The 72089-nt window shown below is 49.6% G+C and overlaps 1 long non-coding RNA gene across 1 annotated transcript; it reads left to right on the top strand.

The window, feature by feature from the left end:
* Window positions 1–31650: 31650 nt before the first annotated feature.
* Window positions 31651–52891, top strand: LOC119954530. Its single transcript, XR_005458256.1, has 3 exons — window positions 31651–31795; window positions 32538–32716; window positions 52763–52891. It is a non-coding gene; the product is annotated as an uncharacterized LOC119954530 (long non-coding RNA).
* Window positions 52892–72089: the final 19198 nt, after the last annotated feature.

Here is a 72089-nt window from a genome sequence, read left to right as displayed (position 1 = left end):
CGGCGATTGTCCGGACGTTGATGGGCGTAACGTTTCTACTGCAGGAGTTCCGGCCTATCATTGCCATTCAATGAATAGGGCAGCATGGTAGCACAGTGGTTAGCACAGTTGCTTCACAGCTCTAGGGTCTCAGGTTCGATTCCTGGCTTGGGTCACTGTCTGTACGGAGTCTGCACGTTCTCCCCATGACTGCGTGGGTTTCCTCTGGGTGCTCCGGTTTCCTCCCACAGTCCAAAGATGTGCGGGTTAGGTGGATTGACCATGCTAAATTGCCCTTAGTGTCCAAAAAGGTTAACTGGGGGTTACTGGGTTACGGGGATATGGTAGATATGTGGGCTTGAGTAGGGTGCTTTTTGTAAGGGCCGGTGCAGACTCAATAGGCCGAATGGCCTCCTTCTGCACTGCAAATTCTATGACTCTATCTCTGACTATGAATGACAATCTATGGACGAGGATTTGATCAATAAGGATTTTGGACTGCTATGCCTCTACTGCTCCAGATGACACAGAGTCTGGACCTCATTAGAAACATAGACAAGACATTTTATCTGGAAACATAGCTCCCAAAGTGAGCTTCAGTTCTGCATAAACATGACCCAGAAAAAAGCATACCTAATGTATAAAGGTTCCAGTCCAGTGTCTCCTTTTATTCCATTGGCAATAAACATTTTTAAGGATACAACAAAAAAACACATTGAGAGTGAGTTCACTACCCAATCCGAATATCTGCTTGAGCCCAAAAGCCACTGACACAACACAAAGCATTGGCTCTACCCCGATCACGATACCACCAAAATATTCCCCAACCCTAAGGGTTGGGAGCACAGAAAAAAGTTTACTCACCCCACGCCCTCCACCATTACTGCCGCCAGCCAGTGCACCCGAAACTGACCAAGCCGACAGCCACCATTGCAACCGCAGGCTACAACATTCAGGCCTGAGAAGTGGAAAGCCCCCACTAAAGCCAGTCGGGAAGACAGCACAAGTCCCTTGACCAGTCCTTTATTGTTCTGACCAGTCCTGGGCAAGATCCCCAGTTTGTTATGACTGGAATGCGACTCCAGTTTTGTAGTGGCCCCGGTGAGGAGGAGTGAGCAGGCTCCCCACTATATTCAAGCCCCTTGGTTGGCCGCAACAAGGTTAGTTTAAAAACCCTTTCCCTGTGGGTACTTTTTCCCAGTCCAAATGTATTTACATTTCAGAAGGAGCCAATTTAAGCATGCTTTCTTGAGGCAGCGAAAGAGCATGTTTATTAGTTACGAAAATCTGAGGAAAATAATAAAAATTCAACACACATTATACACACAGACCAGAAAAGAGAAGTTAAGAGTCCAAATAAAAGTTAAAACTATACAGAAATCGGTCCTTGGCTTGTCCGTGAGGTGTAGACGGTCATACATTGCAGCCGTTAAGTTAGGTGATTTCAGGAGAGTTGACTTTGGCAATCTGTTGGAGATGCTTTGGGGCCTCACGGTAGCATGGTGGTTAGCATCAATGCTTCACAGCTCCAGGGTCCCAGGTTCGATTCCCGGCTGGGTCACTGTCTGTGTGGAGTCTGCACGTCCTCCCCGTGTGTGCGTGGGTTTCCTCCGGGTGCTCCGGTTTCCTCCCACAGTCCAAAGATGTGCGGGTTAGGTGGATTGGCCATGCTAAATTGCCCGTAGTGTAAGGTTAATGGGGGGATTGTTGGGTTACGGGTATACGGGTTATGTGGGTTAAGTAGGGTGATCATTGCTCGGCACAACATCGAGGGCCGAAGGGCCTGTTCTGTGCTGTACTGTTCTATGTTCTATGTATGCTTGTTGGTATCCCAGAAGGAGAGATCCTTGTTCTGCAGGGTTGCTGAAGAGACTGTCCTGTTCCCTTTTTGCTGTCTGCTAAACCGTGCCTCCAGCAACAGAAAGTGAGTGAGAGAGAAGAGAGAGAAAGAGAGGGAGGGAAAATTTGTCTGCTTCTGCAGGGTTGACTTATCTTCTTGTTGCTGTCTCACACACACACACAGAACTGGTCTGCAGCTGGCTTTTTAACCCATTTTTCCTGTCTTCCCAATATAATCCACACAGGAATTTTTTGAAAAGTGGTCACTTTACACCATCAGTCTTCTGTTGATCAGTCTTCACTTATTTTTCTTTTTAAAAACACAGGTCTTTCTTCAAAGAAGTTCAATATGCCTGTAGGTAGTTGGTAGCTGTAATCTGCTGCTGTGACAATACAAAGATTTTTCAGCTTAAAAGTTTGATAAAGTCTTTGAACTCGGAACCATTTAAAAGAGGTCTACAACTATCATTTCAAGCCCCAGATGACTCTCCCTATCACCTCAAGGCTAACAATCACCTTCTCAAGGGCACCTGGGGATGGGAAATGAATGCCAACCTCACCAGTGACGCCCACATCTCATGGAAGAATGTAAAAAAGAAACAAATCAGGATGGATTCTTCAGTGCCTGTCGCCGGTAGCAGAGTTCCCAATGTGGTGGAGAATCGCACGTCGGGCAATAAAAACGGGATCGACGCCTGCCGATGCTGTGGGCCCCCACGGACTGTGGCAGTGAACTACATGCCCCATGCTGGAGAAAGGATGCAAATGGATCATTTGAATCCATTTTGCATCCAATTAACAAGCTGGACACCACATTCTCCATGCCTCCGTGATACTCCGACCCTCTTGGCCGGGATTTAGGGCGATTGGTGCAAGTATTTTCAAGAGTGACCCTGAAGCTGTGGATCTCGTGGTGGGTTAAGGATATAAATATTTAACATTGATTCCCCCAAGGTCCACCAGAGGGCCCCCCTCACCCCACAATGGAAATCCTGCCCACCCCACCTGCCTTGCCCGCATCATACCCCCATCATACCCCCCATTTTAGAGACCCCCATGTCAGAGACCCCCCATGTCAGAGATCCCCCACATATCAGAGACCTCCCCCCTCACTATCAGAGACCCTCCCCACACATATCAGAGACCCCCCCCCCCAATACGTTACACCTGCCTTGAAGCTAAAGAGCAGTCCAGGCAGAAACAGACAGACAGGAGTGTAGAAAGCAGCAGTTGTTACTTCATAGAAAGTCAAAACGCATGGCAAGGTTCTAAACCCTGTCAGATACTTTGTTCTGGGAGATTTCTGTTCATTTTCAAAGGGAAATATCTTTTAGTTGGCTGGAATTGACAGGATAATAGCTTCCAGACTGCCAGGTATCAGAATTGTTTATTTTCATCTCCCTTCACACTTGAGTGCATCTCATATTTATAAACATCTAACAATGATTGCCAGGCTGTCACCACATCAAAATCAGGCAAGTGCTTTCTGTTGAGAAATATAGGAAGTGAAAACACTCACCTCTAGATTTTCATAAACATTTCTACACTTCTGTCTGAGGCAGCAGGTAAGTGAAAAATCAGTGACTTTTCACTGTTTCTGCTGGGACTGCTCTTTAATTTCTGGGAAGGGCTGACTGATGGGGGAGCGTCTCCAATATGGTGGGATCTCTGATATGATGGAGTCTCTGATGGGGTATTTCTGATAAGGGGAGGGGGGCCTGAGATAGGGGTTCTCTGATATGGGGAGATGTAGATATGAGGGTCTCTGAAATGGGGATCTCTGACATGGAGGGGGTCCCTGATATGGAGGTATGATGAGGGGTCTGATTGGGATTTCTGATCAGGGTCTGATGGGGATGGTCTCTGATGTGGAGGTCTGATGTGAGGGTTTCTGATGGTGGGGGGTCAGTGGGGGGATCGAGTCATCCTCATGCATTCATATTGGAGGGGGGGATGACCCAGAACTTGCCATGGGTCATGGGCGGGGGAGGATGCCCCTACTTGTCAGCAACAGAGGGGGGCAAGATTTCTGTTGTGGGGGGGGCGAGGGGGCCGGAGTGGGCAGAGGCCGGACCTCAGTATCAGGCTGCATGCTCAAAATGATAGCCCAATAGGGGGAGTCGGAATGGAATCCCGGGAGCTCCCAGCTATGCATAGATTAGTATGGCAAAGGAGAGTGAATCCCTCCTGGGTACCACCCCTCGTGCCAGTGCACACCAGGAGCGATTCTACTCTGGCAGGAGAACACAGTTTCCCAAATAGAGAATTCTGCCCATTGTTTTTGGTTTCAAAATGAATTCATTCTGACAATGGATTGGAACAGTGGTTTTTAAAGACCTCACTGCAATCCTAAGTGGTGAACAAAACATGCCGCAGTTACTTTTCCTCAGCTCTTTCCACCTCTGGCATCTCTTAATCCTATTACAGCAATAACACATTTCCATTCTTGACAATGCTTCTTTATCACTGATCTGGGAAGTGATAATACATAGCCTGTGGTGTTCAAATGGCACAAGTAGGAACCCAGTACTATCTGAGCTTGCCTTCGGAGTACAATACTCTATTTTCCTAATCCGAGGAGAGTGATGTCAAGGGACTTCATTCACTTTCAAGATCTCTGGGTTATAGTAATTGGTTGGGGGGTAGGACAAGGAAACGAGTGGTAATGACCTGAATTCTCCGATCACCCACCGGGTCAGAGAATCGGCGGGGGTGGGGGGGGGACAATCGCGCCACACTGCTCCGACGGAGGTCCGCCGATTCTCTGGCACCTGTGGGATCATCGGCGTGCCAGTCGGGGGCCGTTAAAAGCACCCCCCTGCCAGCGATTCTCCGCGCCTCAACGGGCTGAGTGCCCGCCGAATTCGGCTGAGACCAGCCGGTGTAGGTTATGTATGGTCCTACCCGACGAAACCTCGGAGTTCTGGCTGCAGGGGCCGTCCGGGGGGGGAAGGGGATCGACTCCAGTGGGGGGGGGGGGGGGGGGGCTCCACTGTGGCTTGGCCCACGATCGGAGCCTACTGATTGGCGGGCGGGTTCGTTCCGGACGGGGGGGGGCTATGTTCAGCCACGCCGGGCGCCTGTAGGGCTCCGCCATAATGCCCAGGGGCCGGCGCGGAGAAGGGAACCCATGCGAATGCGCAAACTCACACCGGCCGTGGCGCACAGGCGGGAGCAGTAGACACCACTTGGGCGCCATACTAGCTCCTTGGGAAGGGGTGAATGCCTGGGCCTGGAGACCCGTTGACGCCGGAGGGGCTCACGCCGCTTTTGACGCCGGCGTCAGAACTTGGCCGCGGGATCAGAGAATCCCGGCCAATGAGTTTGGCGGGAAGTGTTAAATGGTGTTCTGCACTAATCTGGATTGGGGGTCTCAGCTTTTCCTTATATGTATCATGATATGGATGAAGAAATAGAGAGAATGATTTTTTCCAAATACTCAAGGCACTAAAGAATTACTTGACCCATTAAAGAATTATTTGAAATGGAATATGAAACTGAAATGTCAGTTTCGCCATGTTAGTGCAAGATGTTGTCTTAGTAAAGGAGTTGAAGCTGACACATGGAATCTCTGTCTGGAAGCTTGTTAAACAGCTGATTGTCAATCAAATGCCTGCTAATGCTCAGCAAAGAGGCTGCCCGGCATTTTGGTGTCAAGTGTTTCAACTAATAACCTCTCCTCACAGCAACCGGCTGTTTGGGAGCCAACACAGCATGATGACAATTAGAAGCATGACATGCAGGGATATTCACTGTTTAAAGGGGTACTCACTATTCATGGCCATTGCCATTGCTGTGAAGGGGCCCCACCAATCACAGAAGACTTAGCCTTTCAAGACTTCATCAACACTCAAGCATTGTTCATTCCAGAAATTCTCTGAGAACTTCACCTAAAAGAGGAAGTGCTATGATGCTCCACCTTCTAGGACTCATCAAGAGAAAGGGAGTGTTTGGTCACCAGCATCTTGCTCAGGAGTCCCCCTTTGATCTGGACAAGACATGGAAGGAGGGCATGGGGCCAGGGAGGTCAGCAGCAGCTGTTGTGAGAGAGGAACACGAGGGTGAGGCGGTTCCTTCCTTGCCCAACATAGCAATGGGAAAATACACAGTGACCTATTCAGTGACATGACAATGTAAGCTCACTGAAAGCTAAAGACTGCAGGTACAGGACATTCCTCTTCCTTCGGACCAACTCCACCAAGACCTCCAGTACCGTATCTGATAACTCGGGCACCCTTTTTCCTTTAGTCCCTGATCTATTCTGCAACACACTGCTTGGTGCCAGGTGCTCCTATATCCTGTTCCATGAATATTAGATTATGGCGTCTAATCAGTTCATGTGTGCAAAATGTGCTGTTTAGCAGCTTCAGGCAAATTTAAATTGTGTTAATCAGCAATTAGGAACAAACGTCTGTGCTAAATCTGGGCTCACAAACAGGCTAGTCTAATCATTTCAATCAGTTAACATCAGTTTTCAGCCGTTCGTCAAAATAATCTTTGGCCAATGAGTTGTATGTTCAAGTTTGACTGTGACACAAAATTACGTGGCACACTAGGGGCAGCAGGGTAGCATGGTGGTTAGCATAAATGCTTCACAGCTCCAGGGTCCCAGGTTCGATTCCCGGCTGGGTCACTGTCTGTGTGGAGTCTGCACGTCCTCCCCCTGTATGCGTGGGTTTCCTCCGGGTGCTCCGGTTTCCTCCCACAGTCCAAAGATGTGCGGGTTAGGTGGATTGGCCATGCTAAATTGCACGTAGTGTCCTAATAAAAGGTTGGGGGGGGGGGTTGTTGGGTTGCGGGTATAGGGTGGATAGGGTGGAGTAGGGTGTAGGGTGATCATGGCTCGGCACAACATTGAGGGCTGAAGGGCCTGTTCTGTGCTGTACTGTTCTATGTACAGTGAGTTGTGTAGATGGAGACAGGAGGTTTCAACAGATCATCGAATGTGCCTGGGTGAAGCTACTATGGCAGATGGAGGTTATTGTGGGGAATTTTGAACTCCTTGACGAGGCCGCACTTTAAGTCATTTCCTCCACTGGCTAGCTGAGAAAAACCACTTACAGATTGGGGCGCCATTTTTAATGGCAGCCCCAATCGTTCACCCCCCTCAGTGCCCCCACCGCGGCCTCAGGACCTAATGATTCATTTAAATATGTGCGCCTGGATCTTGCCCAGTGACTTCCAGATCGCAACCCTCCCATGATTCTGTTGACTCTCGCGAGACGTTTGGACCGTTGCGAATCCCGCAAGAAGCCTCGCGCGAGATTCATCGACCTCGTCCCGATACCAAGCCGGGTGCGGCGAGGCTCCGAATTGCACCAACAGAATTTTCAGAATTTTTGTTAATGGTGAGTGACCAGGGCTTTAGGGGCCCACTTTCAGAAATCACAAATAGTTACAGGGTTGACGACTTTTCTGGGAGTATTTCTGGAGGTGTCTTCATGTACTGTCTGAGCTTATGATACTTTGCCAAGTGATTTCTCGGCCCGGCCACATGACGTCCGCAAATGTTATTTACGTTTAGTTGAACTTCTCAACTTGGGCATCCAACAGATGCTGGGCCAGAAATTCTGTGAACCAGGGAGTCACATGTGAGCAATTGCAGAAGGGAAAGAAACCAAGGTTGGAGAAGAGGAGACATTGAAGGGGGAAAAGGGCCCTTCTCATCATTTCCATTATCCTATGACAGCTCTCCTTTATGGAGTCCAAGCCCGAGGAGTGGGTTAGAAATTGTGGCACTGAGCTGGGTCTGGGACAATGCGAATTCCCCAAACAAAGCCGACTGCCCTTTGTGTGGTTCCCAGCCTGATATTAGAAGCAACAGGGACACGAAGAAAAGTTACTTTAAGCAGCAAGTGGTTAAGATCTGGATTGCCTTGATTGAGAGTGTGATGAAGGCAGATTGAATGAAAGCCATCCAAAGAGAATGACTTGATTAACCGAGAAGAAAACATTGATGGGGCTACAGAGTGAGAGGAGTGACGCTGGATGAGTTCATCTTGCAGTGAAGCTGCATGGACAGAATGGGCCAAATGGCCTCCTCCTATTCCACAATTGATTCAGGTTAGTTTGTGCCATTCAGTTTTGACATATGAAGTTCAAATACAGATCAACTCTGACAAAAGCAGGGGCAGCATTGTGGCGCAGTGTTAGCATTGCTGCCTCATGGCGCCGAGGTCCCAGGTTCGATCCCGGCTCTGGGCCACTGTTCATGTGGAGTTTGCACATTCTCCCCGAATTTGCATGGGTTTCACCCCCACAATCCAAAGATGTGCAGGGTAGGTAGCTTGGTCACGCTAAATTGCCCCTTAATTGGTAAAAAATAAATTGGGTACTCTAAATTTATTTTTAAAAGTCTCTGACAGAAGCTCCTGATTAAAAGTTGTCCCTTTCACACACAACTGGAGCCAAAACCAGAGTTCAAGGAAGAGGGGAGGGTAATGGGGCCTGCCAAAAGGGGCATCAGCTGGAGAGGAGAGCATGGCTGCATCTTATGCCGTGAATGAGAATTCTGACTTAGTCCCTAATGGGGGCAGCATGATAGCACCGTGGTTAGCACAGTTGCTTCATAGCTCCAGGGTCCCAGGTACGATTCCGGCTTGGGTCACTGTCTGTGCGGAGTCTGCACATCCTCCCCGTATCTGCATGGGTTTCCTCCGGGTGCTCCGGTTTCCTCCCACAGTCCAAAGATATGCAGGTTAGGTGGATTGGCCATGATAAATTGCCCTTAGTGTCCAAAAAGGTTAGGTGGGGTTGCTGGGTTACAGGGATAGGGTGGAGGCGTCAGCTTATGTGGGATGCTCTTTCCTAAAGGCCGGTGCAGATTCGATGGGCCAAATAGCCTCCTTCTGCACTGTAAATTCTGTGATTCTATGTTCCCAATATAACTATTAGTAATCCTATAACTGTAAAAATGCACCCTCTGATTACAGCCAGCAGAAACTCCTGGTTTAAGCCCTCAGACGGGTAGACAATTCTCCTTTGCCTCAATTGAATCTGTCTCCATCACACTCCCATACAGTGCATTCCAGATCACTTGCTGCATTGAGGAAGCTTTTTCTCCTGTAGCTTCTTCTGCCAGGTTGAGAAATCGCACAAAGGGCCATAGACTTGGTATCTGGGCAACCCGCAGGGGGCACATTGTCCCAGAGTCAGCTCAGTACCGCCATTTCTCACCGACTCTTTGGGCTCAGATTTCATAAAGGAGAGTTGACATGGAGTGATAGCAATCAGAGCAGTAGAAGGCCATTCTCACCCCGTGCAGTAAGCCAGGCATGGCATTATCTCCTGTAATTCCATTCCAATCAGATCGTTTTACAATAAGCGTTTTCAACTAATCATCCAGTTCACTTTTAAATGATGTCCAATCTCTGTTTAAGACTGTCTTTTGCAGTGTAGCATTCCATTGTCTAATTGTCCTTGGTTCAGGTTTAAAAGTGTTTCTTCTCCATTCACTGTGGGATGTTCCAGTGAAAATCCTCAGTCCTCATCCTCTCATTCACCCATCAGTGAAAACAATCTTTCACTATTTGCCCACAGTCTTGTCTCCAGATTTCACTCATCCCTTTACTGGCTGTTTCTCTTCCGGGCCAATGAAGTATTAAAGTATAGTGTAGAGTACTCGGCTAACGGGTTTGTTAATGAGACTATGATGTTATTCATGGTGTAACTGTGACATCAGTATCAGATAACCAAGATGCTTCAAGAGGGCGAGGAGCAAAATAGTCTGTGTCCTGAATACCGCATGCTTACCCTGACGTCTTTGTGAATAGTTATTAATAAATTGTTTGAGTTAAACTGTACCGACTATTTCAAGCCTCGTAGGGAAATAAAGCCTCATCAATGTTCAATAAGGCTGAAAAGCACGGTATTAATAAACATCACTAATGCTCACAATGAGACCGAAACATGGTGGCAACCCTGCAGGCCACAGTTCAGCAAACTCCAGCTACAGATGGGCAACCCACAAGTAACAGCTGGTGAAATGGAAAACTAACTTGGCAGCGATGAAGATCAGACCTACGCAGTACCGTGTTGTGGAGACAGTGAGAGGCACATGATGTTGCTAACCGTGAGGCAGCCTCTACCCCTTCCACTGCCTTCCCAACACAAGGCTAGCAATGGGAGCATTCAAAAGGTACAAAACGACTACAAGGATAACCTCAGAGATACCAGTTCTGTACACTTTTATATGCAATGGGAGCCATGGCTGATGACTGATGTGTTGGGTATGCTGGGTCTGCGAGGACTGCGTTTACCACAGCAGTGAGAGAGACAGGCTACCAACACTTGTAGAAGTACAACTCTATTTTATTTAACTATGAACTGTTAAATATACTTGCACTGTGGGCTGACACTATGTTAAGTTGACTGGAGACCTGAGGCTAACCTGACCAGACTATACTGCTAGCACATGGTAGATGTTCGTGTTGCTAATCACGGGCTCTGGCTATCTCAGAGGCTGCATCCCAAGAGAGAGGGAAAACTAGTGCCCTCTGGCTTTGTAGTGGCCCTGTCCTGTCTGGTGATTGGCTGCTGTGTTCTGTGTGTTGATTGGTCATTCAGTGTGTCAGTCAGTGTCTGTCTATGCACCACCATATACTTGTGTGTATATTATGACAATTACTTGGTCACATAGCAAGGCATTTAGAAAGACTTGTCATCACACAATGAGGTGATGGATGCCTTTGAGAAATATTTCAGCCCCAAGAATAATTTGGCTCTAGAAAGAGCAAAGCACAATCAGAGAACTCAAAGGCCAGGGGAGTCCAACAATTCCTTCATTAATGTCCAACAATTCCTTCACTCAAAGGCCAGGGGAGTCCAACAATTCCTTCATTAATGATCTATGTTGGTTAGCCAGTGTCTGCAGTTACAGTGTCTTGAAACACAAATTGATCAGAGAGCGCATTGTTGTCAGCATCTTCAACAGCACAGTATCTGATTGTGACAAGTAAAAGAGGATCTGATCCTAGAGAAGGAACAGATTGCCAGGCAGGCCGTGTTGAGATTTCAATATCGGGTATAATTCAAGGTGATGCCGAGATTCGAGAGGGGTCAATCCACTGACCAGGCCCAAGGTCAAAACTCCCACCCACCGTAAAGCCCACCAAAACCATCAGGGGGAGAATTCCTCCATCCACATTCAGATATTCCAGATGTGGCACTAACAGAAAACAGCACCACGAAGACTGCCAAGCAAGAGGAGCTGACTGGTTTCTCTGTGGCAGGACTGGTTATTTTAAACAGTATTCTAAATCAAGTGCAGCATTCAAGGGAAGAAAATTACAGCCAGTTCCCAGCGCGGGCAGCACGGTAGCATAGCGGTTAGCACAATTGCTTCACAGCTCCAGGGTCCCAGGTTCGATTCCCTGTTGGGTCACTGCCTGTGCGGAGTCTGCATGTTCTGCCCATGTGTGCGTGGGTTTCCAATGGGTTTGCTCCGGTTTCTTCCCATAGTCAAAAGATGTGCAGGTTTGGTGGATTAGCCATGCTAAATTGCCCTTCGTGTCCAAAATTGCTCTTAGTGTTGGGTGGGGTTACTGGGTTATGGGGATAGGGTGGAGGTGTGGGCTTGGGTAGGGTGCTCTTTCCAAGAGCCGGAATTTAAACTCTACACCAGTGCAGCAGTCTCTGCTTATCGGACAGATTAAGTTGGCTTCCAAATTGCCTTAAAGTCAAATTTCAGTCATCTGAATAGATTATCATAGAATTTACAGTGCAGAAGGAGGCCATTCGGTGGTTAGCACCGGCTCCTGGAAAGAGCACCCTACCCAAGGTCAACACCTCCACCCGATCCCCATAACCCAGTAACCCCAGCCAACACTAAGGGCAATTTTGGACACTAAGGGCAATTTATCATGGCCAATCGACCTAACCTGCACATCTTTGGACTGTGGGAGGAAACCGGAGCACCTGGAGGAAACCCACGCACACACGGGGAGGATGTACATACTCCGCACAGACAGTGACCCAGCAGGGAATCAAACCTGGGACCCTGGAGCTGTGAAGAAATTGTGCTCTCCACAAAAAGCCACAAAAGACTGGAGGCACAATCCTTCAACCGAGGGGTCAGCTCACCACAACCCTTCGCCATGAAAAAAAAAAAAATTAATGAAACCCTTTATATTGGACAGAGTCAGCAGACCTCACTGCTCAGCAGGCCAACATGTTTCAGCGTATCTTCAGCGAGGTCACAATAGAGGACAGTGAAGTCATATTTGAATTAGAATTTCCAAAGTTGGTTGAAGGACCGACAGACTTCGATTCAGCAGCAGCACCTGAAGGTAGTTTATTACGTAGCGAGTGGCTCTTCATTGCAGAAGCCCCATCCACAGGGACATCAGTGGGACATTGCAGATCTCTCACTTCTTTTCGCAGACAGGCGAGAAGGTGCAGTGACAGAAGGAACTGAAAAAGACCATCCAGAGAGATCCTCTCGACCATGACAGGCTCTATCCTGACAAAGTTCAGGAGAAGGATGCCATGACAGGAACAGATGATCCGTTGGAAGACAGGTCTGAGACTCAACTGCCCATCCGGATGAAATTTCTGTTGTTGTTTTTGAGGAGTCAGTTGAAAAAAGTGCTGAAGAGCTGAACTCACAAATTTGTCCCAATGTGTTATATTGTAAATTGTTGACTGACCGCTGAACTGTGCTGAGTGAAAGAAAGGCTTGATTCGAAGTTGAATCAAACTACTACAGAAAATGCTGACCCTACTTATCTTGGTGAAAAATGCCATCCTCATTGGAATCACATCAGCAAACCATACTTACACTTAAATCATCCTTCAGTGCAAAAGCAGAGGCCTAAGCTATAGAGTTTCTACAGCTGAAGAGTTCAATGGAGGAATTCCATTTAGATCCTGTTCTGGAGGTTCATCCCGTTGTTAACAATGGTGTAGTTTTACCTTTTTCATCTTCTTATGCTGGCATAATCATCCCATTGCATGCAGCAGAGCAGCCTTATATTGAAACAAGCATGGCAATGCTATCACCAGCCAGAAAATGCATGGAGTACCCTAGGCGCAGTGAGGAAGTCTCATTTTCTTTGTCGGGATTCTCTAATAATGGAGCTATGTCCCCACGCCGGCGTGAAAACCGACGGCAACGACTCTGGCGACAACGGCCCACGAAAGTGAGGAATTCTCCCCTTTCTGGGGGGCTAGGTTGCTGCCGGAGTGGTCCCCGCAGCTCCAGCTGGCGCGGAACGGCCCACGCGAGTTCACGCATGCGCAGAACGGCCGGCGTGATTCCATGCATGCGCGGAATGGCCAGTGTATTTCCGCGCATGTGTGGTGGTTCCCTTCTCTGCGCGGCCCCTGGGCAATGTGGTGGAGCCCTATAGGCGCCCGGCGTGGAGCAAATAGGCCCCCACGGAAACAGCCCGCCAGCCGATGGGTAGGCCCCAATCGCGGGCCAGGCCACTGTCGGATCCCCCTGTCCCCCCCCCCTGTCCCCCTCCAGGACGGCCCCTGCACACTCACCTTCCACGTCCCGCCGTGTGGGACCTGAGTAATCCACGTCGGTGGGACTCGGCCAAACTCGTTGGCCACTCGGCCCATCGGGGCCCGGAGAATTGCCGGGGTGGCCGCTGTCAACACCACCGGAGAATGGGGAAGCCAGCGTCGGGGCGGCAGGGCGCAATTCTCACGCCCGCCCCGGGGATCCTCCGACCTGCCGGCGGGTCAGAGAATCCCGGCCCTGGTTTCCTTGAGGTGCATTGGCATATTAAACTGTCCCTTAATGACCAATAATGTGCAGGTTGGGTGGATTGGCCATGGTCAATGTGCCGGGTTGTGGGGGGGATGGGGGGGGGAATGGGCCTAGGTAGAGTGCTCTTTCGGAGGGTTGGTGGAGATCCGATGGCTGATGGCCTTTTTATGCCGTGTAGGGATTCTATGGAGATTGAGATTATACTTGGGGGGAGCTCAAGAGTAATGGTTAATCAATATGTTAATGGGACCCAGATGCTATTCATGATGCAACTGTGACATCAGGGGCAGGATTCTCCCCTACCCGGAGGGGTGGGCCGCACCGGAGCCGAGGAGTGGCGTGAACCACTCCAGCATTGGGCCACCCGGAAGGTGCAGAATCCTCCGCACCTTCAGGGGCTAGACCTGCGCCGGAGTGTTTGGCGCAACGCCAAAGGGCCTCCGACTGCCGGCGCGAGTTGACGCATGCGTGGGAGCACCAGCGTGTGCTGGCGTCATCCCAGCTCATGCGCTGGGGTTCCGTCTCTGCGCTGGCCATGGCAGTGGGCCCAATTGCAGGCCAGGCCACCGTGGAGGCACCCCCCGGGGCCAGAGCCCCCAACCTCCCCGAGGACCCCGCAGGCCACCCACAGAGCCAGGTCCCACCAGTACGGACATAGTTTGATTTACGCCGGCGGGACTGGCCAAAAAACAGGCTGTCCCTCGTCCAATCGCGGGCCGGAGAATCTCCGTGGGGGGGGGCTGCTAACGGCCATTGACCGGCGCAGAGCGATTCCCGCCCCCGCCAAAACCCCGGCACCAGAGAATTCAGCAGCTGGCGTTGGGGCGGCGGAACGTGATTCACGCTTCCCCCTGGCGATTCTCCGACCTGGCGGAGCGCCCCAGGAGTCAGATGACTGAGTGGGCAGAAGCGAAATTTTGGTGAAGAGCAGAGAGATGGTGGTAGCAATGTATGCTTCAAGGTATTAGGTGTGATTCAGCGACTCCGTTACATCCGGCACCTGGGTTCAATGAGTGAATCGTGGGAGAACCTCAAATTGGGTCGATTCATTTGATTCGCTCCGCCCAGCACAATCTAGATCTTGCATAGGTGGGTGAGATCTAAATCTGCATATTTAATTGAGTTGAGTGGCTCATTTAAATATCCAGACCACAGATTCACCCACCGCCCAAGACTACCCGGCCGCACCTGCGAGACCTCACCAGGGCATTATTTAGTACTGGTCCACACAAATGTGGGCCAGGCGTAACGGCACCTCAGGGGTGTGGGTGTGTGTGTGTGTGAGGAGGGGGGAGTCTCACAGGGCATAAGAGACTGCCGTGGGGTCTGGACATGGCAGGGTGGTTCCTGACACCCCCCCCCCCCCCCAGCTCAAGGGTACCATAGCACTGCCAGCTTGGCACCATAGGAGTGCAACCTGGCATTAGCAGGGTGCCCGAGTGGCACTGTCAGGGTGCCAGATTCGTAGTGTACCTCGGCACTGACAGATGTTGATCGTGGGGGGTGGGGGGGGAGCCTTGCCAACTGGAGGGGAGCTGTGTGAGAGGTTCCCGGGGGCCTCAAGAAGGTTGGGTGGTGAGAGGTGGGTCCAGAAATCTGGGGGAGGGGGAGACTGAAAGGGGCTGGGAGGGGGTGGGGGGGAATATCAATTTGGGCTGTCGATTGGCACCCCGATCTGCAAACAGTCATTCTGATCAGCTCACCAGCAGGAAATCTCTCTGAGTGTGGCCTCAGTGGAGGGGGAAACTTCCCAAGGCCAGAAAGAATGCAAAGCGTTGTTGAATAGCGAGGTGATTCGAGGCGCTGCAGCCACCGAGAATTACCCTGCCAAATGCGCCAAAAAGTGGATTTGGTTTTAAGTTCACTGATTCCTGGTCGTTGGCTATGTGAAAGGCCATTTCTTACAATACAATGTACTGTTAAAATGTCTGCGCAGCTACACACTGTACTTAACATGGAACAGGGCTGTGCAGAACCTTCCAGACTACTGTGCGGCTACGCACAACTTAACGGTAACATTTGTTGGTAGGCCTCAATTTCTCACTAATTGGACCTTTATCTCATCTGGGTTGGGCTAGTGGAGGAAAATCTACTCTCTTATCACAAGAGAGATATCCAGACTAACTTTATTTGTATCAATGCTGCTGTTCTGTTAATGGGAGGCAAATTCTGAGGAAAGAGTCTCTATATGGTCATACATCTTGTGTAGATTAATTGTCACAAGTTTAGTATTGTCGCTTGTCAACGAAGCCAGCAACAAAACTTTGATTCATTTGGATGCGGGCTTTGAAAATCATCTTGCTATCTATTCTCATTGTCGGTGTCAAGCTTCCAGAAGTAAGCTGACTGATTGCACAGAATATTTATTTTAGAGCTGCAAGCACTCTCGTTAATTATATTTGCTCATGAAATATTTGAAGCACATTTAATCATTGCTCTGAAGGTGTAATTGGCAAGTAATTAGTGCCAAGATGTTTGACATTTATATTCTGGCCCTTCCTCCAGTCACAGAGTTATAGAATAGGCTGTCTTTGACAGGGACATGAATTGCCTCCTGTGCTGTTAGTCTGGGTTGCATGGTATGTGCTGCCATTTCTTTTTTTTTGGCTGCAGGCAGGTTCTTGCACGCTGACACCCCACACTGGTTCTTGCTGATAATTATGTTTGAACACCAGGAGTCTGCTTATTTCAAGCGCAAACCATCTCATTGTACTATCTCATTACAAGTGTGGCCAGTTTTGGGACATGCATACCACTGATTCGTCATCTGCTTCTGCTTTAGCTGTGTTGGCATCAAAGGTTGCTGTCTGCATTCTGCTAAACGAAGCATGACTTGCTGAGATGGTCAGCCTGATAATGAAAAGGTATAAAGGGAAATAATCTAAAGATGGGTCCATCTCCATTGGCAGATTTTTCCACTGTGGAATTCTCCTTGGGAAGAAAGATAATTGGTACACTTTCTGGGAAATTAATTTGTAGTTTGGAGGGCGCACGGTGGCCCAGTGGTTAGCGTTGCTGCCTGTGGTGCTCAGGACCCGGGTTCGAATCCCAGCCCTGGGTCACTGTCCGTGTGGAGTTTGCACATTCTCCCCGTGTCTGCACCATCGGCACCGATTCTCCAGTCGCCGGAGAATCGGCGGCCTGGCGTCGGAGTGGCATCACGGGATTCACGTTCCTCCCCGCCAATTCCATGGGATTGGAGAATCCCGCCCAGCGTCTGCTTTGGAAATTACCGGTAGAATGTGGGACCGCATTGAAGAATATTTTTTAATTGAAACCCCAGGTATGGGCTTCCACCTTTAAAAAATTGCTGAAAGACTCCAGATTCATGCAAAATCTCCCAATTCTGCCCCCACAACCCAAAGATGTGCAGGCTAGGTGGATTGGCCACGCTAAAGGGCGGCACGGTAGCATAGTGGTTATAACAATTGCTTCACAGCTCCACGGTCCCAGGTTCGATTCCCGGCTTGGGTCATTCTTTGTGCGGAGTCTGCACGTTCTCCTAGTGTGCGTGAGTTTCCTCCAGGTTCTCCGGTTTCCTCCCACAGTCCAAAGATAGATAGATAGAGAAATACAGCACAGAACAGGCCCTTCGGCCCACGATGTTGCGCCGAACTTTTGTCCTAGGTTAATCATAGAATTTTGGACAATTTTTCATGGCCAACCCACCCAACCTGCACATCTTTGGACTGTGGGAGGAAACCGGAGTACCCGGAGGAAACCCACGCAGTCACGGGGAGGATATGCAGACTCCACACAGACAGTGACCCAAGTCGAAATTGAACTTGGGACCCTGGAACTGTGAAGCAATTGTGCTATCCACAATGCTACCGTGCTGCCCTTAAGAAGTTAACCTACACTCCATTATTACACTCCACAGGCAGTGCATTCCATGCCCCCACTACTCTCTGGGTAAAGAACCTACCTCTGACATCCACTCTATATCTTCCACCATTTATCTTAAATTTATGTCCCCTTGTAATGGTGTGTTCCACCCGGGGAAAAAGTCTCTGACTGTCTACTCTATCTATTCCCCTGATCATCTTATAAACCTCTATCAAGTCGCCCCTCATCCTTCTCCGTTCTAATGAGAAAAGGCCTAGCACCCTCAACCTTTCCTCGTATGACCTACACTCCATTCCAGGCAACATCCTGGTAAATCTCCTTTGCACCTTTTCCAAAGCTTCCACATCCTTCCTAAAATGAGGTGACCAGAACTGCACACAGTACTCCAAATGTGGCCTGACCAAGGTTTTGTACAGCTGCATCATCACCTCACGACTCTTAAATTCAATCCCTCTGCTAATGAACGCTAGCACACCATAGGCCTTCTTCACAGTTCTGTCCACTTGAGTGGCAACTTTCAAAGAACTATGAACATAGACCCCAAGATCTCTCTGCTCCTCCACATTGCCAAGAACCCTACCACTAACCCTGTATTCCGCATTCATATTTGTCCTTCCAAAATGGACAACCTCACACTTGTCAGGGTTAAACTCCATCTGCCACTTCTCAGCCCAGCTCTGCATTCTATCTATGTCTCTTTGAAGCCGACAACAGCCCTCCTCACTATCCACAACTCCACCAATCTTCGTATCATCTGCAAATTTACTGACCCACCCTTCACCTCCCTCATCCAAGTCGATAATGAAAATCACAAACAGCAGAGGACCCAGAACTGATCCCTGCGGTACGCCACTGATAACTGGGCTCCAGGCTGAATATTTGCCATCCACCACCACTCTCTGTCTTCTATTGGTTAGCCAGTTTGTTATCCAACTGGCCAAATTTCCCACTATCCCATGCCTCCTTACTTTCTGCATAAGCCTACCATGGGGAACCTTATCAAATGCCTTACTAAAATCCATGTACACTACATCCACTGCTTTACCTTCATCCACATGCTTGGTAACCTCCTCAAAGAAGTCAATAAGACTTGTAAGGCAAGACCTACCCCTCACAAATCCGTGCTGACTATCCCTAATCAAGCAATGCCTTTCCAGATGCTCAGAAATCCTATCCCTCAGTACCCTTTCCATTACTTTGCCTACCACCGAAGTAAGACTAACTGGCCTGTAATTCCCAGGGTTATCCCTATTCCCTTTTTTGAACAGGGGCACGACATTCACCACTCTCCAATCCTCTGGTACCACCCCTGTTGACAGCGAGATGTGTTGGTTAGGTGGATTGGCCATGCTAAATTGCCCTTAGTGTCCAAAAAGGTCAGATGAGGTTACTGGGTTACGGAGATAGGGTAGAGGAGTGTGCTTAGGTATGGTGCCTTTCCAAGGGCCGGTGCAGATTCGATGGGCCAAATGGCCTCCTTCTGCACTGTAAATTTTATGAATTCTATGAATTCTAAATTACCCCTAATTGGGAAAAAATGATTGGGCACTCTAAATTTATTTTAAAAAAATAATAATTTGTAGTTCGGACGGGATAGCTTGGCCGGAATTCTCCGACCGTCGCGATTCACTTTTCCTGCTCCCAGCGCACCCCTGCCCATGGGTTTTCCGGTGGCGTGGGGTGGCTTCAATGGGAAATCCTATTGACAAGGGGTGGGAAGATAGAATCTTGCCGCCAGCAAATGGCACGCCGCTGGGAAACACACAGCTGGGGAATGGAGAATCCAGCCCCTTGTGTATTGACATTGCCGGAGGGCACCTCGCATTTGTTTCTGTCAATTCCCACCAGTCCGTTCCATATTTTATGGAACATGGTCAGTCTACTTTTCTCCCTCTTTTGCTGTAGTGGTTCCCATTCCAAGGGTGGGATTTTCCAGCCGTTCCCATTGGCGGGGTCTTCCAGTCTCGCCGACGGGGAAACCCCATTGCAGGTTCCCTGGCGGCAGAGGGTGCAAACAATGGGAAATCCCGCTGACAACAGGGCCGGAGGACCTCATCTGTAGCTACCTCCAAAATCCCATGCTAAACCTTTGAGCAAGGTTGTGGCACTGGGGTTTCTGATGTATTTCCCAAACTGAATCATGCAACACATCTTTGGGTCACTTCAATTTTAGTTAAATCTCTCGACATTTAAGGATCCCACTCATAACCTGCCTACTTCACGATTGGATGAACAAATGTTTGGTAAGCTATAACTGATATTTTTGTTGCAATACCAAAGATTCCTCCTCATAAATCCAAGAACCCTAGGCGGGATTCTCCGATAATGGGGGTAAGTATTGATGCCGTCGTAAACGGCAGAGTGTATTACGATGGCATCATTTGGCCACTAGGAGCAGTGTTCCTATGCCGCACAGGGCCAGCGCAGCACTGGAGCGCTTCACGCAGCTCCAGCTGCCGATACGGGTGCCAGCACGGGCGGCGCGGGTCTGCGCATGTGCGTGGGTTGCCGTCACCGCGCCGGCTCCCGAGCAACATGGCGGGGCCCTAGAGGGGCCCGGCGTCGAGGAACATAGGCCCGCCCCCCTGCAATTAGCCCGCCCGCCGATCAGTTGGCCCCGATCGCGGGCCTGGCCACCGTGGAGGCGCCCCCCGGAGTCGATTCCCCCCCCCCCTCCACCAGGATGACCTCCACAGCCAGAACGCTAGGTCCCGCCAGGTCGGACCACACGCGAATGACGCCGGCAGGACTCGGCGGGCATTCGGCCCGTCGAACGTGGCGAATTGCCGGGGGGGATGGGCCATGTTGAGCGGCCACGGCCAGTGCTGCGCCGACCGTGACTGCGCCCTTGGCACCGATTCTCTAGTCGCCAGAGAATCGGCGGCCCAGCGTCGGAGCAGCATCGCGCGATTCACATCCCCCCCTCCAAATCTCCGACCTGGCGTGGGATCGGGGAATCCCGCCCAACGTCTGCTTTGGAAATTACTGGCAGAATGTGGGATCCCCATTGAAGATTGTTTTTAAATTGAAACCCCAGGTATGGGGGGGGGGGGCGCGATTCTCCGCTGCCCACGACGGGTCAGAGAATAGCGGGAGGGCCTTCCTGACATTTTTCCAGCCCTCCCGCTATTCTCCCCCCCCTCCCCCCCACGGCCACCCCACGACACGAATCGCTGCTCGCCGTTTTTTACGGCGAACAACGATTCTCCCCAGGCCGATGGGCCAAGTTCCCAGGCCTTTACGGCCGTTTTCACAAACGCAATCATACCTGCTCTCACCGTTCGTGAAAACGGCCGCAAAGTGCCGTCCCGGACAACCATGGCACCGATTGGCACGGCCGCACCACGGCCGTGCCAAGGGTGGCATGGGCCTGCGATCGGTGGGCACCGATCGTGGGCAGCAGGTCCGATACCCGCGCACTATTTATTCTTCCGGGGGCATGACGGCCCGCGCATGCGCGGGTTTGACGCGTCTGTGTGATGACGTCATCCGCGCATGCGCGGCTGACGTCATCGTGCGCGTCAGCCGCCGTGACGCTTGGCGCGCGGACTTAGCGACGGTCGCTAAGCCCACGATGCCGTGCTTCACGGGGCCGCATTGCTAGCCCCGCCCGGGGGGGAGAATCGGGGGCCTGGGAGGGGGCGCGGAGGCTGCCGTGAAACACGGCCAGTTTCACGGCAGCCTTTACGACTCGCCGCATTTGCGGAGAATCGCGCCCAGGGTTTCTCCTTTGACAGATTGCTCAAAGACTCCAGATTCATGCAAAATTTCCCAATTCTGACATTCCATGCTGAAACCGGAGGAAAAGCATTCTCTTCGCTAGGTGACAGCCAAAAGTGACGCTGGCCTTCTCAGAGAATATTCCAGAATGCAGTGGCATTGTTCCAATCATTTAAAAAATGCATGAATGAATTTTTCTTGAAGTAAAACAGTTTAGGGTTTCTCTGCTGCAGTCAGTTTATGAGTAATATGTTCACTTCTTTACCATCACAAATTAAAGGTGTTCATATGATGTAAGTGCTACATCTGAATATTTAACACCACAGTATCTTCTTTTTAAATAAATTCCCAAATACAAAGAAATGAAACGCAATGTGCATTACAAATCTGTAGGCCGGTGACCAAGAAGTCCAACACCTGACCCCCCCTTCCTGTCCATCCCTCCCTCCAATTAGCTGGCTGCTGAAGTGGACACAGTGCTGCTTAAGCAGGGCCGGCTCAAGGTACCGGCAACTCGGGCAGTCACCTGGGGCGCCATGTGCTAGGGGGCGCCATGAAGGAGTGCGTGACCGGCGTCAGAGACCTGGTGCCGTGTAAAAGACTCGGGTCCCGCGCATGCGCAGTTGGGCCGGTGCCAACCAGCGCATGCGCGGTGCCCGCCCTCCCTCAGGCCGCCCCGCACAAACATGGCGGATGGATCCAGGCTCGCCGGTGGTTACTCCGGCCCGCCCCCCCCCCCCCCCCGGCCTCCCCCCCTCCGCCCCCCCCCCCCCCCCCCCCCCCCGCCTCCCCCCCTCGCCGCCCCCCCCGCCCCCGGCCCCCCCCTCCCGGGGCGCCAGCAACCCTAGGGCCGGCGCTGTGCTTAAGTTACAGATGATGTGGAGATGCCAGCATTGGACTGGGGTGAGCACAGTAAGAAGTCTTACAACACCGGGTTAAAGTCATCTGAGGAAGGATCAGTGCTCCGAAAGCTCGTGTTTGAAACAAACCTGTTGGACTTTAACCTGGTGTTGTAAGACTTCTTACTAAGTTACTGATGAAGAGAGTGTTCACTCCTTATAGCAGTGAGTTGGCATTGCTCCATTTAAAATTCACAATGCCTTTGCCTAAAAAAACATGCAGCAATAAGATGCAGCAACAAGATGCAGCAACACTTGACGGTATAACGCAGAACAGAGCAGATCATCCATCACATCCTCCAGCCAGGAATATATTTACACCTTCTACAAGAGCCCCATTTGAAACAATTAGTTTGTTAGCTGTCACGGATCTGATACCAAGTACAAGCATCAAGGGACTGTTCTATAAACAACTTAAAAATGTCCCTTACACAACTGGGGAACAAATGCCTTGGACATGTTGAATGTTTGCTTTTTAATTGGTTACACCAAGGCCCAGTATAACATGTAAATAAATTATATTTCACACAAAGGAAGGAATAACGCAATAGTCTAAATGGTTCGGCACCTTGATTTAACATCTGCTCCATAAAGTCTTCGCTGCACCTGTAGCTGCTAATTTGACTGCTGGCTACTTCAATTTTCAGGCTATTTTTCACAATGCTTCAGAGATGGAGATAGACGGGAGAGTTGTCCTGAGGCAGGGAAGGTTGAGAGGAGATTTGATTGCGATAATCAAAATCACGCTGGCTCAGAGTAGATAGGGAAAATGTGTTCCCACTTGTGATAGGATCGAGGACGAGAGGGCACAGATTTAAAGTCATTGGTAAAGGAAGCAAAAGGAAGACGAGGACAAACTTTTTCACCCAGCGAGTTGTTGAGGACTGGAATGCAGAGAGTGGTGGAGGCAGATTTAATCAATGCTTTCAAAAGTGAATTATACCATTATCTGAAAAGGAAGTTTGGCGGCAAGGCGACTTTAAGGGTTTTGCAGTCCACGTAACCAGCTCTGGGTCAATTGTGCATGAGCGCGCAGACCCTGACCAATGGAGGTAAAATGCTGGGCCCTGGGCAGTGTGGACCACAGAGCCATGGAGTTAAGACCGAGTCATCGGTGCTCCATGCCTGCACATAGTTACCTTTGCCTACTTTTAATAAACCCCCTTTGCTGTTACAGAAAGTCTCCAGTGTATGATCTCGAGCCACCACATTGATGACCAGCGTAAAATGGACCGATCGCTCATCCTCAGAAGTTCACAAATCGAGGGGAGAAGGAAGGAGCCTCCAAAAGCAAACAAAAAATTGGGAAGCATCAACTGTAGCACCAAAACGGGGAGTGAATATGTCAATGATTGGGAAGTTAGACCTATTCGATCAGGGGCCGAAACTGGTGCCGTCACATCAAACGGCTAAGCAACATTTTCACAGTAAATTATATAGCAGAGGTGGAAATACAGAAGGTGATACTATTGACAGTTTGTGGGCCTCAAACTGACAATCTGATAAGAAATGTTACATACACGGAGGCTCCAGACACCAAAACCTTTGACCAGTGAGTGGCATTGGTTAAGGAGCATTTTAACCCAGGCCCTCGATGATCTTACAACGGTACAAATTCAACTCTGCTGTTAGAGTTCATCTCAGCCTTCGTAGCCAGGCTCCTCCAATTGGCACTGCATTGTGAGTTCAGTACAGCGCTCAGCGATATGCTACATGGCCGTTTAGTGTGCAAAATTAACAACCTAAGCATCCAGAAAAAACTCCTGCGCTGAAACAAAAATCACATTAAACAAAGCGATCGAATTAGCTCAGGCGACTGAATGTGCCTAAAATGTTGCATCTGAGCTCCACAGCGTGCGAGATGGAGAAGTAAGCCAGTTGTTGGGCCATTTGGTCATGAGGTGTGCGGCAAAATTGACAGGCACAGAAGAGAATCAGCCAAGGTCCTCACCTTGAGATAGGAGCGAAGTCAAAGAACTAGGAAGGAAACAGGTCATCATCCCAAGACAGAAGTGGATAGCTACTACTGTGGGGAAGACCACCCTAAGGAAGCATACCATTGTCATGAGTGTGTCTGTTCTCGTTGCACTCGAAGAGGTCATATCCAGCATATCCAGGCACCTTGCCGCGCTATGCAGAGCACGCCAATTAAAAGAAACAGCAGCAGCAAGTTATGATACCGCTGAACCAAGTGGAGAAGAATTCTGATGAGGAACACATGTGCCAACTATGGCCGGCATGTGGCACAGTTGTTAGCACTGGGACTGTGGCGCTGAGGACCCGGGTTCGAATCCCGGCTCTGGCACTGTACAAGGCATTGGTGACTGCACCTGGAGTACTGTGTACAGTTTTGGTTCCCTTATTTGAAGGTGGATGTAATTGCATTGGAGACAGTTCAGAGGAGGTTCACTTGATTGATTCCAGAGATGAGGGGTTTGTCTTATGAAGAGAGATGTGTAAGGGTGGCACAGTAGCACAGTGGTTAGCACTGTTGCTTCTCAGCGCCAGGGTCCCAAGTTCGATTCCCGGCTTGGGTCACTGTCTGTGCTGAGTCTACATGTTCTCCCCATGTCTGCGTGGGTTTCCTCCGGGTGCTCTGCTTTCCTTCCACAAGTCCCGAAAGACGTGCTGTTGGGCAATTTACACATTCTGAATTCTCCCTCCATGTACCTGAACAGGCGACGGAATGTGGAGACTAGGGGCTTTTTACAGTAACTTCATTGCAGTGTTAATGTCAGCCTACTTGTGACAATAAAGACTGTTATTATTAAATTAAGCAGCTTCGGCCTATACTCTCTAGAGTTTAGAAGAATGACAAGAGATCTAATTGAGGTATATAACATGTTGAAAGCTATTGACAAAGTAGACGTAGAGCGGATGCTTCCTATTGTGGGGCAAAATAGAATGAGAATTCATCATTTTAGGATAAGAGGTAACTGATTTAAAACATAGATGAAGAGAAATTACTTTGCTCAAAGGGTCATGAATCTGTGGAATTCACTGCCACACAGTGCAGTGATTGCTGGGACATTGTGTAAATTTAAGGAGGAAATAGACAGATTTTTAATTAGTAATGGGTTGAAGTGTTATGGAGAATGGGCAGGAAATTGGAATTGAGACCAAGATGAGATCAACTATGATCATGTTGAATGGCTGAGCGGGCTCGAGGGGCTGAATTGCCTACTCCTGCGCCTCGTTCTTATGTCTTATGTACTTCAGGGGCATCCCAAAAGTGATGGTCTTCCCAGCTGATGTCCTACTAACTTGAACAACACGGAAAGAACAAATGTCAAGCTTCGGAGAGGTATTAAAAATATTCCCAGATGCGGGAGTCTGCCTTAAAGATGGGAAATGCAACCCAGACCACAGAAATGATATACTTGGGGTTCAGAGTGGATGCCACAGGTCTGCACCCACTTGAAGGAAAACTTGGAGCCTTACGAGAGGTCCTGGCACCCAGGAATGTCACCGAGTTAAAGTGTTTCTTGGGATGGTAAACTCTTATAGTAGGTTCATTCCCAAAGTAGCCATGACATTGGAGTCACTACACCTGTTATTGAGAAAGCATTAGTGTTGACACTGGAAGGAGCAACAAGAGCAACCCTTCCACCTTGTAAAGCAAGCTTTACAATTTTCAAATCTTCTTGACCAGAGAAAACAAATCAGCCTAACTTGTGAACCATCGCTGTACAGAATAGAGAAGGTTTCATCCCATTAAATGGCAGATGGATCGAAAGGCCTCTGCCTCCAGGACTCTCTCAGAAGCTGAGCAAAAATATGCCCAGATTGAAAAGGAGAGACTTGCTGTTGTTTATGGTGTTAAGCAATTCCATATCTACTGACGGCACTTTACAATAATAACCCTTCATAATCCATTGTTGGGATTCCTAAGGGAAGGTAAGCTGATATCCCCAATCGCCTCTGCCAGGGTGCAACAATGTGCTTTGCTGCTCACAGCATATAACTACACTTTTCATCACAGGCCAGGCGCCCAATTCTCCAGTGCGGACGCATTGAGTCGACTCCTCTTGCCCAAAATCCTGGCACCACCGCCAGTACCCCAAGAAACTGCCTTGGCGCTGTACTTCCTTGACATCGTGTTAGTGAAAATTATCTTCACTCGGAGGGTGATGTGGTCTAGAACTCACTGTTTGGAAGGTTGGGAGAGGCAGAAACATTAATTGCAATAAAAAAAATAATTGGTATGCATTTGAAATGCCATAAAATACAAGGTTAGGAACCAAGGCCTAGAAACTGTGATTAGGCTATAGACTCTTTCTGACCTGCAAGTTCACAATCGGATGCAAAGCCTCTTTTTTGTGTCATAGATTTCTACGATACATAAAACCAAAATGAAAGTTTTCAAATTCAGAAAATACTTCAAAGTGGAACATAGAAAGGGCAATAGGATATTCAACCCCATTGGATAATGTGACATACCATTCAAATTAAACAAGGGAAATGTAGGCCGAAATGTGTGCCTCTTAGGGCTAACATGTTTTTTCCAGACTATTTTCTGCTTTATTTATTTACAAACCTGAACGATTTAGTTGGAACTGTCTTCTATTTTAATATTTCATGTTCCTCTATTTTATGTATGACTGCATTGCTCCCAAATTGACGCACCAACATCGTTGAGGGAACCCAGTGCAGTCAATACAGTTTCATCTCTTGTGCAGAGCTGAGTTCATCTGCATTTGCAACGTTTACTGATAACTGATGTCTGGCATTTACTGGGAAGGGTGGATGTTGATTGCATTATTTGGAATCTTTTGCGATTGCAACACATTTCATAGCGTCTGGCAAGTGTCATTGATTTAATTATCTACTGCATTAAAGCATCCCACAAAAAGGTTAGTGATGCATAGAATAGAAAGAAATAAAAAAAACAGGCCTCTGAGTAAATCCGTGTAGTTCCTCTGTTTGCAGGCTCACTTCCATAAGACGCATGAGCAGAAGTAGGCCATTCAGCTCATTGAGTCTTCTCCTGTATCCAACAAAATCATGGTTGATCTATAATAATCCTGAACTCCACTTTCCTGCCTTATTCCCATAACCCTTGATCCCTTACTGATTAAAAATCTGTACGTCGGCCTTGAACATACTTAATGACTCACCCTCTACAGCTCTCTGCGGTAAAGAATTCCACAGATTCACTACCCCCGAGAGAAGATATTCCACCTCATCTCTGTCTTAAATGGCCGATACTCTGAGATTTTGTAGTCTGATCCTAGACTCTCCCACAAGGGGAAACAATCTCTCAGCATCGAACCTGCTAAGTCCCCTCAGAATCCTAGGGGCCTCACGGTAGCATGGTGGTTAGCATCAATGCTTCACAGCTCCAGGGTCCCAGGTTCGATTCCCGGCTGGGTCACTGTCTGTGTGGAGTCTGCACGTCCTCCCTGTGTGTGCGTGGGTTTCCTCCGGGTGCTCCGGTTTCCTCCCACAGTCCAAAGATGTGCGGGTTAGGTGGATTGGCCATGCTAAATTGCCCGTAGTGTAAGGTTAATGGGGGGATTGTTGGGTTACGGGTATACGGGTTACGTGGGTTTAAGTGGGGTGATCATTGCTCGGCACAACATTGAGGGCTGAAGGGCCTGTTCTGTGCTGTGCTGTTCTATGTTCTATGTTCTATGTGTCAATAAGCTCACCTCTCATTCTTCTAAACTCCAATGTGCACAGGCCGAACCTACTCAACCTCTCCTCAGAAGAAAATCCCTTCAAACCTGGGATCAACCTAGTGAACATTCTTTGGATTTCATCCTTAGATAAGGGGACTAAAACTGTTCACAATATTCCAGGTGTGGTTTAACTAGTATAGCCTTGTATAGTTTTTATATTCCATTCCCTTTGAGATAAAGGATAAAATTTCATTTGCCTTGATTATTACCTGCTGTTAACTTGCATGCTAGCTTTCTGTGATTTATGTACGCGGCCCCCCAAAACACTCTGTGCTGCAGTTTTTTGCAGTTTTTCCCCATTTAAATAATATTCAGTTCTTTTATTCTTCCTACCATAACTTCACATTTTCCGACATTATATTCCATCTGTCAAGTTTTCGCCCACTCACTTAACCTGTCTCTATCCCTCAGTAGAATCTTTATATCATCCTCACCACTTGCCTTCCCACCTCTTTTTGAGTCACCTGGGAATAGTATGTTCACTTCCCCCATCCACGTCATTAATACACAGTAGATAATTGTGGTCCCAGCACTGATCCCTGTGACATTCTACTAGTTACAGGTTGGCGTCCTGAAAATGCCCCTCTTATCTACAGCTGTGTTATATTAGTTAACCAATCCTCTACTACCCTAACATACTACCACCAACATCAGGTGAGTCACCTGATGAAGGAGCTACGCTCCGAAAGCTCAAGGTTCCAAATAAACCTGTTGGACTTTAACCTGGTATTGTAAAACCTCTTACGTAACCCAAGAGTTTTCATCTGGTCTCTCATGTGCATGATGGTGAAGTACACTACAGTTGAATAGCTGTACAATTTCCCCACTACAGGCCGATGTTCACTTTGGCCTCTCTCCTTTTTTATATATTTAAAGAAGCTCTTACTGTCTGTTTTATATTATTTGATAGTTTGCCCTCATTATCTTCTCCCTCTTTTTTGGTCATCTTTTGTTTTTAAATTTTTCCCAATCCTCTGGCTCACGAGTAATTTTTGCCATATAGTATGTTTTTATCCCTTTAAGTTCAATACTATCCTTAACTTCCTTGATTAACCATGCTGATTAATCCCTTTCCTAGAATCTTTTTTCCTCACTCAGATGTATCTTTGTTTTGAGCCATGAATTATTTTCATTCCAGTCAGGTTTTGGGCAGATGGATGGAGAGGTGTGTTGGAAACACTGCTGCTGCAGAAATCTGTTCGGAGATGTTTTAACTCTCAGGCCCTGGCAGGGATTCTCCGTTTGGGACACTCTCCCGCTGGAGGTGAATTGCAACTGGTTTGCGCTGCTGCTACTGTTGTACTTATTTGGGATATGCTCGTCCTCTATTGTACAATTCTGTTAATTTGCCTATTTCTTTTTTTATAGCTTGAAAACACAACTCCTATTTAATAATAATAATCACTTATTGTCACAAGTAGGCTTCAATGAAGTTACTGTGAAAAGCCCCTAGTCGCCACATTCCGGCGCCTGTTCGGGGAGGCTGGCATGGGAATTGAACCGGCGCTGCTGCCTGGTTCGGCATTACAAGCCAGCTATTTAGCCCAGTGTACTAAACCAGCCCTAACAGAAGTTGGGACTTACCTGAAGAGTGGCTGGGGCTGTGATGAAGGCCGCTGGCAACCCTCGATTTCTGAACTCCACAGGGGGTGGGGGTGCACTTGTAGCTGGATCTTCCTGATGCAGTGTAATTGAAGAGGTCCATCTTCCAGTCTCAAAGCGTTCCTGGAGAACGCTTGCATTGCATTTTGATGTCAATCTTCTTCCTTCAACAAAATAAAATGCTCAATTTACATTTGAACTGCATTCATGGTTTGTGCTACTATGGAATGCATAATTTATTATTGTCCAATTTAATAGTTGGTTCACTGTGGCTTTGTTCATGGGAAAAATGTTGGTTTGGAGAAATGTTGGTTCATGATCTGCTTGCATCATTTCGAAGAAAGGAACCATTGCAATCTGTACAGAGGACAGAGTTCTCCCATCTGGGATTAAGTCCTATGGCAAGGCTGGGAATGTGGAGAATTTTGTTCTGTGTAGGTTTACAGGAAATCAAGCCACATGTTCCAGCCCCAACAGCATTAATTATCGCCATATTTTGGGTGATGTGGGCACGACGGCACACTTCCAACCATCATAGCTGGATGCCGTGTGCCATGTAGCACAGTGGGGACTGGGCATGGTAGTTAATGGGGGAGGGGGAGGGGGCACGGTAGCACAGTGGTTAGCACAGTTGCTTCACACCTCCAGGCTCCCAGGTTCAATTCCCGGTTTGGGTCACTGTCTGTGCGGAGTCTGCACGTTCTCCCCCGTGTCTTCGTGGGTTTCCTCCGGGTGCTCCGGTTTCCTCCCACAGTCCAAAGATGTGCAGCTTAGGTGGATTGGCCATGATAAATTGACCTTATTGTCCAATAAGTTAGGAGGGGCACTGAGTTATGGGGATAGGGTGTAGTTGTGGGCTTGGGTAGGGTGCTCTTTCTAAGGGCCGGTGCAGACTCGATGGGCAAATGGCCTCCTTCTGCACTGTAAGTCCTATGATTCTGTGAAAGGTGGATCTCCAGGAATGCCTTGAGGCTGGAAGATTGGCCTCTTCAATTACACTGAATCAGGAAGATCCAGCTATAGGTGCATCAATATGCTAATTGACCTACAGTTTCAGTCTTATCTGGGAGTTGCCTTCTCAATACGCATCCAGGCTCTGTGGAGTTCAGAAATTGAGGGTTGCCAGCGGCCTTCATCACGAACTCCAGAGACAGCTCCAGCTACTCTTTAGGTAAGTCCCAACTTCTGGCTGCCATGTTGTTCCAGCCATGTTCTGGACCGGTGTGTTTTTCTGCCGGCATTGGGGAGCATAATGTGTAAGATTCCGGTCAGGCTTTCATCTGCATCTCATTGGTGGGATGCAAATCAATTTGACACTGTCCTTCACTGGGCTTCCCAATCCACCAGGGAGGGCATCAACGGTCAATCCCGTGGGAAATTCACGCCATTGTAAAATCAATTTTCAGACCTCCTGCTAACTTTGTTTTGAGTTTCGCACAAAAGCAGCTGGTCCCACCAACAACAGCCAATGGAGAGCTTCCTTCACTGCCGGAACACATGCTGCTGGGAGAGGGGAGGTGTAGCCATCTGGGATGGCCAATTCCAGAATACAAAATGGATGTTTGCAAAGACTATAGGGAAACATGGACAATGCTAAGAAAGCAGGCAGGCACAGAGCCTGGATGCGTATTGAGAAGGCAACTTACAGATGAGACTGAAACTGTAGGTCAATTAGCATATTGATGGCCCATCTCGGGGAACAAAGGAATAACATTCAAGTAACCGAAACTAAGGCAGACACCCCGGCGCCAGAAAGACACAAACAAAGCAAGGCAAATGGCCACCTAAGACAAGCCCAGCCATCAGGGCACCCACCCCTTTATTGGTCGTGATCAAGATGCGGTCCAATTAATTGGGGCCAAGTTCAAAAGCGCGCGAAGTTCCCTTTGGGTATAAGAAGCCCCCAAGAGAGAATCGCTCTCTTGGACTTGGCTCTTGAAGCGGAGAGGCCTGTCCACCAGCTGCACCAGAAGCAAGTAAGTCCAAGGTCAATGCCCACCATCAGACGGACGACCTTAGCTTTTCTCCTGTTACACCTTCATACCCAACAGCCTCAGATCCGAACAACGGCCATTGTTCCTCTGACTGAGTGGGAACCCGAAGGGGGGAATGAACATCCCCTTTGAATTTTAAATAAGTCTTTGCTGCTGTGTTTTTAATATTTCATAAACCCAAGGTGACCGTTGATAGGAGTAAACGGTGCACGATAACGTTAGATGAGGAGTATCCGATGGGTTATTCCTTAGGAAACTAACTTTTCGCTCCATCGTTTTAGCAAATAGCTTTCAGTAGAAACTGAGGAGACAGTGAAGAGAAATGGACACTTTTGCAATATCTCTTTTTTGCGTCCCATTTCAGGAAACAATTACTTGAGTTGGGAGGAAATTCTCTGTCAAGGGTATCTGCCAGTAGATTTAAGACTGTAATCCAATTCCAAGTGGATGTACATAAAGTGCAGAAATTTCATTGCCGTGGTTTACAACACTTGAGCTCCATAACTGGATTACTAACCGGTAAGTCATTCAGAAATGTCTGTTATCTTGGATACTGTGGCTGGGATGTGTGTTTTCAGACCAAATGCAATCGTGCTTTAAAATTCAGTCTAAACTATGGTATCTTAGTTAGCAGTACACAAATAGTTTTAGCTATTCACGTCCTGATTCAACCTCTCCTAAGCCTTTTTAATTGGTCTCTCTAACTCCCGGCTGCAAAAACTGTAATTTATCCAAGGGAATTTGGCAAATTGGATTCAGAATTGGCTGAGTGGCAGGAAGCAGAGGGTGATGGTCGAGGGGTGTTTTTCTGACTGGAAGCCTGTGTCCATGTTGTGCCGCAGGGATCAGTGTTAAGACCCTTGCTGTTTGTGGTTTATATAAATGATTTAGACATGAATATAAGAGGGTTGATCAGTAAATACGTGGATGGTACAAAAATTGGTGGGGTGGGTAAATAGTGAGGAGGATAGTCTTAGCTTAAAGGAGGATATAGATGGGCTGGTCAGATGGGCTGATCAGTGGCAAATGGAATTCAATCCGGATAAGTGTGCGGTGATGCACCTGGGCAGGGCATTTAAGAAGTATTTAGATGTGCACTTGCAATGCCAAGGCATACGAGGCTATGGGTCATGTGCTGGAAAATGGGTGGTTAATTTTGACCGGTGCAGGACACAATGGGCAGAAGGGCCTTTCCTGTGCTGCAGGCCACTGACTCTGTAATACACATCGCTAATCAAAGCTTCATCTTTTTTGACCACAGGTCTGAGCATAGCATCAGGCAGTGCACTGAGTAATTGGTGGAGGAATTGTACTACACTGTGAGCAGGAATATGAGTGGTGAAGAGAATCAACCTGTTCGTGCATCAGTTACTGAAAAATTCTGGAGTTGTGCGAAAAATTCCCGACATTAGCAGATTCATAGCTGCATTTAGTAATATGGTGAGAATTGCAGAATGTAACATTCCAAACAATTAATTTTAATATTGTTTAGTTCCGCTTGACATGTCACATTATTTATACCGAATGTTGCAAATGCTGATCTTACATTTTCCGTCGTTTTTCTTGCTGTTACCCCACAGTGAAGCGGCTGTGGGAAGGCTTTGGGCAAGACTTACAAATATAGTCCATCTTCTTTGGCGGGCATTTAGATAGGAAAGGCTGCAATCTTTAAGAGATGGCATGGTGGCACAGTGGTTAGCACTGCTACCTCACAACGCCAAGGACCCGGGTTCGATTCCGATCTTGGGGAACTGTCTGTGTGGAGTTTGCACGTTCTCCCCGTGTCTGCGTGGGTTTCCTCCCACAGTCCAAGGACGTGTAGGTTAGGCGGACTGGCCATGATAAACTGCCCCTTCAAATGGGGTTACAAGGCATGGAAAGGATAGTCTTTCGAAGTGTTGGTGCATACTCGATGGGGTGAATGGCCTCTTTTTGCACTATTGGAATTCTATGAGACTAAATTCACGCCAAAAATTTGAATTACTTCAAGGCGTCAGTCATTTAAAATTAATATTTAATTAGCTTTGTGTGGGATTTAAAAAATATTTTAAATCTCTCATATTATTTTGTTGAGTCCAGTGATCGATTGTATCGGTATTAACTTTACATCTGAAGTTGGCATGTGGTGGGTCAAGTAGTAGTACATACTTGAGCCCATGATCTAAGCTAAAATTTCAGTGCAGTACTGTAAGAGCGTTGCACTGTCAATGCTGCTGCGTTTGGATGACCATCCCTGCTCGTATTGATTTAAATGCATGGCATTGTTCAGAACGGGACCGAGAATGATCTCAGTGTGAAGATCAGAGGATAACTTCTGCTCCGGCATATTCCACATAAAGGGAAATACATAATCGGACATTGCTTGGCATGGTTGAGATTCACAGGACGTGAAAATTGTGCAGGCCACTTATTGAGGCCTGAAACAGGCATAATTAATGACAAGCGCATGCGAAAATTTGGAGGTTTGTCCCAAATTGAAGGAAAAGCCTCATCAGGGGCGGGATTCTCCCATCTCGCAGCAGAATCCCCGCACCGTCATAAACGGCGTCACATTTTACGACGGCGTAAGGGGCCCGATCCAACGACATATTCTGGCCTGCAAAAGGGGCCAGCACGGGCGTGCCGCGAAGCGCGGGGGGGTGGGGGGGGGGGCGTGTCGCCATGCCGGCGTAATTCGCGCGAAGACCCAATGAGTCGCTTAAAATGTGCGCGAGTGCCGCAAAGTCACGAGACCGGCAAGATGGACACCCCCCGCCGTGCCGCCCCGAGGTTCTGTGACCCCGACCCTCGAGACGCTGCTGGACGCGGTGGACGATCGGAGGGCGATCCTGTGCTGTCGACGTGGCCGCCGTCACCCTGCCAGCACACTGCGGAGGAATTGGCGTGAGGTAGGCATTGCGGTAAGCGCAGTGGGGCAAACCCCATGGACGTCCGAGCAGTGCAGCAAGAAGATGCACAAGCTGACGAGAGCAGCCAGGGTGAGTACCGAGACGTGCCCCTGGCACCACCCAACCCCTACCAGCCACACAAATGACCACCCCCCCCCCCCCCGCAGGAGTGTTGCCAATCCCCCACTTGACCCTCATGGGCTGCACACACCACTGAGAGCCACCGTGGCTGGTGCCCAGTACTCCCATGCCATTATATAAGCGGTAACTGTGCGGGATGCTGTGTACCGATCAACTCTGATGTTTTGCTGCCCCCCGCCCCCCCAGGAGAAGACCGCCCACAACCACAGGGAGCATGCAAGAACTGGAGGGGGGTCACCTGTACTGCACCCCCTCACAGTACTCGAGCAGAGGGCACTGGACCTCGTTGGTGTAGGCGGGGACCAGGAGGTTGCCCCTTGCCAGATCGGTGGTGCACCAGCAAGTGAGAGTCCCCTGCCTGCCTACACCCCCCTCAACCCAAGCATTCACCCTTACCCCAACCCCCCCCAGCACACACCCTCACCCCCCAGGACACACCCTCACTGCCCCCCAGCACACACCCTCACCCCCAACCCCCCCAGCACACACCCTCTACACCCCAGCACACACCTTAACCCCCCCCAGCACACCCCCCCCACCCTCCCACCCCCCCACAAGCACACCCCATCACCCCTGTCCGCGTGTATGACGATACACGCTGCATTGTGTGTTGCAGGACCTGCCGCAGATCGTCCCGGACTGTCTGGCGCTGCTCGGACCCCACAAGTAGCAGGTCCAGATGCCCCCAGGGACTGACGCCATGGTGGGGAGGGCAGACGGCAACGAAGGCCTTCCTCCATCACAGCAGTCGGACGCACAAAGGACTGAGACCCAGGACAGTGATGAACAGAGGACGGACACCCAGAACAGCGACAGCCCCAAAATGGGTGATGCACGATCAATTGCACGAAAGACTCAGATTGGTACAACTGTGGCTTTATTACAGTCAGATGCATTGTCTCCTGCTGCAGCTGGCGAAATGGCTGATCAGGAGGAGGTCATGCATACTTATACGGCTCCCTGTGGGCGGAGCTAGCCGGCAGTGGCTACCGGCGAACCTGTAGTGCAGGTCCTACCTTACATCCCCTAATACAGGTGTACACAGTGGATCACCACATTCACCCCCTGTTAAAATGAGTCCGACGGGGGTGGCGTGGAACTATATACAGATTTACGAATAATTTACAGAGGGGAGGGGGAAAAAAATATATGTCCATCTTGTAGTCTGGTGCCCATCAGAGGTTAAGTCGGTCCAGTGGTTTGACGGTTCGCTGGGAGCGACGTAGCGGTGGTGGCGATGTCGGTGCTGGCGGTGTTGGCGCCAACGACGTCGGTGCTGGCGGTGTTGGTGCTGGCCAGTAGTTGGATGACTCCGGGAGCATGCCGAAATCTTCCTCGTCCTCTAGCGTGGGCAGGAGAAGGAGGGATGGACCTGGTAGGGCTAATGCTGAGAGCGCCGGGGGAGGGGAAGTGTGTGGGAGTGGAACCTGAGGGAGCCAGGTCCCTGAGTGAGACCGTATCCTGATGGCCATCGGGGAACTCCACATAGGCATTTGGGGGGAACAGGAGTACACTGTCCACCAAGGTGTTCGCTTTGTGCAGTCGGACATGCCTACGCAGTAGAACCGGTCCTGGAGCAGCGAGCCAAGTCGGGAGCGACACCCCGGATGTGGACTTCCAAGGGAAGGCAACAACACGTTCATGGGGTGTGTTACTTGTGGCGGTGCACAGTAGAGACCAGATGGAGTGCAGTGCATCAGGGAGGACCTGCTGCCAGCGAGCGGCTGGGAGGTTTCTGGACCGTAGGGCCAGTTGGACGGCCCTCCAAACTGTCCCGTTCTCCCTCTCTAGCTGTCTGTTTCCCCGGGGATTATAGCTCGTCGTCCTGCTGGAGGCGATACCCCTGCTGAGCAGGAGCTGATGCGGTAGAAGTGCGGCTTGCACTCCACACAGACCTGGCAGTCTCTGGTGACTGTCCGTACTTCCTCGTACTGTACTGTCCAGCAACTACAGACGCAGGTGGAGGAATCCATCCGTGTCCAGGAACAGGGAGTGGTGCTGGTCATGGCTGCCACCCAGGCTGACACCGCAGGCAATAGGTGCAACGGTTTCTGCCATGGGTCAGGTAATGCAAGGCATGGGGCTTCATGTGCATGCATCATCCGTGGCCCAGGACAGGGCCGCCCTCTCACAGGCAGCCATGTGCCAGAGCCAGCTGGACATCTCAGCCGCGCTCCGCAGTCTGGCTGAGTCTCAGCAGGCCATTGCTGAGAGCATCGGCGGCATTGACCAGGCAATGGCTCAGTCTCAGCAGGCCATCGCTGACAGCATCGGCAGCCTCGCCCAGATGCTGGATGGCATTGCTCAAGCACAGAGGGAGGTGGTGCAGTGCCAGACAGGAATGGCCCACTCCCTGAGCTCCATTGCTGCTAACATGCAGACCGTGGTCGATACCGCAGCGGGCCTCCAGGACTGGCAGCGCCAGGTGTCGGGGGTGCCTCGGGGCCTGCCTCCACTCGCACCCTCATCCCATCGAGAGGCCCAGGGGGCACTGGGCACCCCGAGGGAGGAGGAGGTTCCTGGGCCCATCCCGGTGACTCCTGCAAGGGAGGTCCCGGAAAACCGCGGATCCTCGGACTCCCCCCATTCCGTCCCTGGTGCATCTGGTGGGCAGTGGGCAGGACAGGGTGGCACCAAGCCATCCAGCACGCCCACGGAGCAGCTTGACTCGTCCAAGCTGGGCCTCCCCAGGAAATGCACGCCAATAGGGAGCCACGTCGCAGGGCAGGAGTCTCAGCAGTTCGCCTCCACTCCTGCTCTACCATCTGGGGAGACACCGAGACATAGTGGTAGGTCCCGTAAGGCCAGGATGTTTGACACCGAGTAAGTTGGCACGGGTGCAGGGCACAGTATAGTAATGGGGTATGTCACCGTTACAATTAAACTCACTGTTACACCAATGCAAGATGCCTCTGTCCTATGCCCGGTGGCCGCATGGTTGAGAACGGAACTGATTGGCACTGTGCTAGAAGGTGGGTGGAATGGCGAGCCCAGGTGGGTGTAAATATTCCCCCTGTCATACTCGGCACCCCGCCGCCAGCTGCCCAACATGTCCATGGGAGTGTTCGTGATGCGTATAGGGACCACCCACATGGAGGATGTAGCTGTGGCCATGAGTCAGACATTGGCTAACAATTTGGAGTGCACAGCTCATCGCAGAGCAGGTTGTCATCATCTTGCATGGCATTGAACACACCCGCTTCCACAGGCAATTGTGTGACAATATCCTGTTGTGCCGCAGTTGGAGGGTGCTGTGCATGTGGTGGTGTGGAAGGTAATGTAGTCGGGTGGTGTGGGAGGTGAGGATGCTGTGTGGTGAGGTGTGTTGGTACGGTGTTGCCAGTGCCCCTGCTCAGAGGGCCCCTAACGCCCCTAGTTGGTTAAACATGCGGCTGTTAACGCCTCGCATGCGCGCTGACCACCGGTGGTGTCGGGTAGCCTCCCGTCCATAACCCGCCCTATGTCGCGACTGTTGCCCCCCTCGTCCCCATCCTACTCATCTGGAGAGGCATCCCCTCCCACGGCCTCCCCCTCTGCACCCTCCTCCTCCTCCACATCGCCCCTCTGCTGGGCAATATTGTGGAGGACGCAGCAGACAACGATGATGCAGCCGACCCTCTCTGAATGGCACTGGAGGACCCCTCTGGAGCAGGCCAGGCACCTGAAGCACATCTTCAGCAACCCAAAGCACCTCTCAATCACCACCCTGGTTGCTGCATGGGCCTCATTGTAGCGGGTCTCCGCGTCGTTCTGCGGCCTCCTTATAGACATCATCAGCCATGGCCGCAATGGGTAACCCTTGTCACCCAGCAACCAGCCCCTCAGCCGGGGGTGGTGTCCCTCGAACATGGCGGGGATGAACGATTGTGCTATTATGAACGCCACATGTACACTGCCAGGGTACTGCGCGCAGACGTGCATTATCTTCATGCAGTGGTCACAGACCATCTGAATGTACATGGAGTAGGACCCTTTCTGTTCATGAACACGGCCCTGTTCTCCGCAGGAGGCCGCATGGCGATGTGCACCCCATCGATCGCCCCCTGCACCATGGGTATTCCTGCCACGGCAGTGAATCCCGCTGCATGGGCTTTCTGGTGGGCTAGGTCCACTGGGAATTTAATGTAGCGGTCCGCAATGTTGTACAGGGCGTCAGTCACTGCACGGATGCACTGGTGCACCGATGGCTGGGAGATGCTGGAGAGGTCCCCACTCAGCAACTGGAACAACCCTGTCGCATAGAGGTTAAGGGCCTCCGTTACCTTGACAGCCACCGGGAGAGCATGTCTTCCCCCCCCGGCCCACGCTGTGCCAGGCGTGCCATAAGGTGTCAAATATGTGCGACCGTTTCCCGACTCATCCTGGGGATGTAAGAGTGCGGACCGGCCCCTTGCCGCCGATGTATGCCGGCTGATCGGAGGTCTGCCCCTGTGGGGGTGGGGGGGGGGAATGGGGCACCCACGGGGGCACCCACGGGCAAGTCCAGGGGCCGTGAGGACGGACAGCACCCGGGGACGGTGCTCATTAGCCTGGCCGCCGTTCTGATGGCAGTGTCTCTGGCAACGCCCTGCACTGGCATGGTGGCTGGCATGTCATCCACACGCCACCCCGCACCCACCCCCTGCCAAACATGGAGGCCCCGCCCTGCCAACATAGAGGCCACCCCCCAACCCCCCCCCCCCCCCCCAGCATAGCGGCCTGGCCTACCCTACAAGATGGAGGCCCTGCCCCACCAACGTAGAGGCCCGGACCCCACCCCCAGCATAGAGGTCCGGCGCCCCCACAGGATGGAGGCCCCGCCCCGCCAACATAGAGGCCCGCTGCCCCCCTCCAGAGCATGCAGGCCGCACCCCCCCCGCCCCGTCCGCATTCCCATCCATGTCCGTCCCGAGAGTGTCACAAGTGCAATACACCGGCTGCTCACATCTTCTCCCCCTTATTTGCAGGTGTTAATGGCGACGGCGTGACCCACTTCGGCCCACACGGACCGCAGAATCAACAGGACACAGGAGAATCGCGTGACTTGCCCCCTCGGCCGATTCTCCAGGCGGTGCGGCACCATTCACGATTACGCCCTGTGGTGAGCTCCCTATGTTCAGCCGCGGTAACGGCTCGATAATTACAGTCATTGGAAAGGTTGTTCAAACCCCTCACGAGCGACTCTTCATTTTTTCTAGGGGCACTACCACGGGAGTCTCACTTCCGGCGTGGCTGAGGACACCAGGCCCGGTCCTCCGGAGGAAGCACGTCAGGGGGCACAAAACTGACCCCCTTGTTGAAAAGGTGCGCCTCCTCCATTCCAACCCCCAGTATGCATTTGTGGAGTTCCCGGACGGTCGCCAGGACACAGTATCCCTTCGTCTCTTGGCACCCGCTGGACCCAGCTCCCCCCCTACCCCACTGAGGAACCCCTTACCCCGTTCCCTATGCTGCCGCCCTCTCGCGCCTCCGATTCCGCAAACTCACCCCACCGGTTCCACGCACCAGAACCAGCCCGCCCCCAGCACCCCCAGTCTCCGGTCGAGCCAGAGGTGTATAAAGTTCGGACAAGACCGGCCCCGGAGTCTGCCATCGTACCCCAGCTCTCAACACCCACCCAGCCACCGCAAGAGGCTGCAACCCCGGTTCTCCGCAGATTGAAAAGAACAATTTGTCTACTGGACAGACTAACTCTGTGAGCCACCACCCCCGCTGGACTCGATTTTTTTCACAGGGGGTGAATGTGGTGAATGTGATTCACACCGGGTTATAACCTGTATATACATGTGTCTATATTGTAAGTGCAGATGCACTACCTGACCTCCAGGGAGAGTAGCTCTGGGAATGCTTGATAGTTGTACGGGACTTCTCCCTTGGCTCCGCCCAGGACTCCTCCCCCAGAAGCTGCTGTATAAAGATCAGTGCCACAGGGTCAGCCGGCCAGTTCACCGAAAGTTCAACGGCTAACAGGCTGGCTCTGTTGTAAGTATATTAAAACCGCTATTCTAATCCTACAAGCATGTGTCCGTAGAATTGTTGGTTCCAACACGCCCTTCACGCCGGGTGGGAGAATGGCGGGACGACGTCGGACCGGCGCGGCGTGAAAAATTGGCGAGATCGAGGATTCTCCGAGTCGGTGCGGGGACGGAGAATCCCACCCCAGCATTTTCAGGGGAAAACTGTGGTTTCCAATTAGGCGCCCAGAGACAGTTTATCAGTTTGAAGGGCAATTTGGGTCAGGTGTCAGCTGCCTGACTGACAGTGGCCCTCAGGTAGTGGGGGTGGGGGGGCGGAAGAAGGAGGCGAATGGAAGTGGGTTAGACTCAGAGCAGCAGCTGTGATCAGCACTGTAAAGCTGATTATTAATCCCCATTCTCCACACAAAGGGAATTATAAATTGAAAATTACATCTCTTGTAGCATGCCACTGGTCAGGGCATATTAGAAGCCAAAATCTGAATTTACTAGGCCTGATCATTACTGGGAAAGTTACTTAACAAGCATTAGATCCCTCATTAACATATTCCAAGGACTTGATTTTAGGAAACCACTAAAGACGTAAGCGCCAATATGAGGACAGAAGTTGTAGCTGCCCTTTGGAGTGCCTTGTAAAATTGAATTTTCCTGTCCTAGATTTTCAGCTGACATTTGGGGACAATGTGGACCAACTTCTCCCCCATTTACTATTATTTTGATGTATAGTTAATTGCTATCAAAATTGGTGTTCATAAATAAGAAACAATCAATTTTCAGTGTGCTTATTGGAAAAAAGCATTAGTCGACTGAACTATTTATTTTTCATGTTATTGAAACTGCTTGAGAGTAAAATAGAGAAAACCAACTCCTGTCAGACTTAATTTCATAAACTATGGCAGTAACTCCAAAGGAATTTACTGCAATAGGTTTATGTGTGTGGGCATCACTTTGTATTTACAATGCTTTTAAGTTTCTCCAACAGTCGGCTGCCTAGCCCTCTACACAAATTTACCTGCCAATGGAAATTTAGATTTAGGCCCCTTTCTCTCTGGAATAGAGATCAACTGTCCTGGATTTTACAGATTTGTTCCGTCATTGAGACTCTCGTCTCATGCCCCAGGATGCACGTTGCCAGGACGCTGGTTTTTCACTTATTTCAGGCATTAGATTTTGTGCATGTGCAGTAGTTATCAAAGAATTTACAGTGTAGAAGGAGGTCATTTGGCCCATCGAGTCTGCACCAGCTCTTGGAAAGAGCACCCTACCCAAGGTCAACACCTGCACCCTATCCCCATAACCCAGTAACCCCACCCAACACTGAGCGCAATTTTGGACACTAAGGGCAATTTATCATGGCCAATCCACCTAACCTGCACATCTTTAGACTGTGGGAGGAAACCGGAGCACCCGGAGGAAACCCACGCAGACACGGGGGAGAATGTGCAGACTCCGCACAGACAGTGACCCAAGCCGGAATCGAACCTGGGACCCTGGAGCTTTGAAGCAATTGTGCTATCCACAACGCTTCTGTGCTGCCCTAGTCGTCTGCGTTTGCACAGTTCTGGCGGCATAATGGTATATGACAGCCGCTGGCATCACATCATCACCACCCTGGTCACACAGATTTGCCAGCAACCCACTGGTCCCTCATACGATCCCACACACCAAAGTGCTCCTTGTCATGATATCCACTCATGTATATCATGAAATGCAGACAGGCAGTAATTGACACACAGGATAACCAATGAACACACACGACACAGAACAACCAATCACCAGACAGGACACCATCACTATAAAGCCCACAGGGCATTAAGGCTCTCCCTCTCTCACAGGACACGGTCAGGGAGATAGTCACAGTGCACAGGCCAATTAACATCATCACCATGTGCTAGAGAGCTAGTCTGGTCAAGCTAGTCTGGACAAGCCAGTAGGAGGTTATCAGTTAGGTTAATAGAGTGTCAACCCACAGCAGATTATGTACAGCAATCAACAGGTTCACTAAAACAATGTTGGACCATCTCCTATGTCAGAAGCCTGTTTCTCGTTTTACTGCATCCAGTTGCAGTCGATGTTAGACCAGCACAGATAACACATCACTCCTTAATCTTTTTCTCATGAGAATTTGTCACCCTGCTGAAGAGTGTGGAGACAGGGAACTTTCCCAAGAGTCGAGAAGAGGAAAACTAAAAGGCATCAATAAAAGACAGTCAGTGGGACATGGTAGCGCAGTAGCATGTGTCACTGGATCAGGAATCCAGAGGCCCAGGGTTTGAATCCCACTGTGGCAGATGGTGAAATTTTAATTCTACAAAGTTATGGAATTTTTAAAAAGTCCAGTGATGACCATGGAATCATTATCGATTTGTCACAAAAACCCATCTGAGTCACTACTGAGGTTTAGGGAAGGAAATCTGCCACCCTCACCTATATGTGACTCCAGATCCACAATAATGTGGTTGACTCTTAGGTGGCCTCTGAAACGGACAAGTCAAGGGTAATTAGGGATGTTTTTAACCCATCTCTTTAACTTCAGAGGTTTTGTATCAATATGCAAACAAATCCAAAAGACCCAAAACATTTTAATCACAGTCTAGACTCCTAGGCATCAACAAAGCATTAGTGAACAATTTTGTCTTTCTTAACACACAAATATATGTAAAAGGTCGACTCAAAAATGATACATTTTTCAAAACAGGGGCGGCATTCTCCCCTACCCGCGTGACGGAGGGTCCCGGAGTAGGGGAGTGGCGCCAACCACTCAGGGGTCAGGCCTCCCCAAAGGTGGGAATTCTCCCCACCTTTGGGGGCCAGCCCCGTGCCGGAGCGGTTGCCACCAGAAGACCGGCGCCAAAAACCGGCGCCCCCGGCAGCGGGGCTGGCCGAAAGGCTTTCGGCGGTCCGCACATGCGCCGGCAGTGACGTCAGCGGCAGCTGGCCGCTGACGTCACTGCCGGCGCATGCGCGACGTGGGGTTCTCTTCCGCTTCCGCCATGGCGGAGGCCGTGGCGGACGCGGAAGAAACTAGTGCAGCCAGGGCACTGGCCACCGTGGGGGCACCCCCCCGGGGTTTGATCGCCCCCCGCCCCCCCCAGGACCCCGGGGCCTGCTCGCGCCGCTGTGCCCGCCGTTCCAGAGGTGGTTTAAACCTCGGAGGCGGAATAGGCCTCCCAGCGGCGGGACTTCGGCCCATCCGGGCCGGAGAATCACCGCAGGGGCCTCGCCGATCGGAGTGGCGAAATTCCTGCCCCCGCCACTTCCCGGGTGGCGGAGAATCTCTGCCACGGCAGGGGCGGGATTTTAGGCGGCCCCAGGCGATTCTCCGACCCTGCTGGGGGTCGGAGAATTTTGCCCCAGGTCTGTGTTTTCCACTTAATTCTAAGTAGTATTGGGTCTAGGCAAGGTCACAGTTATTTTATTACTTTGAGTCAGAACTGTGCAGGAGTGTTTGAACAGCACAACTAGTTTCCATGAATACAATATAAGAACTGTTTGTCACATGGCTAGCCATATGTTCCTGCTTGTACAAAGTCCAAACGGGGACAAATGACAAAAGCAATGTTTACAGCTATAATGTGTCAATATTCATTCTGCAAAATTGCTAATGGGGGGTTCAGTATCTATTCAACGCTTTTTTGGCCAAGAACATTGTTTGGTTTCCAAGAGAGGTCACCAGCTGTAGTTGTTTTTGCTTTCTCGCCTTTATAAGGAGTCACAACACAGCAGTATGTCAGGCATGGTCCACAGCATGGCCACCACTAATCAGGCTGCATTGTTTTTCACCACTCAATCCCTCCCACCCACCCCTGACCAGTCCTGGCAGTGCTATGGTTTGACAGACTATGATCATGCCAATTGTTGCAACAACAAAACATTGCTCTGAGAAAAAATATTGGAAATAAATATGTTCAAACGTGTTTGAGCACCAGCTAATGTACGCCATCCATTTTTGAATTGGATGGTCCAATTTCAAGTCAGGTTGCCCGATAACACTACTTAAAAATGGATTGTGAAAGTCCAGTGGTAAACTGGGTAGGAAATTGGTCTACTACTCACAAGTAGAGTGAATGGGCTGGATTCTCTGATTTTGAGGCTCTGTCCTGACGCCGGTGGTGGAACGGTGGTGTTTTGCAACCGACAATTTTGCACAAAACGGCCACCGATCCTCCGTTTGGCTGGGGGCTAGCAGCCAAGCAGCATAGAGCACCCGGCTCTAGCTGCCGATACGGCCCGGAGAATTGCCGGATCCGTGGCCGCGCATACGCATGGCGGCATCCTGCAGCGACCGCACCGTGCAATTTGGCACCGGCCCCATGCAGAACCAGCCTGCAAAATAGTGCCTCCCCTTTGGCTGGATCGCGAGCCCCGATTGGCCCGCCCCTGACTGTGGCGGTGCTGGACTGAGTCCACAGCCGCCACACCGTGTTCCCGGAAGGTAAGGCCGTGAGAGACCCACTCCGTTAGGGAACCCGGCCAGTCGGGGGCGGGGCATCAGGGGGTGGGCCTCAGGCAGTGTGTGGCATACCCTTTGGAAAGGGCGGGGCATCGTGAAAGCGTCACCGCCCCGATTTCGTCGGAAACCGGTATTCTCCGGCTGATCGCCGAACGCTATTTCGGCGTCGGTAACCGGAGAATCCCACCCAATATATTTCTAGGCCGTTATTCTCCGTCCGATCACGCCACCGGGAGTATCCTGTCCCGCCGCAGTGGATGGAGTTGAGGTTGAGCCCCAAATACTCCATTCTCACTGGCATTGGCAGCGGGGTGAACTCGAAATCAGAGAAATCCCGGATCTATTCCTGGATTCTGATATTGGGGGCGAGATTCTCCAGCCTCTCCGCCGCGTGTGTCTTGGCAGCGGGAAGTGGCACGCCTTTCACTGGCAGCGGGATTCTCTGCTTGCGCCGCTGTCAGTGGGAATTCCCATTATAGCCACCCCACACTGCCGGGAATCCCACGGGTGAGGGCGCTCTACGGCGGGACCAGAGAATCCCGCCACCAGCGAACGGCCGGAGAATCCCAGCCATTTTCCTAGCTGTTATGAAGTAGATTAACTTTGTATAAATCAGCCTATACAAAGTCAAATAGGGGATAAACCCTGCCTTTAAAATATCGTTACACTGGGATGTGTTTCAGTCCCAAGTCCCACCTGGCCTCATTCCCTGTTCAATACAGAATTGGCTAACGGTAGTAAAAACACACAGATTAAATTGACATACCTACAGATACACGTGTTGCTTCTTGATTGTTCACCTTTAAAAAAATATATTATACCCTACTCCCTCACAAAAGCACTCAACACAACCAAAATAAACAGAGATATTACAGAGATGTTCTGCTCATCAGGTTGTCAGTGACCATAACGATTACCACTTACTTCAGTCTTCTTTCAAATAATCTCATACGACACTGAATGCCCTGAACTGCAATCACTGTGAGCTTGATGATATACTACTATCTGACATTTATCTCTCTTTTGACAATATATTACATCTGTCTTTAGGATCTGCTGTGCTCGGATCAATTTGAAATTTACTGCGTTACGGAGGGATGACCTTACTATCAGGAGCGCTGCCCTTCAGATGAACCGTTAATCAAGCTCCTGTTTGGTGTCTCATGTGGATCATAGAACCCTAACAGTGCAGAAGGAGGCCATTCAGCCCATTTTACACCACCCTTTGCAAGAGCACCCTACTTAGGCCCAGCCCTCCCATCCTATTCCTGCAACCCCACTCTAAGGGGCAATTGAGCCAGGCCAATCCGCCTAACCTGCACATCTTTGGATGTAAGAAATCTGAAGACACCATTCAAAACCGAGCAGAACAGGCCTCCTGGTTATTTGGCCAATGTCTATTCCTCAAGCATCATCACTCAAAACAGGTTGCTGGTTTTTTAACTTATGGCTGCTTAAGGAATCTTGCTGTACGCAAGCTTGCTGCTGCATTTTGCTACAGTACAATTGTGACTAGACTTCTAATGTACTTTCTCAGCTACAAAATGCATTGGAATGTCTCGAGCTTGTAAAACACACTACGTAATTGGAGTTCTTCCTTTGCTTCATCTATATACACACACACGTACGAGCAGAAGTAGGCCACCCGGCCCATTGAGTCTTCTCCACCAATCAATTAGATCATAGCTGATCTGATATAATCTTCAACTCCACTTTCCTGCTTTATCCTCATAACTCTTGATTCCCTTACTGAATAAAAATCTGTCTCTTTCAGCCTTGAACATACTTAACAATCAGGCTCTGCAGCTCTCTGCGGTAAAGAATTCCACAGATTCACTACTCTCTGAGAAGAAATTCCTCCTCATCTCTGTCTTAAATGGATGACCCCCTTACTCTTCAATTATGCTTTCTTGTACGAGAGCCTCCCACAAAGGGAAGCAATCTCTCAGCACCTATTCTGAGAGTCAAGCCCCCTGAGGATGCTATATGCCTCAATAAGGTCACCTCTCATTCTTCTGAACTCTAATGAGTACAGGCCCAACATACTTAACCTCTCCTCATAAGAAAATCCCTCCATACCCAGGATCAATCAAGTGGACTTTCTCTGCCTCCAATGCCAGTCCAAAGATTTGCAAGTTAGGTGGACTGGCCATCCTAAATTGTCCCTTTGTATCCAAAATAAGTGCTGGTTAGGTGGAGTTATGGGGTTATGGAGATAGGGTGCGGGTGGGCTTAGATAGTGTGCTCTCTCAGAGGATCGGTGGAGACTTGATGGGCCGAATGGACTCCTTCTGCAGTGTAGTGCAGAGATTCTATGATTCCATATCTTCCCTTAGATAAGGGTCCCAAAACTGTTCCCAGCTTTGACAAAGGGTCGTTTGGACTCGAAATGTGAGCTCTTTTCTCTCCCCCCAGATGCTGCCAGACCTGCTGAGATTTCCCAGCATTTTCTTCTTGGTTTCAGATTCCAGCATCCACAGTAATTTGCTTTTATTATTATACGGTTTAACTAGTCCCTTGTACAGTTTTAGCAGGACTTCCCTACTTTTATACTCCATTCCCTTTGAAATAAAGGCCAACGTTCCATTTGCCTTCCCAATTAGCTGCTGAACTTGCACGCTAGGTATCTATGATTTATGCACGAGGACCCCCAAATCTCCCTGTTGCAGTTTTCTGAAGTCTTTCTGCATTTAAATAAAATTCAACCCCTTTATTCTTCCCACCAAAGTGCATAACTTCACATTTTCCTACGTGATAGTCCATCTGCCAAGTTTTTGCTCACTCACCTAACCTGTCTAGGCCCCTCTGTATACTCTGGGTTTTGGGGCTCTAAGTACATTCCAGCTTTTAGGGCTCTGGGATTTGGGGATTCTGGGTTTTGGGGCTGCAGGTTTCACTCCTGGCTTTGGGGCTTTGTGTTTTACTCCAGGTTTGGGGGTCTGGGTGTCATCCCAGCTTTCATTTCCATTTGATTAAAAATTCCATCAAAAGAAATTAATTGAAAATTGATTTGATGCATTGCAAATTAATCTGATTCAGGAACTTAGTTGCTTAAAGTTGACGAGCATTATGTGAGCTGCTAGATTAATCGTGACAATTTCCCTTCTGTATTGCAGAGCATTATGAGGTTAATTTTGACCTCTAGTGCATTAACAAAGAATTTGCATTTATTGAGCATCTTTTCTGACTGTAAGACCTCACAAAGTGCAAAACAATTGATCAACAGCCTTTGAAGTGTAATTATTGTAGGCGGTGAACAGCCAGTTTGTGCGTAGATCAGGGGCGGGATTCTCTGGGCGGGATTCTCTGATCCTGAGGCTAAGTGGTGACGCCATCGGAAACGCCGTCGTGTTTTTCGACAGCGTCAACACGGCCCCAGGATCTGCAATTCTGGCCCAGCTGCTCCAGCTGCTAATCCGGCCGGGGAATGGGCGCTGGGGGATGCGCGCATACGCTGTGGGTCTGGCGCGAACCTGCCCATTCGCAGTCCCACCGGCACGATTTCCGCGCATGCGCGGTGTCTCCCTTGACTGCGCCGGCCTCGACGCACCATGGCGCAAGAGTACAGGGGCCAGCGCGGAGGAAAGGAGGCCGGGAGATAGAGAGGTCGGCCCGTCGATCGGTGCCCTACCCCCTCCCCCCACCAGAGGCCGCCACTGGACCCTTCAACGCCGAGGTCCCGCCGGCTGTGAGCAGGTGTGGACGGTGCTGGCGGGAATCTGCATTTCCACGATGGCCACTCAGCCTGAGAATCGGCGGGCCGGCCGTGTGGAGCAGCCTGCGACCGGCGCCGCGACAACCACGCCAGCGCCAATGCCGCTGATTCTCCGCTCTGCAGAGAATCGCGTGCCGGCGTCGGGGCGGCATGGCGCAATTCCCGCTGGTCGCAGGGATTCTCGGGCCTGGCCCGAGGCTGAGAGAATCCCACCCTCTGTTTCAGAGACTTTCGGCTGGATTCTCCGATTTTGAGGCTATGTCCAGAGGAAGTGTCCGGTTTTGCAATGAAAAAAATCAGTGGCGCCCCCACACCGATGCTCCGCATACTGGGAGGCTAGTAGCCATGCCACATGAAACTCCCACCGTTCCCGACATGAACGGTCAGAGAATTGCTGGGTCTGTGGACACGCCCTCACCACCCCCAGAACACCCTACCAGTCTCCCCAGCCCTCTCTGAAGCCCCCCTGCCAGCAGCATGGCCCCCCACCTGCTGTGACGGTGGTCGACACAGTCCGCAGCCGCCATGACGGGTTTATGACCACACGCGACCCGCGCGGTCAGGAACTCGGCCCATCGGGGAGGAGCATCGGGGAAAGGGCCTCAAAGCGACGCGCTGACGCCATCGCAACGGCGTGCGGTGCCTGCTTTGATGATGCCGATTTGGAGGGGGTGGAGTTTCCGGTAAACTGCACCAGCCCCAATTCGGTCACAAACGGGGATTCGCCACCCGATTGCCAAATACGATTTTGGCGTCGGACAATGGAGAATCCCGCCCTCAATGCTCCCGCCAGTGGGGAATCAGAACATTTCTGTGCTACTGCTTGGAGAGCTGGGGAAGCACAATTCTATTCATGCAAATGGGCGCCGCCATCTTCATCCCCCACCGCCATGTGCGTTCCATGGGCGCCGCCATTTTGTCCCGACCGCACAACGTGCGCTCCATGGGCGCCGCCATTTTGTCCGCCGCCATCTTCTCCCACACAGGTATCCAGACGCCGCCATTTTGTCCTCCCCGGGACGGGGCCACGGGACACGGGTCGCTACCGCACCTCATCGGACTCATCTGACTCGACTGCTGATCGCCCGCTACTCGCCTCCGTTACGCTCGACCAGTCGCGTCCTTGCAACCTGGCACCCTCTTCCACATCGGTGCGGGTCAACGGCCATGTGACCTCCTGCCTCATCGACTCCGGGAGCACCGAGAGCTTCGTCCACCCAGACACGGTAAGGCGCTATCCCTTGCGGTCCATCCCGCCAACCGGCAGATCTCTCTCACCTCCGGTTCCCATTCTGTCCCGATCCAGGGTTTCTGTCTGGTTAAACTTACTGTACAGGGTGTGGAATTCGACCGTTTCCGTCTGTACATTCTCCCCAATCTCTGCGCGTCATTCTTACTAGGCCTGGATTTCCAGTGCAATCTCCAGAGCCTCACCCTCAAATTCGGTGGACCCCTACCTCCCCTCACCGTTTGAGGCCTCACGACCCTCAAGGTAAAGCCTCTCTCACTCTTTGCCAATCTGACCACAGATTGCAAGCCGTTGCCACCAGGAGCACACGGTACAGCACCCAGGACAAGGCCTTCATCAGGTCCGAAGTCCAGCGGCTGCTTCGGGAGGGTATCATCGAGGTTAGCAACAGCTCTTGGAGAGCCCAGGTGGTAGTGGTTAAGACCGGGGAGAAGCACAGGATGGTCGTGGACTATAGCCAGACCATCAACCGGTACACGCAGCTCGACGCGTACCCCCTCCCCCGCATTTCTGATATGGTCAATCAGATTGCACAGTACCGGGTCTTCTCTACTATCGACCTGAAATCCGCCTACCACCAGCTCCTCATCCGTAAATCGGACCGTCCCTACACTGCCTTTGAGGCAGACGGTCGTCTGTACCAATTTCTTAGGGTCCCCTTCGGTGTCACAAATGGAGTCTCGGTATTTCAACGAGAAATGGACCGAATGATTGACCGGTACGGACTGCAGGCCTCCTTCCCGTACCTCGACAATGCCACCATCTGCGGCCATGACCAGCAGGACCATGACGCCAACCTTTCTAAATTCCTCCACACCGCATCTCTCCTTAATCTCACGTACAACAAGGAGAAGTGCATGTTCCGCACAGACCGCTTAGCCATCCTCGGCTACGTAGTCCAAAACGGACTACTGGGGCCCGATCCTGACTGCATGCGCCCCCTCATGGAGCTTCCACTCCCCCACTGCCCCAAGGCCCTCAAACGCTGCCTGGGGTTCTTTTCTTATTACACCCAGTGGGTCCCACAATACGCGGACAAGGCCCGCCCACTTATCCAGTCCACACATTTTCCCCCTCTCGGCCGAGGCACAACAGGCCTTCGCCCGCATTCGATCTGACATAGCCAAGGCCGGGATGCACGCAGTAGATGAGACACTGCCTTTCCAAGTAGAAAGCGACGCTTCAGGTGTTGCACTTGCCGCCACGCTGAATCAGGCAGGCAGACCCATGGCATTCTTTTCACGCACCCTCCACGCCTCCGAAATTCGACATTCCTCTGTTGAAAATGAGGCCCAGGCAATCGTTGAAGCGGTGCGTCACTGGAGGCATTACCTGGCCGGCAGGAGATTCACTCTCCTCACTGACCAACGGTCGGTAGCCTTCATGTTCAACAACACGCAGCGGTGGAGAATCGAGCTCTCCACCTTTAACTACGAGATCTTGTATCGCCCCGGCAAGCTCAACGAGCCCCCAGACGCCCTCTCCCGAGGTACATGTGCCAGCACACAAGTGAACCAGCTCCGTGCCTTGCACGAGAGCCTTTGCCATCCAGGGGTCATTCACTTGTACCATCTAATCAAAGCCCGCAATCTGCCCTACTCCGTCGAGGAAGTACGGACAGTAACCAGAGACTGCCAGGTCTGTGCCGAGTGCAAGCCGCACTTCTACCGACCAGATCGCGCGCGCCTGGTGAAGGCATCCCGCCCCTTTGAACGCCTCAGCGTGGACTTCAAAGGGCCCCTCCCCTCCACCGACCGCAACACCTACATCCTTAGTGTGGTCGATGAATTTTCTAGGTTCCCCTTCGCCATCCCATGCCCGGATATGACATCTGACACCGTCATCAAGGCCCTGGATTCCATTTTCGCCCTGTTCGGTTTCCCCGACTACATCCACAGTGACAGGGGATCCTCATTCATGAGCGATGAGCTGCGTCATTTCCTGCTCAGCAGGGGTATCGCCTCCAGCAGGACGACCAGCTACAACCCCCGGGGAAACGGGCAGTTAGAGAGGGAGAACAGGACGGTATGGAGGGCCATCCAGCTGGCCCGACGGTCCAGGAACCTCCCAGCCGCTCGCTGGCAGCAGGTCCTCCCTGACGCGCTCCATTCCATTCGATCATTGCTGTGCACCGCAACTAACAGTACACCCCATGAACGTGTTTTTGCCTTCCCTAGGAAGTCCACATCCGGGGTGTCGCTCCCGACGTGGCCCACGACTCCGGGCCCAGTCCTTCTCCGTAGGCATGTCCGGCACCACAAGGCGCAACTCCTGGTGGACAAAGTACGCCTTCTCCACGCCAACCCTCAGTATGCCTACGTGGAGTTCCCCGACGGCCGCCACGACACAGTCTCGCTCCGGGACCTGGCTCCCTCAGGTGCCGATCCCATGCCCACGCCCATTTTTCCCCCCGCGCCACCCTCTTTTTCCCCGGCGCCTCCCTATCTGTCCCCACCAGGTCCATCCCTCGTACCCCTGCCCACACTGGAGGACACGGAAGATTTCGGCTCGCTCTCAGAGTCATCCCGCCAGCAGCCAGCACCAACTCCGCCCCAGCACCTTCACCGACGTCGCCACCACAGCTACGCCGATCATAGCGGAACATTCGACCGCCGGTTCGGCTCAACCTGTAACCTGCTGACCGGATGGACTCTTGGTTTTCTTTGTTTGGACCCTTTTGTAAATATTTCATCCTTTGTATCATAGTTATACGTCACCCCCCGCCGGACTCATTTTTACAGGGGGTGAATGTGGTGATAACCACTGTAGATAGGCGTACTTGCAGTAGGGGGATGTATCGCTGTACCTGTAATACAGATTCCTCCGGTAAGCCCCTGCCGGCTAGCTCCGCCCACAGGGAGTTTGTGTATAAATATGCGTGTGAGTCACTCAGACCCTAGTCTACAGTTGCAGCCGGAGGAATAGCATCACACAGCAATAAAGCCTCGATTGAACTTGTCTCTCGTCTTTGACTGCAATTGTTAGCGCCACATTTCCATTGTATGTTAACCTTTCCACTATGTACTAACCCTTGTGTGAATCCTTGCCATCATTTGCTAACCCTTGTTCCTTAATCCTTTTTCCAGATGACTGGGTAACTCTGAACCTGCAGCCACAAATATGGAAGTGTGACAATCTTCCTGCAGATAGACCAGCACTCCTCTCTAAGCACCATCATTGAAACTGATACCCTGTGTGGTGTATAATTAATGCACTGAAATGGCCTTGTGAGATGGAGCAGGTACAAGTGACGAGGCAGCTTGGAAATAGTTTGAAGGAGGGCGAGAACATATCCTACCTCTGCTGAAGAGGACAGTGATATATAAATGGAGGGAGATAATCGCTCATTTATTGCTGGAAGTCATACTTGTTCCAATTTTTGCACTGGCCACAATTCAGGCAAATAGATTTTCTGTCGGAAACCAAACGGGGGCCTCATTAATACAGCAAATCATGATCAAATTACGCTGTTAGGACCACATGCCCATCTCACCTCTCTCCCTGTTGTTACAATCAGTTGCCCAATCCACAAACAAAGCATGAGTCACAAAAACTGGGAGCCAGCTATTTAAAAAAAAAATGGACCCTGGCAGTGAATGAAAGCTGGAACATGGTCTAGTACTCAATTTTTGTCAGGTCAACTTTATCACCTCTTGGTCTACTTATAACAACATAAGAAATGGGAGCAGGATGACCTCCTGTTTTCTCCTATATTCTACTTGATGTTTTGCTCTCTCTACAAATCATTTCTTTTCGACTTATCGTGATTCAGGAAACCCCAGGAAAATTAGATGCCTGGGTTTGTTTTCTCTTGGTCACTGGAGATCTATGTGTTTTTATTGACAATGCTGTCCCCATTATTGAGTTAGGCAGGTCATTGAAAATCAATCTTACTGCAGTTCTTTCAAAAATAGCAGAAGTGACATTCATTAGCACAGAGGAAACATATAATAATTCCTCTATTAAAGCAGATTGCCTTCCAGTTGAGTTGCAAGGTTGTGATTTTCAATATATTCCAGAATGCTAACCTAGTTTAAGTCCAAGACAAAGATAATATAATTTCAGGATGACTGAAAATCATATTTTGATATCTAATTTTGAGAAACTTCCATGGTTGCTTGTTAAATCCACTGTAAGAAACGTTACGTGAATTACTGAGGCTGCACAAAACTGTGTAAATACAGATGCAGCCATCTGTGGACAAACATAATGGAAACATGGCGATTCTCTCTAATTATTCACACATTACTGATACGAGTTTACTTTGACAGAATGTGATCTTTCACGCACAGATATAGTGAGGCAGCTTGAAAGGCAATACAGCCTAGGATAATTTGATTCAGTGACCAAGCACAACGCATACCCATTTTACACAGACTGACAGCATGAAGCCTATCAATTCCTGAAAATGTCTTCTTCTCTCACATGTGAATACTGGATGATCAGAGCCGTGTGGTTCGAATTTGAAAAGACTGTTTCACAATAGCACTTATGCTAGATATGGGGTGCGATTCTCTGCTCCCCACGCCGCGTGGGAGAATCGCGGGAGGGCCCCCCGACTAATTTCACGACCCCCTGGCGCCCCCCGCGATTCTCCCACACTCCACTCGGAAGAATCGCCGCTCGCCGTTTTTCACGGCGGCCCGCGATTCTCCGACCCGGATGGGCCGAGCGGCCTGCCGTTCACGACCGGTTCACGACGGCGGCAACCACACCTGGTCGCTGCCGTCGTGAAAACTCCGTGAGATGCCCGTTTGGGGCTTGTAGGGGACCTGGTTGGGAATGAGCACCACGACTGTGCTCGGGAGGGGACAGGCCCACGATCGGTGCCCACTGATCGTCGGGCCGGCGTCTCAATCGGACGCACTATTTCCCCTCTGCTGCCCCGCAAGATCAAGCCGCCACGTCTTGCGGGACGGCTGAGGGGAAAGACAGCCACCGCGCATGCGCGAGTTCGAGCTGTCAGCCTTTGTGACATCAGCCGCGCATGCGCGGGTTGGAGCCGGCCAACCTGCGCATGCGCGGCTGACGTCACATAGGCGCTGCCGTTGCGTCACTCTCGGCGCGCCGTCTGGCGGCCGAGAGTTACGGAGCGCCGCTCCTAGCCCCGCCGGGAGGGGAGAATAGGGGGCGAGGAGCGGCCTCCGAGGCCGTCGTGAAACTCGGCTGAGTTCACGACGGCCCTCACAATTTTTCCCGGGAGCGGAGAATCGCGCCCACAATATTTCCTGATAGGGTTTGAAGGAGAGTTTGATTTTAATTATATGATGGTCAAGTTGAAGTCATAGAGGGAGATCCAATGTGATAAGGGGCTGACAAAGAGATTTTTACGATGCTGGGAAATATATTTTGCAGGTAAAGACAGAAGCAATATTTGCAACCGCAAAGTCCGATAATACTTATTGAAATTTGTTTAATAAATTGACACACCGGAACCCACTGAAGTTATCTGTGAGGGGATCCTAACTTGGAATATGGGTTCATTGGGCTCTATGGTCTTGTTTTTGGAATGGTGCGAGGAGTCAAGTGAAACCCTGGTGAGAATAAGCAGCCCAATCACCGTGTAACAATTATTAAAGATTATTTATCAAATTAAAGAAAAGACAAATACACATGAATAAGACTATACAATGCTAAGACAATTAAGTATATGAATTAATAATAATAATAATCTTTATTGTCACAATTAGGTTTACATTAACACTGCAATGAAGTTACTGTGTAAAGCTCCTAATCGCCACATTCCGGCACCTGTTTGGGTACACGGAGGGAAAATTCAGAAAGTTCAAATTACCCACTAGCACGTTTTTCGGGACTTAAACCGGAACACCTAGAGGAAACCCACACAGTCGCAAGGAGAACATGCAAACTCCGCACAATGACCCAAGGAATTACTAAACACACAGTTTATTTGGAACTTACACCTTGTTCCAAAATATATCGATGATCCCTGAGCTCCTTAAGGCTTCCGTTCTCCCAAACAACATCCAAAGCAAATTAATCTATAAATCAAGTCCAGTTTATAATTATCACACAATACAGGAAGTATTATCAGGTCTGGAAAATATATTTTCCTGGTCCAGCAAAGATATTTAAACTCCCTCGGCTCGAATATTTAGTGGCTGTCAGATGTAAAACCGGCCCTCTCAGCTATTAGATGTAGAACTAGCCTCCAGGCTGCTACATGTAAACTGGCCTGCGTGCTTCTGAGAGTGCAGGCAATTATACTATAGTTCCCTTTTGATTCTGCATTCTATGTATTTAGCTGTCTGCCTCTCTCGCGTACCTTGACTCTATACATTAGCATGTATATACCTCATTGATCTCCCAATCTTCTCGGTAAACTGTTTCTACTAATAGGTGATTTGCACCTGATTCTGTCTCGTTGTGTGCTAATCTCATTACTGGGAAAGACACAGCTCATCCGGCCTTTTGAAGACTGGTTGCTGCTGTCGCGAGGCAGATTTCTATCTGTTTCTGGGCAGATCAGATCCTATTCTGTCTTGTTAGATTTATTTTACTGTTGTTACTGGAAGGATAGAGTAGAGGTACAGGAGTAATTTTCTGACCGTAACCTGTTGGTGAGGTAACATTTCTGCTTCTGGTACATGATGGAAAATCACTCCAGCAGCAGGCAAGGTTCCCTGACCCCAACACATATTCAATGCCTTATAATATATTGGTGGTGTGATACAGTTCACTCAGGAAGCCCGAGTTGCTGTGGCAACATGTATATTGACATGCATGTTGCAGTCCAAAGCTAGAGTGATGTCGAAGTCTCCAATGTCTTTTCAATCCCATGGCTGACCAGGAAACTGTTTGGTCATGTAACAATGCACCTCCTTGGCCATCATGTCCTGGTGTGGGGCTTGAAACCAGAGTTTCTGGTTGCTGACAGGGATACTACCCACTGCATCTTAATTCCTTCTCAATATATTGGTGTACTAATATACCAGACAATCAAAGAATAAAGGCTTACAGTTAAGTCTTAACAGGCAAAATCCCAGGCTAGATCAGACAAACCGTGGGCTGCGTTAATTCCAATTGACAAACTTTTATGTCTTTCTTCAAGTCTTTCTTCTTAAAAGATGAATTAATGTGGAACTCCATACGATATCAATGCCTCATATGTACTCTTACCACTGATGGCCGGGTCGATATATCTGATCTTGTATCATTTTTTTAGGTTAGTTCTTCTGACCATAAACCATAAAACCATAAGACATAGGAGTAGAATTAGTACATTCAGTCCATCGAGTCTGCTCCGCCGTTCAATCATGGCTAATATGTTTCTCACCCCCATTCTCCTGCCTTTTCCCCATAACCCCCGATTCCCTTATAAACTTTAATTGCACACATTGGCTGCAATGCAAGGAATACGATTCAGTTGTCTGATGGCATAACTAGTGATCTAACAGCCATTGAATGGTTGCTACTTATAATCACCAGATGCACATTTTGTAATGTTGACTTTCAATGTCTGTGTTTAAATAGGACAGAGAGGTGGGTGAGACACAGAGGCCGGGATTCTCTGTTCCCCGTCACTAAGATAAGAGACTGAATTCTCCGCAGCCCCGCGTCAAAATCGTGTTTGGCAAGGACGCGGAGAATCGACCGAATCGTGCCCAAAGCCGCTCCTGCGATTCTTCAGGCCTCGGAGAATCACTCGTCTTGGGGGCCATTGCCAGAAGCTCTCCCAGCGATACTTTGCTCCCGACCAGCCGATTTCCCGACGCCGTGGTTCTAACCATGTACAGCCGGTCGGGACTCTCACGCAGCGGCTGCGGACTCAGTCCGCGGACGCGCTGGTGGGGAGGTGGGGCGATCCAGCACCGATGGGGGCCAGGGTAGCAATCGGGCTGGTCCGGTGAAGATGCGCAGGGCCGATCGGGGGGATCTTGTTTCTTCGTGATGGTCCACAGTCCGAGTCCGCCATGGCGCTCAGCGCGGCCGCTGGAGGCCGATGCGTGCCAATGCGTGCACGTGGAACCGGAAGTGTAGGGGCTGTATCCGCAGCCAAAGCTGCGAGCTTCATGACGGGTCCCCTGCAGGAGAGTGAATTGCTCTTTATTTTTTGCAGGAAACTGGGAGTGAAATGCCAGTGTTTGTACACCGGCGTGGGGAGATAGCCCCATTTTTGGAGAATCAAGCCCCAGGAATCCCGAGCAGGCGGAGAATCCGCAGCCAAGCAAAATCGAGATGCGCACCGGGTGACAAACTGGTTGCGAGTCTCCGTAACCATCTCACTGGCTGTAGCCTGTTTCCTGACGGCTCAGTCAGGTTTCCCACCTGAACTCTGTGGGACGATGCAAATAACTCATTAGGTAGCAGCTCTTTGTCCAACTGCTATTTTGTTTGTGAGCTTGCCTCCTTGTTCTCGAACGCTTCATAAAAAATGAAGGGGTAACCCCCACAGCTGTTCTTTCCTCGAGAGCAAAGAGGCAGACTGATTTAAAACATACAGTTAGAGAAACAGCTGCTGCCATGATTTAATGGATCCCTGCACATCTGGTCGGGAGTTCACGCATGCGCACGGCAGTGGCCGTGCCCCCCCGAGATTGCGACGCCCGCTGATCCGTGCCGCCCGATCACTCCCCTGGCCATCCATGAGGCCCGCCCCACCCCGGTGATAGATCCCCTGCCCCCCCCCCCCCCCCCCCCCCCCCCACCAGGGCGGTCATGGACTGAGTCCGCATCCGCCACCTGAGGTTTCCGACGGTCAATATGTGGTTAGAACCACGCCGTCGGGAACTCAGCCAGTTTTTCACAGAGAATCGCGGGGGGGGGGGGGGGGGGCCTCTGTCAATGATCCCCTAGCTGCGCCGCGTAAATCACGCGCGAGTGATTCCCGGGGACCGAAGAATCGTTTCAGCGGCGCCAGTCCTGATTTCATCATAAACGGCCATTCTCCGCCCGCCCCCACGCCGCACGCGATTTCAGCGCGGGGCTGCGGCGAATCCAGTCCCTGATGCTACACTTTGAAATTCCAACCAGCTATCAATCACGATGGTTTTAGCAGACAATGGAATGTGAATTTCGACAAGCATTCAGTCTTCTAGCCACACACACTGTCTTCAATACTTCATGAGGCAATGTAATTGGCTGTATGCAAAGCACTTCAAAGGCTTCCACCACTTTAAAGGCATAACCTTCACCCTTATCTCACAGACCTTTTAACAAGGCTAAAATACTAACAGTTTTAAAGGTTTTAGTGGTACAGATGGGATCACCTTTACTTTATTATGAGAAAACTTTATTTCTTATACACTGACTTACTGTTTACTGGGTTTAGGGTGCAGATGAAAACATTTTCACTTTATTATGGGAAAACTTTAACTTTTTCAAACTGAGTGACTGTTTCATGGTTTTAAAGGCTGGAGATAGGGAGAGTTGCCCAAGGCATCCCACCCCAGGGAGGACCCCCACCTGAGTCGCGTCAGCCCAGCACAAGCCCCCTGACCCCCACATCCCAGAAAGAACCACCCTTGGCACCCTGGAGGCTATTGCCGGGCGGGTACTTACCACATTGTTACCCCTCGGACTGCAGGATTCCAGGTTGGCACTGCTAAGTGGCAGGACCTAAACAGAAGAATTGGGGGTGGGGCTGAAGGGGAAGGATCAGGCGGGGGAATGAGGGGGGGGGGGTGAATAGGAGTTCCAGTGGGGGGCTGAAGAGGGATTCTGAGGGGAAACCTTGCTGGCAATTAGGGTGCGGCAGTGCCCTGAGTTCTGAGGTCAGTGGTGAGGGGGTGGTCTGCAGCAGCAAATGGAGATTGGAGCATCCTTTAAAAATAGCGCTCCAATCTCAGAGATGTCCAAGAGACTAGGTCCCGGCTCTCCCAGTTCCTGTGTGGATCCCGGAGTGACATGGAATGGCATAGAAAATTGAATTTCCCCAAATAATCTTTTCCAAGTGCCATAGAAAAGCACATCGGGGTGTTCCTTGTGCCAGCACAGACCGGCCCAGATTCTCTGCTGAAGGCTTCGACTCCGGGAGGGAGAATCCAAGCCAGAATGCAGCTGTTTGTGGAAGCTTGCTGTGCACAAACCGGCTTCCATGGTTCCTACATTACCACAGTCACTGGACTCCAGTTGTACTTCAGTGATTGTAAAGTGATTTGAGACACCTTCCCCAACAAAGATATCACCCCGAAATGTGAAAGGCACTATACAAACAAAAGTCTTTCTTTCTTAGTCATAATATAACATTCCGTTCAGTATATATTGTCATGTGAGAGTACCTTTAAGAAATGGGTGTTTATCAGTGATGTCGGAGTGTGGGTGAAGCTGGGCTGTCTGTCAGCTTTTTACTTTCGTTTTAGGCTGTTTGCTGTAGTGTGTGTTTTAGTTTCGTTTTCATTGTTAGAGCTGATGCCAGACCAAGCAGGTGTACTGCTATTCTCTCTGCCATCAAAAGACTATCTCTTGATCATTTGGTGAATTCAGAATAATAAATGTTTTCAGTAGTGATTTTAACCTGATGTGCTTCTGTTAAAGGCTTTGTTTTTAAGCCGTATGGATGTTAAAAGGAAAGCTTAATGGATTACTTATTGTTGTAGTCTTTGGGGGTTGTATTTGAATTAATGGTTGCTAAGATGTTCACTGTTTGTTTTAAAAAGGTTAACTTGAGTTCATAGAATAAACATTGTTTGCTTTAAAAAATACTTTTCCATTTCTGCTCTACCATACCTGTAGAGTGGGCCATGTGCTCCCCATACCACAATCTAGTAAAAGTTGTGGGTCAGGTGAACTCCATGATACACTTTGGGGTTCTCTAAACCCTGGCCCATAACAATTACCTATAGCAAATTACTTCTCCTCATTCACTCAGTCACAAATTTGGCAATTACCGACTTATACAAAATAGGCAAAATGATATAAATATGTGAATTCCCTGGCGATGGAGTTAGTAAGTGCAATGGTTGATGTAATATCAAACTGTACTCATCAGGAGATAGGGAATGGGATGAATCTGCCTGTTATCCTGCTCTCGATCAACATTTATTGATCCCAGCAGGTAAATTAATCTGTGTGAACATTGAATGAGGACCATGCTGGTGTGATTGTCCCCATAATGCAATAACCCACCAACAATCAATGTCCATGATCGCAGAAGTGGAAAAATGAACGGGAAATTGTCGGGCCAAAGCTCCAAATTTCCTGGTATGTGCTCTTTTAGAGCAAGGCTCATTCTGGGAGCACTCAATCTAAAACTTTCCCAATGAAATATCATCAGTTGTGTGGAAGACTGGAAGGCTGTTGATCGTTGGTGCTCCAGCCCAATAAAGATCAGCGGCTTTGGAGAAAAGAAAAATGGAAACAATGGCTGAATTTTACGAAAATAAGCTGGCGAGGGGAGAGGGAGCATGCAAAACACAAAAGGCATCCAGCTCACCACCTTTGTGCCAACTCTTGAGTTATCCCTCATAATGTGTCAGGTTGGCAGGTGTGAAATTGGCCGTAGGCCCTCCATATTTAAATAATTAAATGCCAATTGTGTGAAATGCAAATGTCGTATGAATGGGAGTTGCAAATTACCTATTGTTTTTAATTTAGGCAATAGCTGCAATAAACTTATCTTGTTCAGAAAGCCTGTTTGACCATTCTGTTATAATCTGAAAGTGTGCATTGTGGGACATCTGTGACACTGGCAAAGCACATCTTCTCTAACTTCACAAAACACAAGTGTTACAGTCAATCCTGGACTGTTAGAAAAGGAAGTCACTTTTCCCATTCCCAACAGGATCGTAACAGAGACCAGGTTGAAAAGGGAGGAGATGGAGGGGAGAATCGGAGAGTGGAGGAGCGATGGGGAAGAAGGGGGAAGGGTATGGTTGGTGCATTGTTCATTTGCGGTGTTACATGGGGAGAGAACAGGTGTTGCCTGTGTGCATCAGGGTCATTCGCCCTCACAATGATATCACCCCCAAAATGTTCCTCGCTGCCTACCCTCCAAACCACCACCGCAGCCCCCGCCCCTACCACACCAAAGCTCTTGGACCTCTCCCTGACTGAAAGCCCAAACTAAAATAAAAGAAAACTACTGCAGATGCTGGAATCTGAAACAAAAGCAGAAAAACAGGAAAAGTGCAGACAAAGAGTCATCTGTTCTCTCTCCACAGGTACCGTCAGGCCTGTTTTTCGTTTTTTGTTTGTGAAATTCCAGACTTGCCTGTCTTTGGCGGCCATTGCTTCTCTTGGCCCCTCCTCGCAGTCCCGACAATGCCCACTACTGAGCTCTGGCGCTGCTGGGACCGGCCGACTCCCTTGCCGCCCACTGCCCCTGCCCCCCCCCCCCCCCCCCCATAAAATCCAGCCTAATGTATCCATCTTTAAGGACAACATTGTTTCAACTATTGCAACAGAAAATATAATTGGATTTACTTCGTTATATTCTCAATACAAATAGTGATTTGTTACTCTTCTCCTGACTTTTATTTTCAGGTTGTGATCCTCCATTCACGCTGTTTACTGCTTTCAGGAATTGCCATCAGAGCTATTAAAAACTAAATACAGACTGATAAATACTATTGGGAGTATGAACTCCCCCCGTAATTGTGGGCGGGGTTTCCCCTCAACAAGAGGGAACCTCAGTCTAAAAACCTTGAATTGGGCACAGTTCGGGCCCTTTGGGGAGAGGAGTTGTGGCTTTGTAATTTTGTGTATATCGCAATAAACCTTTGTTCATTCCTATCCTACCGTGCATTCCTGCGTTTCTTCTGTTGGATTCTACAAGTCAGTTAAAGATTGTCCCAAAAATGTCACCCATACAAGTGGAATACATCAGCTGTTCCCTTTTGCAATTGTAGTCAGAGGATACTTGAACATACTTATTTCTTTAAGTCTCATGAATATTAAAGCTGCAGAGATTACAAGCGCAAAATGGCACTGTATTTCTTTCTAGCTGTTACCGCAGTTTCTAAGTTCCAGGATTGGATTCTTCTGCCTTGTCCGCTGCTTCTGCCCCGTCCGCCGCAACATCGCCGTGGGCGGGAAGCGGGCCACATGAAGTTCCATTGACATTGGGCGGGAATTTCCAGTCGCCGGGCGGACGCAGCCTGAGAATCCCTCCCGCAGTCTCACCACTCCAATCTTTGCCACAACCACAGCATCCTTGTTCACTTACAAGACCCAAACAAGGCTCACTTCATCGTATCTCTGTGATCGCTTCCAACATTGCATGGAATATTTCGGTTTGGAGTATAAATTGGGAGGTGCGACAGAAGTGAGTGATTTCTGCTGGGGGGGGGGGGGGGGGGCGTGGCTGGCCATGCGTGATCTTGTGCTGGTCAGCTGATTAGATATACATGTGTGAGGAGCATGCTGAACCTTGTGGGGGGATGGGCAGGATCGCGAGAGCCCCAACCCCCCCCCGCCCCTCCCCCCCCCCCCCCCCCCCCCCCCCCCCCCCACAGGCCATCCTCAGCTGAACCACAGCCAGTAGAAGTGCAGGGATGGCCTGGAGCTTGCATCGCACACGCCTGAGGTGATCTGTGAACAAATTGTGGTGATCCATCGGGACAGCATATTCTTTGGAGCTGTGGCTCTGACCCGGAGCCTTTCAGCCAATGGGAAGCCGTACCTTGCATCGGTGCCCACCCTCACCCCACCATGGTGAAGCTCATTGTGGAAGACCACAAAGCGGTTCTCCTCTCATTCATCCACGTGTACAGACTGCAGCATTGACCTGGGTAATGAAAAACATGAGCACATACCCGCCTTCAAACATTATTCAGCTATCTTCTATCATACTCGAGAGACATTAGAGAGACTCTTGGCTTGTCATTAAAGACATACTACTCACCATATTATCAGCCATGACCATCTACCCTTGACCCTCAAGGTTCTAAATCATGGATTGTTGTTGCCCCTCCCTCTCCCCAGTCACTGGGACCTGAGGAGATAACTCCTCACTCACTCTATCATTCCCTCCATCCCCACCACCCCACCAAACCCGGGTCGATCAACTTGAGTGGCCCTTTACTGCAGCTGCTGGCCTTGATGGAATCTCAATGTTATGAGACCCATGAGTCAGGGGAAAATCTGCTGTAGTGTGTGCTTCACTGTAGAGAGGAGAACACAGCTGAGACTTTTTCTCATCCAGTTGACGTATGAATATCAGGGTGTCCCTTTAGTTAAGCAATTGTGCTCACCTTTAACTCTACTCATCCAAAAAGACCCTCCTCCTAGCTCAAGGCCTCACACGTATGGAGCAACTGGAACAATCTTTAGAAAATGGTGCACATAACTTTCCAGACTGGCTCCACCACCCCTTATCCTCCCTCACCATCCATCAACTTTGTCTCATTTTTCTTGACCCATGTAATATTAAAATTCCTCTCCTTTCTGCTATCCTTGACCATCATCTTCCACAGGTTCTCTCTCCCTTCTGATTTTAACCCATTACCTTCCCCCTGCCCACCCTAACCTTAACCCCTCCATTATCTGTGCCTCCTGTTTTGTCTGTTCCTGTGACCTTTCCCCAAAAGACCATCTATGACCTAACCAGGACCCTGGACGTACACACTTCCGCTTCCCATTACCCCCCTAAAAGTAACAGTTCCCTCCACTGCCCAATATCCTCAATTCACCGGCCAGAACAGCATCAACACTGTCCTTTAGGACCATCTCTGTCATGATTCCTGCCGGGGAAACCTACCCTCACCTCCACCCATTTCTTGGACCTCCAGAGCCACAAGCAAGGCTTTTCCCTCCGCCCACATCCCTGCACCCTTGACCTTCCCTATCTGGCTCCATTCTTGTCCCAGACTCCATCCTTCCCTTTGCCAACCGCTCTGCCCCATTCCGCTTAGACTGCTACCACCCAATAATCACTCCATTGAACAACACTTCCCAAAGAAAAACAATTGGTACTCACTTCAACTCCAGCAAATTGACTATTCTGTTTGCTGCACTGCAGTTCTGTGCAATCTCAAATCTCAGTGCATGTATTGTTCACTCGCCGATAAAGTATTGGGAAAGCAACCTAATCCTGGCAAGCTGGCTTTTTAATAAGCATGCATTACTTTTGGCATTTGCCATCAGGATGCTTGACACACCTTCAAATGTCCCGCCTGCCGCACTGCCCAAAATAGCACCGGATTTTGCACATGGAACCTCATGAATTATGCACAAGTGAGTTCCCCTCTGACTCTCCTGGTGGACTGGCAACTGATTCGTCCTCGTTGACTAACCCCTCCCCCTCAGCTGACGGGTTCGAAGGTCCCAAGCGCCATATTTCAAGATCACTCATATCACTTTCCCCACCTCTCTTCACCAGACCATGCCGGATGTCAGCAATGCAGAGGGAAAAGGCTAGCAGCCTCCAGAAAAAGTCTGTTCCTCGGCTCAACAGCCCTCCCTTCGCGCCCATCACCTGTGAGGTGATGGACCTCTACGCAGTACATCTTGAATCTTCCTGCAGCCCCTTCTGGTAAACAACATGAGATCCCTTTGACACCCATGTTTTTGAGCTTTTTCCGCTACCCTATGGCGGTCCAGCTTCCCTCCTTTTGATCTTCCATTGTTCATTTCTCCATCCACCCCCCCCCCCCCCCCCGCCTACCCTTCCCCCCATCCTTGACCAGCCCCACCTCCACATGATCTCCCTTGTCTTTGTTTGCCCATCCCCAGCCCTTGGCCTCATCTCAAACTCCACCCTGTCCTACTACTGGGCTTTTCACAGTAACATCATTGAAGCCTACTTGTGACAATAAGCGATTATTATTATTACTGACCATTGTTGCAGTGGCTGCATGAGCTCCAGAGCACAGTGCTGTCCAGATAGATACTGGTGTGTGACACCAGGGGCAAGCAGATCCATGTATTCGCCAACCCCTGGCACAGTGCTGATCCAACTCGAGGAGGGTCCATGGGCCCATAGCTTTGCATCGAATCCCTACTGTACAGAAGTTGGCCATTCAGCCCATCAAATCTGCACTGGCCTTCCGAAAGCTCATCTAGGCCCATTCCCCAGCCCTGTCCCCACCTAACTGACACATATTTGGACACTAAGGGGCAATTTACCATGGCCAATCCACCTAACCTGAACACATTTGGACTGTGGGAGGAAACTGGAGCACCTGGAGGACACGCTTCTATGGTGAGAACATGCAAACTCCACACAGTCACCCAATGCCAGAATTGAACCCTGGTCTCTGGTGCTGCGAGACAGCAGTGCTAACCACTGTGCCACCGTCCCCGAGGACCATTTTCCACCTTTTCTCGATATCCATTGCACCACATTGTGAAGTTCTGTTAGGTGCTTCACTTCAGAAAAGTCCACAGGCTAAGTGCAAATTATTAACCTTAGCATTTGTTTTTGGCCTTGTAAGAAACAGTCAGTAAAGCAGATATTTATTCATCCTTCCTCAATCATATACCTCCTCTGGACTGGATAAGTTTACGAGTCCTTTGTGCAGCTAGTAGATCCAAAATTAAAACTCCCTTACCAATCAAAGGATTTCAGCAGTGATGTGTTGACAAACACCATTAAACAGATGAGAATAACAACATCCAAATTCTCATTACAGCTTCATGTTTTTGAGCAGGAGCGCTATTCTGATCAATATGCTTGCCAGAAAGAAATACGTTAGAAAATTCAATACTGTCAATACCTAGCAAATTTTAAAATGAGCTTTACTGTAAAAGTCATCATGTGTTCAGATTTTAAAAATACTTTCTTATCTTTTGGTTAATCTCTTGATGTACAATTACAGTCAAGATGCCTTTCATTCTTTCTGATGGATTATCCCAGCTGGCTATTGAATTTCTTTTGCATTCTCCAATAGATTTGCTTCATGTTTATGCCGTGGAGATGCAATGATTGTGGCTCATTTATCATGAATGCTTTGCCTGGTGAAGCAGCAGTTGCTTGTCCTTACTCTGCCTTCAACTTCCTCTTTCAAAAGATACTGTAATTCTTCCAATAGGGAGCGAGTCAGCCTGAAGGGTTTTGATGGACGAAACCAACAATCACTTGTATTTAAAGCATTAAAATTTCCCAAGGTGTTTCAGGGGCATTATCATACAAAATATAACACTGACTTACCCAAAGGGATATTGGTGCCTTGAAGGAGGGGGGGGGGGGAAGTGAGGTAGAATGTGAGAGTGATATGTGTGGGGAAGGATTTCCTGATCTCAGAGTCTCGGCAGCTGAAGGAACGGCCACGCATGGTAGAGTGGCGAAAATTGGGGATGCTCAAGACATCAGAATTAGATGCACCCAGATATCTCGGATGATTGTAGTGCTCGAGAGGATTACAGAGGCAGGTAGGAGCTAGGCATGGAAGGATTTGAAAATGAGGAGGAGAATTTTTAAATCAAGGTGTTGCCTAATCAGGAGATAGGATGGATTAGCAATCACAGAGGTGGTAAGGGTGCCTGTGCCGTCCTATTAATCCTATGTATGTATATTGTGTAACATTCTGGCTTGGGCTGATAAGTGGTGAGCAGCATTCAAGCCACACAAGTGCCAGACAATGGCCATCACAGTGCTTAGCCATTCTCCTAGGCATTAACTGGTATTACTATCATTGAATCCTCAGCTATCAATATTCTGGAGGTGACCATTGACCAGGTATTCAACTGGACCAGTCTCATCAATACCATGGCTACTAGAGCAAGTCAGAGACTGGGTATTTAATGGTGAGTGTCTCATCTGCTGACTTCCCAAAGACTCTCTGCTACCTATAAGGCAGAAGTCAGAGGTGCAATACAGTACAGTCACGTTTACTAAAGGGATACACTTGCAATAGTATTCAGAAGGTTTGACATCCTCCACCATTGGAGCTTTGTGGCCACAATATGTATGGTCTATGAAATAATTCGGCAACATGTTTTTGACAGCACCTCGCAAAACTATAACCTCTTTCACCAAGAACGACTAGGGCAGCTGGCACACAGGAGTGTTGCCATCTCAAAGTTCTCCTCCAAGTCATACAATCTGACACAAATACATATCAAGCCTCCTTCATGGAATTTCCTACCTACCAGCACTATGGAGCACCTTCATAGAATCATAGAATTACTGCAGTGCAGAAGGAGGCCATTTGGCCCATTCATTCTGCAAAGCATGGTTCAATCCATGAGGAACATAGCTGAGGACTTTGAGACTATAGTGCAGATACAGAGGACAATTGTTGAGGGGTTCGACACCATGGTGCAAACACTGGCAGGACTTCATGACAGGCAGCACAAGATGATGTTGAGGCTTCTGTGGCTCACTCCAGCTGCCCCCTGGCCCATGGAGTAACCCAGGGGCCCACCAGCACCCAGAGAGAAAAATAAGCCAGCACATCCCAGGGTCTTCCACCCAGAAGACCCTGAGAATGACCAGGCCTTCTGAATGTCCCCTTCCTGATACTGGCCCTTCTCAGAGGCAGAACAGTGTGGAGTTTGCACATTCTCCCTGTGTTTGTGTGGGTTTCGCCCCACAACCCAAAGATGTGCAGGCTAGGTGGATTGGCCATGCTAAATTGCCCCTTAATTGGAAAAAATGAATTGGGTACTCTAAATTTAAAAAAAAAGAAATACCCCAAGTCCCTGAAAGACCTTTGTGGCCTCCCCTTTGCAACCAAGAGTGGAGGTCCATAGAAAAAGCATCTCATCAGGATGCTGGCCTTGGGGTGTTCTTGTGCATGCTTAGCATGTTACTGCAGGAAGGTGATAGCAACACACAGCGGGGAAAGCTCTGATGCTCCTTAGCTTTGGTGTATGTCTGACTCCTGTCTGTCTGCTGCCAACGTGTTGATTCCCCAGCTCATGTGCGAGTGAACATGGGAGCCATATACCTTTGTCCTGCTGCTCCCGAGGGGGATAATTGAATAGCGTCTAGGATTCACTGAATAATGGCAGAGTACTTCCAGGATGTATCTAACACTCCATTTGAGCAGCCTTATATTGAGGGACTATGGAAAAATCAGTGTCCAGATGGGGTGAGGACCTATCCCAGTTGGGGAAGGGTCAAAGAGAGTGAGGCCTTGAGGTTGTGAACAACAAGGGACTTTAATAAGGTGACGTGTGCTTTTGTTACAAATTGACATGACAACATCAATGCCACCCAAAACTCAGTCGGGGCCCTCTAGGTCCAGACCCTCCAAATGACGTCCGCCAACAGCATCTCAGGTAACAGGGTATGGAAGGCAGCAGGACACTCCTCTTCTGATGTGTACCCTGGGGATACATCTCAGCAATGTGGGAGGGCATGCAAGATGAAGGAGTTTTAGGGACACAGAGTGGACACGGGTTAAGTTAGGCACTGATAGTTTGGTTTAAAATAATTTTTAAAATTTTAGCAATTAGCCATGAATATAATATATGCATATATATTATAAAAATAAGATTAGCCCTATGGCAATATAAATAAATGTTTTTGGAAAAAAGGTCCATTGCCTCCAGCAAGATCACTTCTAGAATAACAAGCCAATAAATCCCACGTAAACCAATAATAACAGACTATGTATATTTATAGCGCAGATAAGAGGCGGAAACCCTGAAATCGTACAGCGCTGCGGAGCAGAGGGGTGGGGAATGTTAACAAATATCCAAGCCAGTTGGTGAAACAAAATCAAGACACAGTTTTTCTTTGTTTAGAGAGTTTATCGACTTGTTCAGCCTGAAAACCCTCCTCCCACTTAGCCCAGTGTCCCAGCTATCCCCTATTACATGATCTTTAAAAGCAAACCAATGATCAATAAAAATAAACTAATACAAGGAGATGGCAGCCCTCATTAGGCACTTCTCAAGGACAATTGATACCCATCACCCGTTTCTTAACCTTAACAATGTAACTGACATGAACTAACCTTCGCAATGTAACTCGTAAGACTTGACAGGAAATGTAGGGTTCTTCAGGAGCCCCTTCCTCATCCATAAATACCCATAATAATTATATCCATGTGACATAATTCCGAATGTTTCCCCTTGTAAACAGAATGCAAACTGTATTGTGAAATAGATGTAGTGACAGATACGCTACTACTCACATTGCAGATCACTGGCTTTTTCAATTGCTTCATTTTCACATCTGAAAGCTGAAAACCAGGTCACGAGACTTGTGTTTTTTTAGTAGCATAATTGTGCGGGGTTTCTGAACTGATCTTTTTCATTTTGAATTTCTCCTTCTGGCACACAGACAGAAACTGCACAGTGATTTTATACTTCACCTGCTTTTTAATCCTTGTGCATTTCTGCAATTTGCATACAGATCAAGGCACATCTGAAGCCACTGAAATTAATGGGAGAAATCAAGGAGCTAATTGTCAGACTGTCAGTTATTTTACTGACAGGCAGGAAATTGCATGCTTGGCAGAAAGGGTACTTGCAGCAATTTAACCTACCCTGCACATTCTGAATAGATATATGGCTCGGTGGAAATGACTAGAATGTAACAACTGGAGTAAGCCATTGAACTTATTCCACCATCAAATGAGTAACTCAAGTGTGACCTAACTCCATATACTCACTGTTGCCCCACATCTCCTATTATCGTTGGTAAAAAAGAATCTATCAATCCTGGATTGAAGATTAATAATTGACCTAGAAATTGGCATTTAAAACTTCTCCCATCCTTTGTGTGTGAGTGTGCTTCCAAACTTCACATTCTGATAGCTCTGATTCCAGGTATCCTCTACCTTGAGGCTTCTCAAGTCGCCAAATTCTCTCTATTTGCCCTATTGTCCTTAATATCTTGGAAACTTCAATCAAATCACCTCTTATTCTGCTAAATTCCAGGAGATAAAACACTAGTTTGTGCAATCGCTCCTTATAATTTAACCCTAGAGTTAGGTATCAGTTTTGCAAATCTACCCATGCACTCCATCCAAGGTCAATATATTCTTTCTGAAATGAAATGAATGAAAATGGCTTATTGCCACGAATAGGCTTCAAATGAGTTACTGCGAAAAGCCCCTAGTCGCCACATTCCGGCACCTGTTCGGGGAGGCTGATACAGGAATTGAACCGTGCTGCTGGCCTGCCTTGGTCTGCTTTCAAAGCCAGCTCTTTAGCACTGTGTTAAACCAGCCCCAACCCATTTCTAAGGTATCATGCCCTGAATTGAATATAGTATTCCGTTATATCCATCTGGCATATTTGCAAATGTTCCCCCTTGGTATAAGCAAGACTTCGTAAAGCTTTTGTATGCAAATGTGCTGATTTATTTTGTAAATTTGGATGGGATGTTTATTCTATGGCAATTTTATTTTTTGCGTTTTGGATATGTGGATGGTCAGAGACAAATGGAAGTTAAAGGTGGGAGGGTCAGTTGTTGAGTGGGGTATTGGGATTGTGGTTACTGGTACCACACTTTGATGAATTCTTCATGGACTGAATGGGGCTGTCTAGGTCTCCTCCTCCTGCCATTTAAATTGAGACAAGGGCTGGACCCTCATAGTGGCAAGGTTCTCCAGCATACAGCAAGGCTACCCTGAATCTTGATGGCTGCTCAGTTCGGGTACTCCATTGTTTCTTCCAGAGCAGTCCAGGCAGTAGAAGAAGTGCTTCAGCACCCCAGTGATTTGTTCCATCACAGTTTTGTGTGACAGCATGGCTTTCATTGTATACATCTTGTGTGTACATGCATGAGGTGTACACTAGAATCATCAACCACACCATCAGCGGTTGGTCTTTGTTACCCAGTAGCCATCCTTTGGTTTGCCATGATAACTCTGATGCAGCTGGCAAAGTGGACTACCGCAGGGTGAAGCTGCCACGTCTGCTGCCAGGATACCGGCATTGACCTGCATGATTTTATCCTCTGGGAGATAGTGGTATTGACGCTGAACTAGTAACCCAAGATCCAGAGTTATGGTCTGGGGACCTGGGTTCGAATCCTGCCATGATAGGTGGTGACATGTGAATTCAATAAAAATCTGGAATTAGAAGTCTAAAGTTAACCATAATTGTCGATTGTCGTAAAAACCCATCTGGTTCACGAATGTCCTTTATGGAAGGAAATTTAGAACAGTACAGCACAGAACAGGCCCTTCGGCCCTCAATGTTGTGCCGAGCAATGATCACCCTACTCAAACTCACGTATCCACCCTATACCCGTAAACCCAACAACTCCCCCTTAACCTTACTTTTAGGACACTACGGGCAATTTAGCATGGCCAATCCACCTAACCCGCACATCTTTGGACTGTGGGAGGAACCGGAGCACCCGGAGGAAACCCACGCACACACGGGGAGGATGTGCAGACCCGCACAGACAGTCACCCAGCCGGGAACCGAACCTGGGACCCTGGAGCTGTGAAGCATTGATGCTAACCACCATGCTACCATGCTGCCCATGCTGTTGCCTTACCTGGTCTGGCCTACATGTGACTCCAGTCCCACAGCAATGTAGTTGACTATTTAAATGCTCTCAGGGATGGGCAATAATGCTGGCCTAGCCAGCGACGCCCACCTCCC

Source organism: Scyliorhinus canicula, chromosome 19 (genome assembly GCF_902713615.1).
Source record: "Scyliorhinus canicula chromosome 19, sScyCan1.1, whole genome shotgun sequence".
In the NCBI taxonomy this organism is placed as follows: domain Eukaryota; kingdom Metazoa; phylum Chordata; class Chondrichthyes; order Carcharhiniformes; family Scyliorhinidae; genus Scyliorhinus; species Scyliorhinus canicula.
This window is presented reverse-complemented; position numbering and strand designations above follow the sequence as displayed.